The sequence below is a fragment of the Molothrus ater genome, chromosome 6, assembly GCF_012460135.2.
Source record: "Molothrus ater isolate BHLD 08-10-18 breed brown headed cowbird chromosome 6, BPBGC_Mater_1.1, whole genome shotgun sequence".
Taxonomy (NCBI): Eukaryota; Metazoa; Chordata; class Aves; order Passeriformes; family Icteridae; genus Molothrus; species Molothrus ater.
In genome coordinates this window covers 4,635,717-4,707,249 of record NC_050483.2, presented here as the reverse complement: position 1 = coordinate 4,707,249, position 71,533 = coordinate 4,635,717, and the positions used below count along the sequence as shown (strand labels likewise).

General features: G+C 46.3%; 1 protein-coding gene across 4 annotated transcripts; it reads right to left on the bottom strand.

The window, feature by feature from the left end:
• Nucleotides 1-17,985: 17,985 nt before the first annotated feature.
• On the bottom strand, nucleotides 17,986-52,210 carry WT1 (WT1 transcription factor). Of its 4 annotated transcripts, none has more exons than XM_054515296.1 (9): nucleotides 51,820-52,210; nucleotides 47,805-47,927; nucleotides 47,598-47,700; nucleotides 41,208-41,285; nucleotides 32,181-32,283; nucleotides 30,614-30,764; nucleotides 23,748-23,837; nucleotides 22,881-22,973; nucleotides 17,986-18,011 (listed from the first exon to the last, which is right to left on the bottom strand). In XM_054515296.1, the coding sequence occupies exons 1-9, from the start codon at nucleotides 52,208-52,210 to the stop codon at nucleotides 17,986-17,988; spliced, it is 1,158 nt and encodes a 385-aa protein (XP_054371271.1). The 4 variants fall into 4 exon arrangements, with proteins under 4 accessions (XP_054371271.1, XP_054371272.1, XP_036240409.1 ...); XM_054515297.1 differs by having other exon boundaries at nucleotides 22,890-22,973; XM_036384516.2 differs by lacking the exon at nucleotides 17,986-18,011 and adding an exon at nucleotides 19,334-19,455.
• Nucleotides 52,211-71,533: the final 19,323 nt, after the last annotated feature.

Below are 71,533 nucleotides of genomic sequence, written 5' to 3'. Positions count from 1 at the left end.
TCCTTAAAACCACTTCCTTCTCACAGCCTACTTAGGCTGATATTTTCACCAAGACATCTCCATTCATTCCCCATCTGAACTATTGTGCCATAAATCATATTTGTCTTGCTCAGTTTGTCAGCACTAAACATAAAACATGTCCTGGACGTTCTAGCAGTCATTCCCAGTCTGCTGCCACATGAATGATAGCGGGGTCTTCTATCAATTTCTGTACATTTCCCAGCAGGACAGAAGAGAAAAAATAATTCAAAGAACTTCCCCACAGCCCTCAAGGCTTGTCTGTAGTGCACAGCTGGGAACAAACATTTTTTTGCTCCTGTGAACTACAACTCACAGCATTATTAGTTAACCAAAGGTTAAATGGAAGTAACAAATGTTTGTTTCTATTGAACTGACAGTTCCTTACACATACACAAACATCTCAGCAGATATTTCAACATTTCTTCCTTCTTGGTTCTGGTAGCCAATTTCAAATGACATGGCAACTGAAACTGAACAGAAAAAAATAGTAATAGAATAATAGAGTAAAATAATAGAAATAATAATAGAAAAAAAATAATTACTAGTCCTATTATTACTACTAATAATAAAAAAAGAAATTACTAAAAATAGAACTAATGATAATAGATAAAAAAGTATTAGTCCTTAAAAGTCAATAGCAAATAAGAATCATTTAAAATTTGATGAGAAAGATCTGTTAACGGTTTTCAAAATTAATTTTGTCAGATCATATTTAGTCAACCAGCTCTCTATTTCAATGGTGAAGATTAATGCTTTTTCCATGAATATAATGCCAAAACTTTGACTCACCTGGAAATAAAACATTAGTTTAAAGAGCTACTCATTATCATTTGTTTTACAGTAAAAAACTAAATTTCTTGCATTGAGATATAAACCATTTTGTCACATAAGAGTTTGCTGGAGAAGACCTGGAAGGCGACCTGTGCACAAATAGCTCAACCACTGGTGCCAAATTCCCAACTACTGCAACACTTGCACAGTTAAATGGAAAGTGAAGTTTCATTTGCTCAAACTATTGAATTAGGTTAACTTCCCTGTGTAAAACAGAAATTACAATGCATAGCTGACAGGAGCCTGGGGATTAATGTCATTTTCCTAATCCACAGGACAGGGCATGCTCCCTTAATATCAGCAAATACAATCCTGGCATAGGGCAAAGCGTTTGAACAGATTGTAACTACAAAGTAATGACTGGAAAATGCCTTTACACCTTCAGTCTGTATTGCTGCTCTGTGAAAGAAACCAGCAATAGATCCTGAGATCACCTTCAGGCCTGCCAAGGCTTCACTCCCACAAGAAAGCAGCAAAACTTGGGAAAGGGTGAATGGAAATGGATGGTGTCCAGCACCTTGTGGGAGAAATCCGTGTTTGTTTGAAATCAAAAGAAAAATCTTACCTGAGCACTGAAAATCTACTGGCTAATATCTAAATGAGAGAAGAAAAGGGAAATATAGCAATGATTATTTGTTTAATATATAATTGTGTTAACTTGCAGAGTTGGAGTATGGTAAAATCATACCAGGAATTCCTGCAAATTGTGCAAAAATCCTTCAAATTCTCCCAAATTTCCCAGAAAGTACAGGGGGCAGCAGTTCTGACATAAGTTTAGGTGAGTGTATTTCATTTTATACTGCCTTCAAAGTTTTATCCTTTTGCTGTTGTTTAGTTGGGGTTTTTTCTTCAGGGGCACATATTTTTGTCAATTTTGTTCTCAAACCAAATTATGTTCTCAGACATTTATCCTCTACAAAATATTTAGACTCATTCTTAACCTACCAAGATCTGAAACTAGTATTTTTGGTTTTAGGAATGCTCTAAAATGACAAAGTTGAGAAAGCACTGGCAGAAAATGCCTTTGCAAGGGGGTACAGATGTATTGCAAAGGCAGAGAAGCTGAGGAATCTGCAGAATTCCTTCATCCAAATGGGTTCAACACTCCTTCCTTTCCCTAAAATGTCAATGATTTGATGTGTGTCACATTTCTTGGAATCACCATCATTGTGAATTTGGGGATTTTGCTGGCTCTTTAAACTTTTGCTTCTGAATATGGGATACAAATATTTGGAAACACTGCATTATCTGAAGAAAGTGCTGGTAAAAGCATTGTTAAAGGCAATTCAGAGCACATATAAACAGCATGAACTGTCCTGATGTTGATGCTGCCAAAGTTCCTGATGCTGGTCGTGATTTTGGTTCCACAACATGAAATGAAGGTTGGGATTTTTCAGAGGACAGATGAGTCGTTGCTTTTATGAAAAGATAACTTTCTTTTAGAGAACAATATATCTTTGGTGTGCCTCCACTTGGCTGCTTAAAAATGGGAGCATTCAAGGCTTCTAGCTACCACTAATAGGTTGTGCATGTCCAAAACCACTGTGGATTCTTATGCTAACAGCTTCTTGTTCCACATCCAGAAGGGCTCAGTTTGGAAATGAGAGCCTGATCTTTCTCTACACGCAGCTTTCCAAGTTCATGTTTGAAGAGGAGACTTTTCCTCCTTTTCACATTATTGCAGACAGGAATTGTTCAGGTACATTTGTGAGAGCTCACCACCTTCATTCCAACCTCTCTGCTTCTAATTCAGGAATGCACTTCAGCCAATCCATCACTCTGAACTGTGGGTGGACTGCAGACTTATTCAGCAATTTTGTGAATGGGAATGTTTTCTTACAAACCATACAGTTGGAACCTTACTAAATACTCACTGCCACACAGCACAAGAAAGAGTTACATCCTAGAATTAAAAGGGTCAGCTGTTCTAGGAAGAGCACACACAGACAAAGCAAAAAAACCAAAACCCTGGAGGAAAGATTGTTTAGAAATAAAGTTGCAAGATACAACTGAAGGAATGGGCTCCTTGAAGGAGAAATTTTACATTGCCATTTTAAATTTTACATTGCCATTTTAAATTTTACATTGCCATTTTAAATTTTATATTGCCATTTGAAAGTCAGACGGAACTTGAGCAGTTGAGTGAAAAAAAATAGTTGTCACTCATTCAGTTGCCAGAAAGCAGACTTTACAAAACTGGGAGCTAAGAAGGATGCTTAGAGAGGCTGCTTCAGGAGACAGTAGGGTTCTGCTAAACTACATTTGATGTTCTATAGCCTGAGTAGCAGCAGGGATGGCCCTGTTGTTAGGATGCCAACCCAGCTGGGCACAGGGCAGGGTTAAATCCATCTCTGCTGGCTGTGGGGGAGAGATTCAGTGCCTGGCTCAGAGAGAGGGTGGTTAAAATTGAGGACAATACTCTTTACATTTCAGAAGCCTGTATATTTTTACAAAAATAACTATCATCACCATCATCTGATGTAGTACATGCAGTGATTCACCTCCTGACTGCAGCAAAGTTTTTGAGGATCCATGCTGCCATCCCTTCAAAGAGCACCAACACTCAGAGCTCAGGAAAGCCCAAGGATTTTGTGTCCACAGGATGCTGCACTGACCACATTGTTCATTTCTTGATCCAGCCAAACCTCTGTGTTGCAGTCACTCAGCATTGCCACAGGATTTCCAGTCTGCTGGTGAAGTTCAGAGCTGTTACCCCAGCAGCCTGCCCTGGCTTGCTGCATGACACAGAAAATATTTCTGGTAACTGATTAGCAATAGATTGTTTTTATAATGGTGTGTCTCTGTACACATGCCCTCCTCCAATATCCCTTCCCTATTCCCAGGACAGAGATACCAACTCAGTAGTCACAGCCTTGCTACATTACATCAGAGAGCCTCATTAAATCACTGCAGACACAATTATCTTTTGTATCCATCAAAGCATGAAAGGTTACCTGAGTTACTAAAAAATTCCAGGCGTGTCTTCCTAATAAACAACAGCAAAGTGATTAATTGCTGAAAGAATCTGGTGCTTTAAGAGTAGCTTTTATTTGGAAAGTTGAACACACTCATTCACCAGACAACTGAACTCTCCACTTCTCACTTTCTCAGGTCACCTGCAAGCACTAGAGATTTATGTGAGCAAGAAATATTGTTACTTTTTAACATGGCCATGTTTTTTTAAGCAACATATTTCAGATAGAGATTTAGCCCCATGATGCGTACAAAGAAAGAGACTTTGCCTTGAGAGGATTTGGTATGAACTGGGTCACAAAGGCAATTAAAAGTCATAAAGCAGATGTATTATGTCTGTTCTATCCTTTCCCTTTGTGTCAACGGGTGAAATCGTAGCATGGTACGCCCTGGTTCATTTTGTCATTCTAAAGCTAGAAATGATGTAAATTAAAAAGCAGCTCTTTCTCTTTTTTTTCTTTAGTATTGTGAAAGACAGTAATTTTATTCCACTTAAACTCAAAGCTGAAAATGCATGTGTGTTTTTAAAGATTCTGATTTTATGAAGTACATTCCACAGTCTGTGTTCACTTTGTGATTAATTTGTTTTCTTCTATACCCCTATACTGGGGGATATAGAAGAAAACAAACTAATCTCCATAAAAATCCCCAGCATAGGATGAAACATATGTAAATAAACCACACCATTACAACTGTGTTTTCATTCACCTGTGGAATCCTTCAAAGGAATTACTGGCTCATTTAAAGGACACACTTTAAATTTCAAGAGACTGAGCTGCACTTCCAGTGTGCTTTCTGCTTCCATGGAGGGTCAGCTAAACTCAGGGAAATAAGTAAATGATGTATGTTGCTGCTCAGCCCGGAGTTACTCAAGTTAATTACACTTCTGTTGGTTTTGGCTAAAATCTAATGCTCCAATGTTTACTTTAATAATTTGAAGTAAGCGCTGAGCCTCTTTAAAATCACACTCTGTGGAGTGCAAAAACTGTAAACACTGCAGAACCTGGATTCCACTTGGAAACAGATTCATTACTGGTTTGCCCAACCTCCTGCAGCTGGGGCAGGACTGCTGCTCTCAGTCAGGTACCTTCATACCTCACTGCTGGGAAAACTGCTTCAAACCCCGCCTCTGGCACCACTCCTAAAGAAACGCTATCATTTGCCACCCGACAGGGTAGAGATCAGTACCTGGGAAGTTCATAAATCTTCTGTGTCCCCTTCTCTGCCCTAGTCCCCAAGAGCCACCGTGCCTGGCTGCCCAGGAGACCTCCAGGAGCTCAGGATGCTGTGGCATAGAGGTGTTGCCTTCATTCCTTCAGCTTTCCCGTATTTTCTGTCACCCTGAGGCAGGGATAATCCAAACAGGTGGAGATTTCCATGGCTGCACCTCCAAAAGTTCACCTTCACCAGCCATCTGGTTCTCCCTTCAGCTTGCCCAGCTTGGCTCCCAGCTGTGCCCTGATCTGCACTCTCAGCCTCAGCTGGGCACTGTTATCTGCATTTGGTGGTGGATGGAGGAGGAAATGCCATATGTTGTCCCCAAATAGCTGACTTTCCACAGCCAGACAGAAATGTGCCTGCAATTTGCTTTGTGCTGCCAATACTTTTTGTAAGAGGAAATTGTTGGGGCACTGGAAGTTATTTATTTTCCACTATATTTTATTAGGTTATTTCCTGTTTTTCTTCCTGTTCCTTTGCTCTGTCTAATTTGGCAGATTGATTTTCTTCTTGCACTTTCCTTCCTTTTAGCTTTCTCTGAGTCCTATTGAGTCCATCCAAATTTTCTGGTCAGCAGTTGAATCTTAGAAAGCAGAGCTGGCCAAGGATTTCAACATTCAAAGTGTGGATAAAGATTTTCAGCTAGTTTAAACCTCCAGGCTTGCCATTAAACTGACGTGCAAATCTACAAAACAGTAACTTCCTTTGTTAATTTTTTGGGTTTTTTGCATATTAATTTTTCCTTTTAATTTATTTCCCCCAAAGTTATGTTAGCCCCTGTTTTATCTTGTTCCTGTTTCCACTAAAGTCAATTGGACTGAATTCTCCTGATTTCTATTTAAGGTATTAGCATGTTCCCGAAGACTCAGGCACCTCAGTAGTTTTTGACATTTAAACTGGGTCTGGTAGAGGGCAAAAGAACTGGAAAATAAAAAAAAACATTGCCCACCTGATGGACATTGGGTCAAAAAGAACATTTTTGGGCTCAGGTAAGCAAGTTTACCTGGCCTAAGACTTTTATTGCTGAACACATTCACCTTCCTTCTCTGTTAATAATCAAGTTTGGCCTCCAGCCCCATCTCTGCTCCATGCTGCCTGTTTTATTGCCATGTTAAGAAGTGAAAATTGCTCATTGCATGATGAAAATTAAGCATATTTCTGTGAAGGTGATTTTTCCAAACTACCAGCTCACAAATTTCTGGTGAAATGCTCCAGGAAACGAGCCCCTCTAAACTTATGTGTCCCTCTAGACTGAGATAAGTTGAGCAATATTAGATGCATCTATACCCTGGGAATAGAGATCACTAAGTTCAACTCACAGAGAAATAGCCCCAGGGGACCCTGGGCTTATTCAGGCTAGCCAAAGGCCACAGCCAGCACTGCAAAAATTCCAAAATTTGACATATTTAAGCTATTCATTTGAATTGCCAAATAGTCTTTAGGCATATTGTTACAGAGCCCTGAAGTGGAATGTTCATTGGTTAATTTTACTCATCAGCTGCATCAACACATGGTCAAGGAAGGCAGGAATGTTGTGCTATTCCTGCAGATAATTTTATTATTTCTTCCCTCAGAAAAAACACAACTGGATTTGTGTTTATTTTTAACAAGAGCACTACTTTTGTCATAAACTTTTGAAAATAAACAGAGTTATTATAGCACTATTGATTCACATGTCAATGGCACACAAAACAATTGAGGGGCTTACCAAAACGTTATCATTACAAAACCCAAATGAGGGAAACTCATTCATTTTAATTACATTTTTGGTAGGAACTGTGCACAAGCCATCGAAAGCAGAGAGGGAACCTCCTAACTTTGCTTTCCTAATCCATTTCTGAAATGTTATCTGAGTCTCAGCATTTGTTAACTAAGCACAAATTTGATAGTGAGGGTAAGCAATACACTCAAAAGAGATTACAGAGACAAGAAAATGCTGATACTAAAGGCAGTGAAAAAATACTTTTTATGCCAAGAAAGGAAAAAACTTGGGGTAGGACCTGGAAATGTGAACGCTTGAAGAACAAGGGTTCAGCAGTTTTCCTTTCTCGTTTTTGGCACAATCCATTCACTCCAATTTACTGCTGGTGTGTTTGAACACTGCTCCAAGTGTCTCCTGCATCCAAGGATAATGACCTGGGACTGCAGTGATTTAGCAAACCCCAACTCTGTGCAGCCACTCAATCAGTGATGGGCTAATCCCTTAATGGCCATTTGTGTCTTTGCAGTGCATCCTCAGGAGTTCTGCAACACCCTGATTGTGCTGCACAGAATTATGTGCCCTTCTTCCACCCTCCTTATCTTATCAAGGGGCTAATTCCCACAAATGATCACGCAGCTTCAAGTTGAAGATGAAATTGCAATTGAATCATAAATTTGTCACTCTCCTGACAGCTGCTAAGTCAGTAAAATCTTGATCAAGAGGGGATTAGTCACTGGATTGAACAATTAAGACCTGTGAGTGCATCTGGCCCTCTGTCAGAGACATGTTTATTGATAAAAAAAATAGTTTATGTAGAGGTTTAAAATGTTCTTAATTCTTAAGTGGAGTATAATCCTTTATCTAGTATATTATGACACATAGCTAACTATCCCACCAACATCTTGTTCTGCTCAATTGATTATTTAAACAGAATTAATCTTTTGAAATAATAATGACTGTGAGCCTTAAATTAACAAACAGAGCAGAGTGCAATGAGAGATGCCATTTACAAAAACTGCTTGCTTCCATGATTTTTTTAATTGTAAAGGGAAAGAGCCTTTCAGGTCATTCCCTGAATGCTGAGATACACTGAGATATTTCCAAAAGAAGAAAATGCTTTTTGCTCTAGAGAACTGTCATAGAGCCTTACTTTGGTAAATAATTGAAGCACAATGGATATTGTCAAAATATTGGAATATTGGTCAAAATAGCTGGAATGCTATTTTGACTGCTCATTACATAATGGAAACAAATAAAGGAGATAAGCACTTCCCTCAAGTTGGTGACCCCTGGCCAAAGTTTTCTGTAGCAGACACTTCTCCCACTGTATCACACATCCCTGTTTTACCAGGACCCACTCTTGCTAGTTTATGGTAGGAAACAGTAGGTCTCTGAAACATGGAATGTGACTGTTCCATGGCTGCAAATTCTGCATCTCTGATATTTTTAATTCAAGGCCGTTCCTTAACTGCAGGTGCCTGTGGGCTGAGGTTCTGGTGGCTTCTGCAGCTCAGTTATGGAATTTTCATTGTGCTGCCAACCAGAACTCGACTTGCAGAACAGAGCACAGACTAAAAGCCTCATTTCAGGCATCCTGCAGAGAGCAGCAGTTTTTGTTCATCTCTGTGCTGACTGAGAGCTCAACTAGTAAATCAAAAGTGAAGTGATTTAAGGTATGATTCACTAATGATGCCCTGAGTGTCTGCAGCCTTGTTACCTGACAGATTCAGTGCCTGCTAGGTCTGGAGTAGGTGGCCACTGACCAAGCTCTCCCAGCACCAGCAGGATCAGTTTTTCTGATTTATCTGGTGTAATGAAAAAAAAAAAACCAACAAAAAAACCCAGCATTCCTGTATCTGTAGATAAAAATGTGATTTGCTTGCCTGGTGGAAATCTCCATGCTGTACTTGTTGGTTAGGAAAATGATTCACTGGAATCGCACCAGAGAAAAGGAGAAAATTGAACTTGCACTTTCTGCAGCCCAAATGCTCTCATTCCATATTTCTGAATACAAGACTTCTTTGTTAAGCAGATCTGTACCCTTCAATCCCTTTGCTTTTTTTCTCAAGATACTGAAACAAAACATTTAGTTTGGGGTTTGAGAGAAACACATTGTTCAACTCGACATAACTGTTTCCAGTATTTTACTTCTAAAAAATAAAAAAGGCCCAAAAGATTAAATGTAGATTTGGCCCAATTAATTTGAAACTTGGGATAGATATCAAGAATTGGATGCCCATCTAAAAAATTAATTCATAACCCTAATTAACTTAGAAATGTGCAATGTTTCAAAGTTCATAGCTATATCAATACTACAACAATGCATTTGTTCCACACCAGAGCCAAGAGGAATTAATGTTATGGAGGAAATTAGTCCCTCCTTATGGAAATAGAGTGGTGATGTGTTTCCCCTGCATGTTTACATTGAGCAGCACCAAATGCAGGATAACATGCAAAAAACAATCATCATAACTTTGAGCTACATGAAGCATTCACAGAGCTGGAAATAAAGGTTAAATGGAAAAGAAGGTTAAATAAAATACATGGTTTTGTCAGTGCACAGTTACATTCTGTGGCTTTAAAACACCCTTCATCCTCCACTTGTCACTTCTTGGCTGGTGCAGACCCTAAGCAAGGTATAGAAATTAAATTAGGTGTGGTTGGAAAGGTTCTCAAGGAGCAGCTCAGCCAGGCAGGTACTCACACCTGCAGGGTAAATATGGGCTGGATTTATCACTTGATGGGAAACTTCATGTCCAGATCAACTCAAGGCTCCCAGCCATCTCACAGACAGCATTTCTGCAGCCCATCTCGCTCTAAAATCCCACCCTTATGGGTCACAGTCATTTCATTTTGCCCTCGTCTGTGGCTAATTAATGCAAATTAAATTTTATGCCAGTCAGCTCAAGAGATCTGTGCAGTAGGCAGAAGAGTATCCAATAGAAGGCAAAATTGTTTTCACCAGTTATTAACATTTTTGAGGGAAGGTCAGAATTCCAAATGCACTGATATAAAACAGATTTTAAAATTCAATCACAGATTTTTTTTTTATTTAAATGTATAATTGAAAAATACTGTTGGGTTACTTAAGTTTCTGAGGGATTTTTTTTAGTTTTGTATATGTCTTAATAAAACTTTTTAAAATCTAAACCAACAACCCTGCATCTAAAGATGATGCCAAAAAGAGCCAGGAATGCACTAAGTTATTTCCAGCAAATGGCCAAGTTAAACAATTCAAATCGACAAAATATCCTCTGAACTAAGAACAATGTTATATTTTTCATGATTATTCATTACATTTCTTCTAAAGTGACTTCATGGTTTGGGACAGTATGGGTCTGAAGATTAGCTCACCCCTAACTTCTAAATTTAATAGTCCTTCCAGGCAGAGAGGGGAGGTTAAAAAAAAAAAAAAACACTAAATCAAGAAAAGCAACAAAAAAAAACTGCCCTAGGTTTCTCTTGTCACCTGAAATTTTATTCTACTTATATATAATTTACAGATGTTACCATATTAAAGGCAGGAACACATACCAGAGGTACTGGAATGCAGCTGAACTATGAAATACTCAGAATATAATCCCAGCACACAGACCCTCCTATAGTCTTGCTTTCCATGGGACAGCACAGCCACCAACTGTCTGCTCATGTGCAATAGCTGGGACACTAAATCTGGAATAACCACTGAGTTTTGAATCCAACCCAGGTAAACCACCCAGTTTTGAATCCAACTTTTTCCTCAGGTAAAAGTCTTATGTGTATTAATTAATGAACATGGGGTATTTCTAAGTAGGAGTCTAAGGCTGCAATTCCAGCAGAGGCTCATACTGCTACAAGTGCATTACATCATATTACATTTATTAACAAAGTAGATTCATGTTTTAACTAGCTATCTCAAAATTAATGGTTAAATCAGGGTCTTTAGCATTTTTTGTTCCCTATAGGACCCAATTTCAATAAATACTCCTGTGCCATTAGTAATTACATTGCACAAGAGTCTAGTAAGTAAAATGTTTCAAGATGTAAACCCTTAAAAAGAGCAGTATATGCTTTGCTGAGCCTATCCCTCAATAATTTATTTCAGTTACACAGTTTTTAATATTATTTTGGATATCTGGTCTGTACAAAACGTTCCATAATCTAATTAGATAGAACAAAATAGTACACCAGTGGAAGGAAGGTGAAGTCTAGAGACTCTTCCCTATGAAAAATTCACTTTCTTTATTTCTTTGAGATTATTTCATGCAGTGTTTTAGTTCTGTCTCAAATGTACAAGAGAATATTTGTTCCCTAGGCAAAATTCACCTGTGTATGAGGTTTGAAACGTTATGGCTCTGCAGTAATCATCACTGAACAGCTGGATAACATTGCCAAGGCATCAGCTGCTTCATGTTTGTCACTGTGCATCTGGAATCTTCTCCTTTTAGCTGACTGCCTTTAATTTAGACCCAGCTCCTGATAAAATATTTGGCTGGAGGGCCAGTGGTTGATGTGAAGGGAGCCTGGGACTGTGCTCCAGCTTCTGGTGGCTGTGCTCCCCACATGTGCAGCCATGGAGCACAAAAGCCAAAGGAAAAACCCCACAGCTGGGAGGGCAGGGAGAGAAATCTGTTACCTCCCCAAAGGGAGCAAGTCTAGGACCCTCCAAGGTGGGTCTGAAGTCCAGTGAAATTCAGTAAATGCCTGAAGTGGAAAATACCTGGCTGTTGCCTGTTCTCTGTGTTGTGGAGCTAAAAGAAGGCTCTGTTACTTGGGGCAGGAATATCTCCCCATCTGTGCACACTCATTCCTTTTTTTGCCTTTATCTCCCCATCTGTGCATACTCATTCATTTTTTGCCTTTAATTGTTAATGATTTGTTGAGGAGACAGTGGGAATTTCTTCAGTGCTTGATTCAGCTCTAGGAGAAACAGGGAAGTTCTGAAAGGCTTGAGTATTGTACCTGTGTGTGGTAGATGGGACCCAAAGGGTTAAAAAGCAGCCATTAAGCAGCAGAGAGTGGCAAACACTGGACACAAACAGGTGATAAAAGGGTGATAAGAGAGATGAAAAAATTAAGAAAATAAAGAACACTGCTATAAAGATTTATAGATCAGCTAAAGCAGAGCAAAATAAACAATAACAAACACAGATAAAAAAATAAATGGGGCATCAGCCACATAAACACATAGGGAACTTCAATGCTTCTGTATAGTACTATGACACTGCTTTGTTTACAGCAGCATTGACCTTTTGCTCCCAAGGAAGTTTATTAACCATCTTGCTCTTTCTTTGTGTTGCTTTACTCATCAAGAGAAAGTTGTGCTGGGTTGATTCTGATGAATGACTTTTTCAGAAAGTCAAGTTATCCTTGACTAGATGCAGATGGCCTAGTAAAAAATGAATGCTGCCAGCAGACATTGTCTTTATCAGTAGTAAAAGTTCAGCAGGGACTAGACTTCCTCATCTCTGGCCAGAGAAACCCAGCCTTCTGTTTCAGCACCATATCACATATTGTCCTAATGAATTCTTGTAACACACTGCAGCCCAGATAAATATGCTTATATTAATGTTTTTTGGCAGTCTGGGGCATGGTACAGAATTGACACAAGTGTTTGGATTCTGCCTGCAGCAGACACCAGGAATTTATGCAGCTCAGAAACATTGGACTGTTGTTAGGCTGTTTGTGCCATGACCTTCAGTGTTGCAAACTGCAGCTCGCCCTTCCCAGACTGGCTGCACATGAGGGGAGCCTGGAGCAGGGCCAGGGAGCAGCTCACTGAGGGCTTCATCCAACCCACAGCCACACCAGTGCCCTGGGACCTTTCCTTTCCTCCATCCCCAGTCATTTTTCCTCCCAAGAGCAGAAGCAGCCATCCCCACAGCTCTGAGGTACGAGCAGTGAGTGCTTTGGAGCACTTCAGAGCTTGAAGCACCACCCCAGGGAGCCTCAAGGAGAGCAGAGCATTTGGCCTTTGAAGAACACCCCAGGCAAACAGATTTGAGCTTTTTTAATTGTCAGTCTGTGGCTGGAACAGCAGCACAGCAGCACCCTGGAGTCCCATCACATGAGAGCCTCCAGCTCTGCCTGCTGCTTTGTCAGGGCTGGAACTTTCTGATGCAAGTTAGGAAACTCCTCCAGCTGCAGCAGGGGCTTGGTGGCCCCACATTCCCAGGAATGCAGCTGTCCCAGGGGCCAACAATCCCACTGGGCCAGGCCATCTTGTGGCTGGGAGCACAAGTCATCATCCCTGGATGTGCTGCCACCATCCTTGGATGTGCTGCCACCATCCCTGGATGTGCTGCCACCATCCTTGGATGTGCTGCCACCATCCCTGGATGTGCTGTCACCATCCCTGGATGTGCTGCCACCATCCCTGGGTGTGTTTAACAAAGCCTGGATGTGCTGCCACCATCCCTGGAGGTGCTGCCACCATCCCTGGATGTGCTGCCACCATCCCTGGATGTGCTGCCACCATCCCTGGGTGTGTTTAACAAAGCCTGGATGTGGCACTGGATGCCAGGGTTTAGTTGAGGTGTTAGGGCTGGGTTTCTGTGATTCTGTGAATTCTGTGAATTCTGTGAAAAGCTCTGAGCAGGACTCTGCTGGGCTGTGCTCTGGTGGCCACAGAGCTGATAAAACCCCTTTATTTGCCTTTACAGTGCACCTTTGCTGTGCAGCCATGCCATAACTCAACCTCAAGGCTTCAGTGATAGAGTCAAAAATGTCAGAGACCTTCCTGGGAGGAGACATTAGGCAGATGTGATTCTTGAAGCAAGAGAGCACGTGAAGGAGGACATGCCATTTCCCAAGAAATTCTGGGGCAGGATTTTTCCAGGCAGTAAGGTTACTTTTTTTAAATTTTATTTTTTTATTTATTTTGTGGTTATGTTTTTCAACATTTCATTTAAATGAATGGGAGTTCTGGGGCATGACTCAGATGAGAATGAGCCATAAAAAGAAACAGCCTGGGAACAAATACAGTTGTATTTCTCTCCTGCACCTCCATACTAAGGTGCCTCAGTGCCCTGTGTTTTCTTACAATTCCTTTGCATTAAAGGGGCTTTTTTTTTGATGCTGGGGAAGAACAGTTAGTTTTATTTATCTAGCCATTCAAGTCAGGATGGTCAGCCAGGTCTTTCTGTTACTGCTCAGCCTATTTTTGCAGATTAGGATCTCAGTTCTGCCAGAGTTCATCAGAACATAACAAGTCTATTCATCATTGAAAGAAACAGTGATGCAATTAAATTATATTTATACCTATGGGATAGTTATTTAGCTATCAGGAACAGGAAAGTCCTGCCTGCAACAAGAATTTCTCATTCAAGATTTTCCATGCCTTTAAACATTTGTCTTTTAAAGCCTTATCCGTGGCCTCTTTGGGGCAGAGTCTTCCTGCTGCTCCTTTCCTACAGCACCCAGCAGAGCTCTGTCCATGTTTCATCTGTGTTCTAGGAGAACACCATCCTTCAGACCCTCCTCACTACTCAAAGCCCTTTGGGCTACCAGAGCCAACTTCTTCTAGCCCCAGAAGCTGCCATTTGTCTTTGGACTGCAGTCTGTGTAGAAAACTGCACTTTGCTCATTTGATTCTCTGCCTCACCTCCCCTGGCTGTGCTGCTCTTGGTTCTCCCCCACCCTCATTTTACCACCTTGCTGTGTGGTGGAACCAGCACCTGCTGGTCAGTGCAGGGATGGCCAAGCCAAGCACTTCAAACCAGGTTTCACCATGCTGCTGTGTGAAGCCAGGGAAGTTCTGCCAGCTTTTTTTTGTGGGATCCACCCAAGCTGTGCTGACAACGTGAAATTATGCAAAGCTCTGTACAAGCAGAGAACATAACCTCTGTATATTTTGGTTTTGCCTCTTTTGAATCATATTCTAGTCAACCCCTTCCTTTCCTATGTTAGAAGTAGTCTTTCATGAAAAACAAAAAGAAAAAAAAAAGGAGAGTTTTCTTCCTGGCATATATTTTTTAAAATTTTTTTTAATTTTTTTTCACCCCTCACAGGACACTGCCAAAGCCCTGCTAAGTCTCCCTTGAACACCAAGAGCTGCTCCACATCTCTGCTGAGCAGCTGGGGCTCCGAGCACTCTCTGAGGCTGTTGGCCCACCACTGTCCTCTGGGTTTATCTCAACCCTACCCCCAGTTTTGTCACTGTATCCTTCAATCCCCTCTCTCCCCATAAAAGTGTCTAGCTGTCTCTTAAACTCACTTTACCATTTGCTTCTTTGACCTTGCTTGGCAACTTATCCTTGTGTTTATTATTTGAGGTGGAATAGTTCTGGCTACATTCCTGGTTTTACTCTTAATTGTCTAATTTTTAGAAGGGTGTCAGTGGGGCTGGGGCTTGGATTTGGGCTTTTTTTAACTCATCACTCTTGTGACCAGGTCTTCTGTTTCATTATGCTCCCTTGTGTCATCAGGACTTCCAATAACTCAAAGAATCCTAATGAATCCTTTATTGGATCTTCCCAAATATTGCAGCTGGACTTTCCTGTCCATTAGTGCCATTCTGAACTGCATGCACGGCCTTTAATTACTTTTTTGATAATTGGGGGGAAAGGAGAGGAATGAGGGTCTTTCCCAAGCAAGGAAAATCTCAGTGATTTTTCCTGCCTGTCCCAGGGGGAGTTACAAGCAGGGCTCAAGCAGGGCTGAGCAGCAGAACCTTCCCAGGTCCTCTGGCAGCTGGTGCCACCCGTGCCAGCTGGTGGCCTTTGGGGGGCACCTCATGGGGACTTGAGGACCTGCTCCAGAGTTTTTCCCTTGGGCTTTTAGACAAAGTGCAGGGAGCAGCTTGCTTACCATGCTGGATTTGCTGGGGGGTCCTATGGATGACAAAAACACAGCAGGCTTCTCTCAGGAAACTCCATTTTCTAGGGAGCAGAGAGGAGGAAAAAACCACTGGTTTGAAGGCACCTACCTGCACCTCCAGGAACTGTCCCCAGCTGCTGTGAGGTGGGTTGTTGGAGCAGTGAAATGAATCCTACTGACATCCTGAAACAGATAGGCCTGGTTGGAGTGGCTTCTGAAATGGGCAACTTGCTTAACCCACCAAAGAGAAGGAAAGAAGAGAAGGAAAGAAAAGGAAAGAGAAGGAAAGAAAAGGACAGAGAAGGAAAGAGAAGGAAAGAGAAGGAAAGAGCTACTTCTTCACATGCCCCCCTTCCCTTACAGGAACCATCACCTGTCTGAAGGATGGGTTAGCCCCAGATGGGTTCCCTAGCTGAAGCAGCCTCCTGCTTGGCCAGCACAGTCCATAGCCATGGACTATGGACCATGTGGACCAGGAGCAACCCAGACAGGTTCACTGTGGTGCTTTCCTAAAGCAGACAGACACTTTGCTGGATTCACCTACTTCAAAAATATTCACCCAAGTCAGCTCTGATGGTTGACAGCATCAGAGAGGGAGGAGATCACATTCCCTTTCCTACTCAACATATTGTGTCTCATGAAATGGCAACAAAAGGAGAAATGTTTTCTATATAATGAACATTCTCCATTTGGGGGGGCTACAGAAGCCATGGGACAGGAAGAGGGTGCCAATCCCACCGAGACATTAAACATCAGCCAAAACAACATCAGTCACCATGTTCAGTTTAAGAACACAGGGCAGAGGCACAAAAGATTTGCTCAATTAATTGTGGGATTGAAAATTTTCCAGAGAGCTGAGGATACTTGTAAGATATAATAGAGTGCAGCCCCCTCATCTCTCATGGGGAGGTCAAGCTCACAGCAACTCGGCCTGCTGATCAATCTCTGCATGTCCCAAAAAGAGGAACTGCATTCTGAAAGAGCCAGCATCTGGGGGCTGCCTCTGAGAAATTCATGCACTAAAGCACTTCCATAAAGGTGGCTTACCTTGCTGATAGAATCCCAAAACCAGGGAAATGAAAGGCAGAGATGTGGAACACCTCTCTTAACAAACACCGTAAAATAGCCAGGAGTAAAAATGTTAAAAATCTTGTAAACATTTACCATCATCCTCTCTGTGCTTGACAGGTTGGGGGGGCATAGTGACCATCAAACAGCAGAGTAGCAGTAAGTCTTTGACTGAGAAAGTGGTGACAGCACAAGCAAAAGGACATGCTCTGTCACTCATCAACCCACGCTCCATTTTTTGTAGCCATCTACTATTATTATTTGGCACGTGATTCCCCAGGCAGCAAACCATGCTGTAGCTATTTACAGGTCACTGGAAGTCTGGCCTGTGCTGCAGTGGAGTTCTGGTTGTATTTCACAGAAGATAGTTTTATTTATGTTTGACCGATGCAGGCAAAACCGGAGGCTGATTTTTCTTTTTTTGGCTTTTAGTATAAACACTCATGGCAGCCCTCTATTTTGGGTGCAGACTGAAAAACAGATTGTTTTGTAGTTGCCGAGAACTGCTGGGTAAATCAGAGGACATTGTTATTGCAGCTGAGCTTTTCTTTCAAGAGAGCAGGAGGAGTTGCTTTATTTTTTCGTTCTGTGCAGTTTTACGTACACCGTTCGCTCCAAATATTTGATGTTTGCCACACTTGTTATGAGTTTCTCCAGAGAGATGCTGTCTTTTGGCAGCAAAAGATAAAGTTGACTGATACAAATGAGTCACAGTACCCCAACAGTAATTAACAGTGATGCAATACCCAGGCGAAAAAGAGGACTTGAAGAATTAACTGTTGAGTTTTCTTGACGATGCAGCTGCACTTTAAGAGAGAAAGCTCAACCCATCATAGAACTCCATTGTGTACATTAGAGAAAAAAAGCTTGGCAAGATACATTAAAGATTTTTGCTAAAGAGATACAAATATTTTGCAAGGGCAAAGGGCGCTGAGGCAGGCTGTACTTACTTCCAGAGAAAAGTAGGCAGGATGACAAAGAAACAGTAATATTTCTTTATCTTCGTTTTCACACTTCATCATCTATGAAAGACTGTCTTTTCCAACCTGCTGAACTGATTTAAGCCACCCCAACTCTAAATTAACTTTTACTTAAAAGTCACTCTATGACATCCTAATCTAAGAAGTTATCTGTGCTTATGGTTTCAGCCCAGTTCTACAGAAGGCCAGTTCTGCTATTTATAAATGGGATTTTGCTTGTTCTCTAAAGTTCTTACACAAATCTCACAGCTCAAAAGAGAAGGAATTGTTGGGTAAGAAGACGAAGGATTGAAGCAACTGCTTTATAGCACAATATGAAACTTGACACTGTTTTCTGCTGCCAGTATGATTCCCAAGTGAGATGGATAAATTGTGGTCAAGACCTGGACAGGTTAACTAGTGGTCATCAGTGCTGGTGGTACCTTATATATAAAAAAAAAGAAAAAAAAAAAAAGGATACTATTGGACAGGGCATTTGAAATTTAATACCAGACATGAAACAAGACATCTGTTGGACTCTCATTTGTTTCTCTTTGAATGGGCTTTAATTGAAAGCTCAGTGAAAAATGCAGGTTACATTCTTAGTGTTATCAATAGTTTGTAACAGCAACAACATCAGAACAGTGATGCTTCTAATATTTATACATTTTCTAGTTGGAGATGTCTAAGAGCAATACATTATCAGATATATATATATACACACAATTTCAAGCAATTAAAAGTAAATAATAAACCCCTCCTCCCAAAACCCTGAAATAATATATTTCCTTACACTAATAATGTCTTTTTCACATATACTTGACAAAGAGTCTTTTTTAAGTTACTTATCTTAAGAGAAATCTGTTAATGGAGATCCTGGACCAGCCCCATTAGAAGTTCAGTTTAAAGTTTATACAGCTTGCTAGCCACATAACCAGTGTGGCTTTACATTGTAAACAAATCCCAAATGTCTACAATGATTGAAATTAGTTTTGTGTAAAGGAGATCTATGCATCTCATGATAGAATAAATTTAAACCAATACATTAAAAAGAGAGAGAGAGAGAGATAAGGAGAGAGCTAATTGACAAACAAAACAGTTTTAAGGGTTCAGTTATGCAATTCTTTAAAAACCAAGTTAAGTTAATGGTAAGATTCTTATTTTTTTGTATAGAGAGGCTCTGGTTATCTGGCTTTAGCTGCTCTAGAAAGACAACCTTTAAAAAAAGGTTTGACTAGTGAAATTTCAAAAGGAGAGCTTCCAACTCTAAAAGGATTACCAGAAGTGTCTCAGGTGACTGTTCCTTCATCTTGTGAGGAAAGCTGTACTAGCATTCAGGAGCCTCAGCATATGCAGGGGTGATGTAAGTGTAGAGCTGACCTTCAACAGGGAGGAATCATCCTACCCACTGCAGGAATTAAAAAGGTACAGCAATTTGTACCTGGAAAAGTTCAAGTGAAAAGAACACAAAAGAGCTGGAGACGGACATGAAAGCTGAGCATAGTTTATAGTAATCTTGAAACTGTGGAGGTCTTGCCTACTTCTGTACAAAACCACAAGTAAAAATCTCTTGAACTTATTGACTAGGAACATGTGCAGCTCCAAATGGAAGGGCAGGCTGAGCAGAATCCTACGTTTTAGTTATCTTGGGTCAGATAGGATGAGAAGGCAGCTGCAGCTCTCTGACATAGGTGATCGAGGATGGCTGAGAAAGTTTGCAGTAGCTTATAATGTCCCATCTGGTTTTTTCACTTGTTTGAACTGTCTAAAGGGCCAACTGCAGTTTAGTCATGTTCCTCTGGTGCATGTTGTGATGACGAACTAATTCATCAGACCTGGCAAATTTTTTTTGACAGCTGGGCCACCGGCAACTGAAAGGCTTTTCACCTGTTAACAAAACACCCTGTTATTAGCTGAGCACAGAGCTCATCTGAGACACTGCTAGTTGTTTTCTTCCTGTGGGGCTGTGAGGAGCTGGCAGAGCCCCTGTCAGGAGGAAAGGCACCCTGGGCTGTCCTGAGAGGGCGTGGGACTGCCCCCAGCTCCTGCTCACATCAGCGCTGGTGCCTTCCTACCTCTGCCTCAGCTGATGTTTAGCCAGCAGCCTTTCCAGGTGATGTAGAACACTCTGCAGTGGTTCATTCCTGAGGACAGGCCCTTGCTGAGCACCCTGCTGCCATGATTATGCTGCTCTTAGCTCTCAAATGACCAAGGTTCAAAGTCACCCTGGCATCCACACAGGCTTCAGTCACGCCTCCGTGGTGGTGCAGGCACACTGTTAGTCACCGTGGAAACTGTCAGGGACTTTCTAGAGCTTGACCTCCAGTCAAGGGGAGTTTTTCCCAGCTAATTCAACGAGTTTTGGCTGAAGTTCTTTGAAACTGGTGAGTGTAAGTGAATATGGTAGAAGCAACGGGGTTCAGCGTGGAGTCTGCCTGAGCCAGACTCAAAGTTTCCAGCCCTATCTAAATAAAGTAGATTCACATCTATGGGAGATGTCAAATGCTCAAAATAGCATTTTTCTAACATTTTCATGAGCATAATATTCACTACAAATAACTCCAAGCAAAGCACATTCAAATTTAACAAGAAATGCCACCACTTTTTAACTGTTAACCTGGTCTCCTGATTTCCTGCAGTGTGTAAGTGGAATTTCAGGTTGTGTTTGTGATGTTGCAGGAATGCTGATGGAATGCTTCTTTCATTAGCTCAGAGCAGTACCCAGTGACTCATGCTTCTTCTTCTTTTTTTTTTTTCCTTTCAAAATAAATGCAATATTTTAAAATATGTTCAGCTCTGGGACTGGGCTCTTCAGGGCTGTCTACACACCTCGTGCTCTCTAACACACTCCAGACCCACTGGGGTGGTGGTACAACCTCACCCAGGCATCTTCTCTTCTTATTTACCTCACACTCTGGGCATTTCACAAACCTGATCCAAATTCAGACAAAAGGAGATTTGCATATATGTGTACTTCTGTTTGCAAATTCCATGTGAGGTATTTAAGTTGAAAGGGAATTCCTAAAATCTACTTTATCTACTTAGCATAAGTGCTGGCAAAAGCAACAACTATCTCCCACAAGTGCATAAAACAGTGGTGGGAAATGGTGCAGATATCAGGGATCACATTTCCATTGCTGAACGTGTCTGTGGGTGGATAAAACTTCCTTTGATTATTTTTTTTATTTTTGCTTTCAACAGCAAAGATTGCTGTCACAGTGAAATTGCTTGTGAAGAATAAAATCCCTGAATCCTAACAAATAGTTTGGTAGCTGAGTAAAATTAGGATAGAATTGCATGGAAACCACCTTTGCTTTGCTTCCTCACTGTGGAGCAAGTTAACTTGGGCTGGGTGCTTTGTCACATCATTCAGGGGCTATGAGGAAAGAAGAAAGAGGGAGAGAAAGAGGGAGGGAGGGAGGGAGGGAGGGAGGGAGGGAGGGAGGGAAGGAAGGAAGGAAGGAAGGAAGGAAGGAAGGAAGGAAGGAAGGAAGGAAGGAAGGAAGGAAGGAAGGAAGGAAGGAAGGAAGGAAGGAAGGAAGGAAGGAAGGAAGGAAGGAAGGAAGGAAGGAAGGAAGGAAGGAAGGAAGGAAGGAAGGAAGGAAGGAAGGAAGGAAGGAAGGAAGGAAGGAAGGAAGGAAGGAAGGAAGGAAGGAAGGAAGGAAGGAAGGAAGGAAGGAAGGAAGGAAGGAAGGAAGGAAGGAAGGAAGGAAGGAAGGAAGGAAGGAAGGAAGGAAGGAAGGAAGGAAGGAAGGAAGGAAGGAAGGAAGGAAGGAAGGAAGGACGGACAAGCTGTCAGGAGTGGCTCCATAACACCAGCCCAGATGCTGTGCCAGTGGCAGGCAGCAAACAAACCCACAGCAAGGATGGTGGGGCTCAGATCCCAGGGGCAGCTGGGACAGGGAGAGGAGCTTCACTGGCACAAAAGAGAGCAAGTTCTTCATTGTAGCTAATCTGGGCTATAAAAAATGGCTGGAGTCACGCAAGTCCTGACTTAGCAGATCAGTTAGCAGTGAAATGTGATGGGGAATGCAGCTCATCCCAGCTTGCCAGCGTGTTACCACCATTTTGTCTCTCCCAGAACATTACCTCTTGCTGGTAAAGAAAACATCTTTCTTCATGGAAATGCACAGAGACCCAGGCCCTGCAGCTCAACAGGACCATGGGGACGGCCCAGGAGCACAGCCTTTGCCATTTGCAGATTGCAAGTGTAGACATGGCCATTGGGTGAAGCATTTATTTGGCCAGAGCCACAGAAAATGCCACTGTTCTCAGGTGAATCATTTCCTTTATTAAAATTTCTCTTTTATTTTTTGGAAGTCTGAAATGTGTGGTTTTTTATGGTCCAGAAGAGAAAAAAGAATTCTTAGCAGGGAGAAAAAGATTTTGAGGCTCCTTGTCCATCTGTACAGAGACTGAATTTAAAAGGTTAACACCAGTATGGAAAACACCGTGACATCCAACAACATGCCAAAGTGCTTGGCAAACAATTATATGGTAAAAACACTGCTGGTAAACAATTATTTGGTAAAAACACTGCATACATAGCAGAAGGAACAGCAGATGTCAGTACACAGGACTAATTCTAAAACTTAAAACTAAAATACAGAGCTTGCTGCAGTTGCTCCTTAATGGTGTTTACATTTATGTGAGGGCAGAGTAGACTAAAATGGCCTCCCTTTTTCCCCCCCCTGTATTTAGATGAAATACTACGGTTTCTACCAAAAAAAAAAAAATTAAAAGGTCCTTGAATATTTGAGTAAGCTTTTACTTTAGTGTCTGTCAGTGTGAGTTTGCAAAAGGCACTGCTTTTATCTGCTGGAGAGATTAGAGCACAAGCAGCAACAGCAGGAGCTTTGCTGTGCTATCCTGCATTAGGCTCAACTGACACTTGGGAGAAGCATGAGTAGGCACGAATACTTTAGATTACAGACCTTTGGCTAAAGCTAGAATTAAAATTTCTATCTTGTAGGGCTCTTTCAGTAAAGGCAGTAGATCAACTTGACATTTGTGGGCTGAGACCGTGATGCTCATTTCATAATAGCTGACAAAATTTATTTTGCCAAGCTGAAATTTCTTTAAACATGAAGGAAGAAAGCATAGTTTCTAAAATCACCTAAATCCCTTTGTGAAAAGTGACTATCACACTTGGGGAAAGCAGCAACACTGAAAAATCAGCACACTGAAATTCTTTCTGCTGTTTTGAATATTTAAATCGTGGTTAAGACACTTTCTAACCATGTAATTCGCAAAAACATTGATTTAAAATTAAAAAAAAAAAGAAATATAAATGTGAAGAAAAGTTTACGCACTTGTTTTACCTGTATGAGTCCTGGTATGAGTCTTCAGATGATCAGATCTGGAGAACTTTCTCTGACAGGTTTTACACTGAAAGGGCTTCACACCTAAGAGACAAAAAAAAAATTCTATTCTTCTTATGTCCCAACATTTTTGAAAGGGTGCATGAAATCAGATATTTCTGAAGTTTCAAAAGCCTGGATTTATTTTATTATTTTTGGGGGTTTTTTTCTTCTAGTTACTGTAACTGCTCCTCCCATCCCTGTGCCTACACATTACAGAAAGTTAGTCATTAATGAGGCCCCCACCCTTTGTAACCTCCTCTGCCAGTGCCTGGGTCTGAAGCCTCTGAGCAGCTCCACCATAAACAAACCCCCACTTAAATCATCTGCAAACATTGTTAATCCTGACCCTGAGGTTTGGCACCCAGGGTATCCTGCAGGAGCAAATAGGACAGAAGAAAATCAACCTGCAGAAATTTATTTTCATGTGCTCCCAATAGGTTTAACTTACTTCATACTACTAATTTACACATGACACATAGGTCTGGGGCAGATTTTAAACATTGGCAATTTTTTCTTGCAGAACTGTTTAGTTTTAAGCACAATCTATTCTTAATTAATGGTCATAGAATATAGAGCAAACAGTTTCCTTATGAAAGTTGTTTCAAAAGATGGTGTCAGGATGTAAAATTCACCTAAACAACCACAGTAGTGCTAAAAGGCCAGTTAAAAACCTAGCCATAGCCTTCTCCTAAAATTAACTTCAAGAATTTGGTGTTGTGAGCAGACAACATTAGACAAATAGAAATTTGAGGAGTGTAATTTTAGGATAACAATTCCTGTATGAATTCTAATTACAGGCAGGTCTTGTCCACAAACCTGTGTGTCGTCTTTGGTGCCTTTTGAGTTGGTCTGAACGAGAAAATCTTCGTTCACAGTCTTTAAAATCACACTGGTAAGGTTTCTCACCTGGAGAGGAGAAAGTTTGTTAGAAAATGTGGCAAAATGAGGGAGCACCTCAAGCTGAACCAGGAGATGAAATGTGCTGCTCTGAAAGATTTCTCTGCAGGCTGAAGCAGTCAAGTGGCACACCAGGACTGAATTGTCATAAAGCCACACAGCTCTGTTGGAAAGGCAGGCAAAATTCTACTGCATTGACACTGATACTGAATCTGCTCACTCTAAGAAAATTAGAGGTTAAAGCTGCAAAAAAAAATTCCAGTTGAGTGAATTTTTAATTTTTTTTCTGCTGGTAAAGAACAGGAATGTCTTGGTTTATATTTCCCTAAAAACCCCATTAAACCCTTTCAGTAGCACCTGTCTCAGCAGCACATAATTCATACAGAGGAGCAAATCACAGTTTGAACTAAATTGGGTTTAAAGCAAAAACTAAATAAGTTCCATCCACACAGGTGACAGTTTTAACCACATTAATTAGAACAAAACTAATGAGCAAAAAATTCAACCTCAGGAAAAGACAAATTCTTCCTCAAAACACCAATTAGGTTTCTTCCACAAAGTGCCATTAAATAGAATTTCTCACATAGCTGCACAGCTCCCACAGGCAAAGCCATGAATTACTGCAAAACCTCATGTAAATATAAACTCTTCCCCTCCTCCCAGGCAGTTCAGCAGAGATCCTCAGGGCGGGATTTCTCTGGGATGAGTTTTTTAGGAAAAGAAATCCCCCCAAGCCAGTGTCTCAAATGGACGTGGATTTCAATGCAAAGGAATGCACATAAACATGCAAAAAGAAATGCAGCAGCTGAGGAGTCTGAGGAAAGAGGGAAATATTGCCAGCAGAGCACAGGGGTGCTGAAATTTGGGCAAGTTCAGCCAAAACAATCCTCATGCTGTTACAGGAGCAGCTCCATGATCTTCCAGGTCTGACTTACTCCTAACCTGAGATCCCTTTGCACAACCCTGGAATCCTGCTGAAGCCTCGGCCACTTATTACATTTAATAAATGTCTAAATAAACCTAAGTTCCATTAAATGGCATTTCTGCCCACAGAAAGTCTGGTTCAGAGGCACAGCACAGAGGAGCAGGAGTGGAGCTGCAGAGCTGGGAGGATGCTGGGCTCTGTTTGGGAGTTCTGCAAGAGTAAAGGAGTAAAAAAGAGTAAAAGCCTGTTGCTAACAAGAACAGATGAGAAAAAAGAGGCTGATTCTGAAACCAGAGCTTGCAAGTGGGAATGAGAACCCAAAGGCTGGTCCATATGTCCTTCACCAATTCAAACCCCTTTTCTTAAATAAGAGGCAGCAGCTCTGCCTGCTGTGGGAAGCTGAGATGTAAACCAAAGGTCCTGTGGGACCTTTTCCAGCAGGAAAACATCACCTGGAGTGGGCAGAGGGGTTGGTTTCTCCCTGTTTCATTTTAACCTCCACTGAAGGGGTCTGCATGTCTGATTCTATGGTGAGGACATTTATTCTGCTTGCACTGGTATTCTGAGACACCAGAGCAAACCAGGTTCATTTAAAGCAGATGCCTTTGGACCCAGGTGACAGAGAACAAGCAGCATATTAAGGAGAGCATTCCAAATTCATCCTGGTGCAGCTAAAATAAGAATTTTACAAAAGCAAGTAAATCTGCAAGAACAAGCTGACTTCCTGTGGCAGTCACCCCCAAGGAGTTTACTGACTCTCAAACCTAGGTGTGGACAATTTCTATGTCTGCTGGGCTTAATTTATTAGCATAGGAGATTAAAGTTGCCACAGGTGTTTGAAATAGTTCCATACACTTTGACCACAAGGACTCCCTGGGGGGTGCCTGCTTTCCAGAAACCACTTACTTCCAAGGAATTCAGCCCTTTGGCAGATTTAAGAGAGGGAATGTCAGCAGAGCAGAATGCAGTGACAGGATGATTGTCTGCTAATTGCAATATAAACTTAGAAGATGGCTAAGGAGGCATAGGAATAAAACAGCATAGAGGCTCTGATGGCACGCACATGAAAGTATTTCTTTAAATACTTTGGAAAATAATCTTGGTTCAATTAAAGTCAGATTTAACCCATGAAGATATTAAAGGAAGCAATCTAAAATGTTTACATAGGGATATGTTGACACTGGGAAGAAAACAAAAAGCAAATAAGCAAAAAGAGGCACAACATTAGACAGAAATCCTAATTCCCCTTTCCTTCTTCATCTTCTGTGTCAGCTGCCAAAGCTGACTGCCACATAAATTTCCTCAGAACAGGACAACAGAAACATCCCAGATGAGAAGAAGTCTGTTAGTCCCCCTTGAAATTCCCACAGCGAGAGTGTCTCGTTTCCCCAGCCCTGCCAAAGCCTCTCCAGTAAAAGGCTAAAGTCTCTTTGTGTATGAAAATATCCAGTGATGCTGTCACCTCCTTATGTGAGCACACACAGCCCCAAAACAAACCAGGAGATGCAGATGGAGCTTCACCAGCCCTTCTGCCTGAGACATCATTACTTACAATACTGAAAGTAGTGCAAAAAGAGGCCATAATGAAATAATAAAGATATGAGAGGGTAGAGGAAATGGCATGCCTTGAATATGGCATGCCTTGAATATTTAGGAAAACAATTTTTAAAAGAAAAGGTCAAGAATTGTGAAACAAGCGTGAATCTGCCTTTGCACATGTTTCAAGAAATGGTTCTAATAAAACAAATTTTTGTCAAAAGCAGTTAATTTAAACTGAGGGAAGTGTGCATGTTTTCTCTGGAGCAAATTCATTTGCTCAGGTGCATGGGAAAACAGAAAATTCTACCACTGTAGCAGTTGCACAAAATATTCACAGTCACTGCTTTAATTAAGGACTTCTGCAAGAGTAAAAGCCTGTTGCTAACAAGAACAGATGAGAAAAAGAGGCTGATTCTGAAACCAGAGCCTGCAAGTGGGAATGAGAATCCAAAGGCTGGTCTATACATCCTTCACCAATTTAAACCCCTTTTCTTAAATAAGTGTACCCACTTAATCAAACAAATCCCATGATCACAACTTTGCCTTGCTAATGCTACATTTTTATTTAATATCACTTGCTTTAGCAAACTCACACAAAATACATGTGGATTTATTTACTAGGGAGTCTTTACAGTTAACATTTTCTGTCACCTCCACACCATAGCTCAGCTGTGGCATGTCATTACTGTTCTGAAATTAATCTTGTATTTTAGATCCCCAAGCATTTTTTCTTTTATGCTGTAGAAATATCAGCCTGAAAGGACACAGCTTGACACCTACCATAAAGGACAACCTTCCTGATGCACAGATTCTCACTCTCCATTGCAGCCCATACTGCAGCTGACAGCATGAACCCATTTAGGCTAAAGAACATCCCTGGCAAACAGGCAGTGGATTTTCTCTCTGCAAACCTGCTCAGCTTTGTGTTGGGATAAATCCAGTTTTCCCAATGAGTGGCACTGAACCTAAAGGGTCTCTGGCAAGAATGCTGATGCTTCCACCAGAAGTGAAATTTATGGAGGTCTAGACATCACTTTGTTTCTGCAGGGAAGTGCCTGAAGCCTGCCACGGGATGACAACTCACATTATTTGCTGCAAAGTTGAAAAGTTAGATGTATTTCTGCATTTCCTTTCAGAGGCCTATCTGCTGCAGCAAAATACACCAAGATAAGAAAAAAGCTTTTTTGGCTGTGAATGTTTCAATGAAGGCATTGTTAAGAACAGATAAGCAGCCTCAGAGGGTACAAAGTGTTAACATATTTTCAAGTGAGGTTATTTGAAACATTGGTAAAAACTGATTACAGAATCCAACTTTGTGTTTCAGGGCCTTGCTTGGTTTTGCAATACAGCAACTGGGAAAGAAGGATGGAAGATCTGATGAGCCAGTCCTTTGTATGTATCTATTACAGAAATAAAAAATATAATCTAGAGCCAACAGTATCCTGCAAAGATACAATCTGTTGGTTTCATATCATATATATGTAACAGCTTGTTTTCAAATCATGTGTTCATCATCTAAAAAATAACCAAAATCTTTGACCTAGCACTACACTAAGATAGCATAAGGTGGAAGAGCTCCAAACCCTAAGTGAGTCCAGAACCCCCCTGCAGGAAGATTAATATTTTTTTGTTTGTTTGATTAGGAGAGGTGTGACAAACACAACCACATTATTTTTGGAGAAAACTGGTTCTAAATTTTGCTTTTGACATGCAAGAGAAAGAAGTCAGGGTTAGACAAACCCATGAAGTTGTGAAGGAAATGGATGTGCATCACAACAGTGGGTTTGGCTGCCCAGGACTCCTGAAGAGCATGGCAAGGAGGAAAACCTTCATGGCCACCAAGTTCAGACCATCCACACATCCAGCAGCCAGGAAAATATGGTAGCTGGGAAGTTATCCCCTCCAGATGCTCCCACACTTCCCAAAACCCTCCCAAAATCAGGACTGGCAGACCACAGGAGGAGACAGGAAATGAAGAGCATCATTTTCTAAGCCTCTACAGCAGCTGGGAGTTTGGTAAGTAGAATTTCCAGACCATAATAATATATATGTACTCTATATATACTATATATACTCTACTATATATAAGTAGAATTCCCAGACCTATAATAATAGGAAATGTCCAGTACCCATTCCACAGGCTGAGGACAAAACCCTGCCAGATGATGAAGGGAAAAACTCCTTTCTGATCCTAAATCTGAACTCCTCAACCAGGCAAGCTGCACCAGCAATTTTCATCCCCTGCTTCCTCTCTCCAGCTGCAACCAGCCTGGAAACATTGCACAGCAATGCTGGCAGCAGCAAACACAAGCTCTGGGAAACAAGCTGGCCTCTCATGGAAAGAAACTTCCAAAGGTTTGAAAAATAAATAATTTTTGCTGTCAGCATATCAAAATGTGTATGCAGAAGGATCTGTGCCCACCTGTACAGAAAAGGTGTTGGAAGGGAAAAAAGTGGTTTTCCTCTACCCAGTTGCACTGCAGCATGAACCAGAGGAGAGGCCCCAAAGACAATGGGACCCCTCTAACCCTTCTCTGGGGTGTCAAGAGAGACACAGGCCTATCCTCCATGTCTTTTGGGGGTTTTCTGACTTTAAAAGCCTAAATTATATATGATATAATATTAAAAATCTTCTCCAGCTAATGAAAAAACATATGTAAGCTGAAGTCCTTGTGATTGATCCAGAAATAACACTGGGAAAGCCAAGCAACTAAATGGAATAAAATACAGGACCAGAGCAAACAAATAATGACTGCTAAAGCACAGAGTAAATCAATTTAGGAATGAAGGAAACAGTGATTATGCGAAAAAATTCAGAACTGTTTAGGCAATACTGAATTTAATGGCCTCAAAACATTTCCAATTGTTCTTGGTTCCAATTTATTTATAGAAAATAGAATAGCATTTCCGTAGACCTTCCCTTCTAAAGATGAGCTTGCACTTACAGTCTGAAGTATCTTAAATTTTTAATTTCAGCAGCTCTGAAGACAGCTGTCTCAATATTTTCTGACCTGCCCATTCATTAATTAAAAGTGCTTTGTGTGCATTTCTCACAGTTGACACAATTAACTGACTGAAAGGTCTCCAAAAGGAGAAGATTGCAACTATCTTTATGAGATGTTAGACAGTCTGCCAGGTCACCCAGCATGGGCTGCCCTCCTGCTCTCTTCCATGCCTTTGGTCTTCCATCACATCAATGGTTAACTCAACATCCATATTTACAGATTACATCCACAGATTTCTAGGTAAGCACAGAAAGAACTTTCTAAATAAAAATATGACAGGCAATCAAAAAAAAATGAAAACCCATAAGGAACATATCTAAAAATATATCATCATTTTACAGATCCAACACCATCAATCTCCCAACAGGGGAAATAACTCTGTCTGCTCTTTAGCAAGGTGCAGCAGAGTATTTGATTTCTACATTTTGAGGTCTTATTTCCTGAACTCAGAGAGAATCCAGACATTATCCTACAAATGACTAGCTTCAGGCTGAATCCTTCATGGAAAGATCCCATTGCATTGCCAATCCCTGCCTACCAGAAAAGGTTTACACAGGAGAGCCAGAGGATGCTGAATGTCTAGGTTCCTCTTGCAGAGGAAAATTCTTCATAATTAACATTAGATAAGATCTGGAGTGAGATTCAATGGTCCCAAATGAGGAGGGAAAGAAGGGGAAAAAAGAATTAAAAGAGAAAACAACTCACAGCCCTGTAATAGTAAGAGATGGAGGGAGGTGATCTGATTGCTGTGTGTTTTCCTTAGCTAGATCCAGAGAGCTTCAGCTCCAGGAGAGGAATTTCAGGTGACAAAGAGGGATTGCCAGGTGACAAAAAGAGGGATTGCCCAGATGACAAGAGGGGTTGCCCAGGTAACAAAGAGGGATTGCCCAGATGACAAGAGGAGTTTCCCAGCTGACAGAGCACATGCTCACTCATCACAGTCTCAAGGACACAGTCTCAGGCTATGTCAGGGAAGGTATAGGTTGGATTTTTCTCTGGAAGAATAATAAAGTATAAAGTACTGGAATGCTAATAAAGAATAAAGTACTGGAATGCTCTTCTTCCCAGGGAGATGGTAGAATCACCATCTCTGGATGTGTTTAAATAAAGACTGGACATGGCACTTGGTGCTATAGTCTAGTTGAGGTGTTGGACTCTATGATCTTAGAGGTCTCTTCCAACCTCATCATTCTGTGATTCTGTGATTCCGTGATCTGACGGATTCTCGCGCTCCCTGACCTGGCAGCTCATTCCTCGCCCCTTGTGCCATCTCCAGCCCCCCGTGCCCACTCTGCTGTGCTGTGAATTCTACCCACCAGTGTGCTTTCTGCTGTGCATCTGCAAGTGGGACAGCTTGAAGTATCTCTTGTTGCAGCCAGGGTAGGCACACATGAAGGGACGCTTCTCGTTGGTCTCGCTGGCCGAGCGCACGATGGTGGGAGCCACGCCAGGCACACGCCGGACATCCTGCAGGGACAGAGACCTGCTGAGGCCACCTGGGTGTCCTCAGCTCTGACTTCACACGCTCAGGTCACACCCCAGCACCTCCCCAGGACAAAGAGATGCTCGGATGGATCGTGCTGGAAATCGGAAATTTTGCTTCATTCTACGTCAGCGGCTTTAGCAGGCCTTAATTGCCTCTTTGCAGAGCATTAAAATTATCTGAAGGTGAAGCACAGTGAGCTCTGCTCAGTGAATTCTCTCACCAGTGTTTGTATGAGAGATTGAATGGCCCACACTGACCTCATGTATAACCACACAATCCTGGCAGAACTCCCATTGCCACAGAAAATACTTTTAAGTTTATACCAGGGCGAGAGGGAAAGAGCATGAGCCAGACAAGTGTTGTCCTTTTTATTTTAAATACTCATATAAAGCTAAAGGACAAGGAAATTGATGTCTTGGATTAAGACAAACTGATTAACAACAAAACAAAAACAACTGCCTAGGTGGAGCTGGTGAATAGTTCAGCCTTAACGCATTTTGGCCACTGTCACAATGTTCCATCAAAGATGATCTCCTCCTTCTGGGATAATTAACTTCCTTAAACAATGTCGACCATTTACTTTTATTCATCCAACAAAAGCCGACTCAGGAGCCTGTTTCTGAGAGCTTGCCACTGAATAATGACTGGCTAAACTACACAGAAAAGGAAAAGGAGAAAAGATGCTATCTGAAAACACAGATGTACATTTACAACACAGCAACACAGAAGAGACACATACTCTGTAATGACTTTGCCATCAGGTTTAACAAGGTATGTCTTTTACAGGAGTATTTAATAAAGATATGACTGTGTCAGAAAGGGAGGAAATGAACTCCCATGAATGGTAAGTTCCTCCCAAATATTCACTAATTACTTATTATTACAAAACAATCACATACATAGTTTTAAGGAAATCCATTTGAATTAGTGAAGTTTGAGAAACACGTAAAAGCAAAATGTCATCTGACACTTTCATATATGTAGTTATTAGATATAGTCATATAGATATAGATTAGATATGTGGTCATATTAGATATAACCACAGAGGTTATATCACTCATGGCCAGAGTGATTGGAGCTGGAAACTGGAAACTGGATCACTCATTTTGGACCAACCCGAGAAGCTGGTAAGGTAAGTAAGCACAGAAAGGAAAACTGCCTTGCACACATGCTTCAGAAGAAGAGATGAGCAATTTTAAATGACTGTGTCAGAAAGAAATCTCATGTTAGAGTGCAATGGCTTCAGTGAGGTCAGGACACTTGCATAAAGCATCTCTCGACAAGGCAGGGAAGCCACAAATCAAGGATGGGTTCACAAACACCAGTGAAGCAGTGAGTGAACACTATAAACAGGCTGCAGTTTTGCTTCCCTGTGAAGAATGCCCCACAATACTCACTTGTATGCCTCTGAAGACCCCATGGGTGTGTATCCTGTACTGGGCCCCACAGCTGTACAGCATGGGAGCACTGTGGTTCTCATTTTCATATCCCGCTGTGTGTCTGCAAGTAAAGATGGGAATAACGAAAAAATCACATATTTTTCAGTACACAACTTTATGTGAGAGATTTCTTTCCTTAAGTCAGTGGCAGCATATGCAGAGTTTGCTTTTGCAGCCATGATATCCAAGTTCAAGTGAAATGCACCAAAGGAAACCTGCTCTGCCTTCATGCACATGGATCTGCTCCCACTGGCACGGTGCACTGACTCCATACATACATCTATTAGCATCCATTAAGGCATCCAGGGGAAAAAGAAAAAACAAAACAAAAAAAAAAAAGAAATTGTCATGATTTCAACTCTGATGTATTTCCACAAAGATTTTAGGTAAGAGGGAAAAATTCACATAGCAGCACAACGGTGTCATGTGCACATGTTCACATTATTTATCAGTCAAACGTGGGGCTGGCTATTGCTAATATCTTTTGGAATGAGCAAAATGCCTCAAGTTTCACATTAAGTGCAGTGGATTTTTGTCAGCACCTCATGACTCAGATATTACCTGATACTACCAAGCAAGTGATGACATTTATAAGAATAGCAGTCATGTACTCATAAACAGAGATTACAAATCAGTGTCTAAACTATTTATCCCATGTATCAGCTTGCAGAATACACCACAAATTAACCCTTTATATAAATAAAATTTGGGAAAAAAAACAGGCTATCCCCACTAGGTATAAATGTTCACAATAATTTTAAGAATTTGCAAATTTTGGTGTGTTTTGGGGTTGCCACAGCCATATGTATTTTCTAATTATGTTCTTCAAAATCCTGAATGTTGGAACACTGCTGTGTCTCTTGTTTGCAGCCTTCCTAATGTCAGAACCACACAAAATACATTTTAGGTCTAATTTTTGAAGGAGTATGTTACATTATCACTTGTGGAGGTGCACATTGGCAATGGCAAGTGTACATGTTGTGCACAGCACCAGAAATTAGAAAGCCCAGAACAAAACCCCAGGGCACACAGCTAGGGACAGAGATGGATATGTAGGATGTTATCCCAGCCTCTGCCAAATGCTTGCAATAGCAATTTGAAGGGGTCCCTGAGGTCCAGACTCTCATTTCACTGGTCCTTCCTTCCCCTTCACTCAAAGTTCATGTGCAGAGTAGAATTACAAGGAAGTTTTAAACCTCTTAAGTGATTTGCAGAGCAGGCAGTGGAGCTGGAATGCAGGAGGTGTCTAAAGGGTTTGTGAGCCTGGCTGCAGAGGAGGGGAGCAGTGTCTGAGAGCAGCTCTGCCTGGCCAGGATGGGCTGCCCTCCTCACCCCTGGCACGACGGGCAGGCTGCTCCCTGCCAGAGGTGTTCTCTGAGGTCAGCTCTTCCACTGCTCTGCAGAGCTCATTTCAAATCCTGGCTCCACCTGCCCCTTCAAATCAAAGGCCACATCTTTTGGGAAGGTATGCTCTGCTTAATGCAATTTTAATTTGGTTTTAAGGTGATCATAATGGAATAAGTTATGGGAGGTGACAAGAAAGGATCTCTGTTCTGTAGTAATATCTGTAATTAATTCTGTAATAATAGATAAAGATACCATTAGCTGATTTAAATGGATTAAACTATGCTGTAGATATGTACCATGGCCAAATAAATGGGGTCTCCTCTCTGCCCAGAGCCCACAAGTGGCCTTTTGCTGCCTGATTCAAGTAACAAATTACCATTTGCTACCACCATTTGATCAGCACAGATTCCCCACCAACACCAAATTTTCCTCTCTGTTTAAAGGCAACAGGTCTGTACAAGTAAAAAAAAAAAAAAATTTTAAAAAATTTAAAAAAAAAAAGCTGGGGAGAGGGGTGTTGAAATCCTCCAAGCCATGGTGATACCCACATTGATCACAAATTACACAGTGCATTTCGAAACTGGAATGGAATGGAATGGAATGGAATGGAATGGAATGGAATGGAATGGAATGGAATGGAATGGAATGGAATGGAATGGAATGGGAGCCACCTTTGATAAGGAGGAAGCTCTTCAGCAGAAGCTGTTGCTGACCTGCAGCACAGCAATAAATCAAGGGTAAATGTGAACTTCAGCACTGGTCACCCCAAGTGTAACCTCCCCTTCACACCTGTCCTGACAACCTTAAACACCACAATAAACAACAGACACAAAGGCTGATAAGAATTCCCAGGGCAGAAACTTTGTAGGAAGAGGCAGGAATATGTAGTAAAATCTCGTACCATAAAACACAGCCCCACTTTCCCTCCACATTCCCATGGTTTTCATCTTTCAGTGATAATCTTTTTTGTAAGGACCAGCTAGTTCTGAAATAATTCCTCCCAGGAATGGGAGGCAGAACAAAGCCCCTGTCTGTGCCCTAAGGAATGGCTCCATGAATGAGAGGTATCCTCCAGGTGATCTCCACCTCAGTTTTTACTGCACAGTTGGGAAGCCTTTCTCCACAACCAGCCTTTTACACATTTCCTCCCCTTATTTCTAGTTGTACCTCACAAAAACTGCACATACAAGAATCCATGAAGATTAAAACCTGCTTTCTGAGCCCCTTGACCCATAATACACTAAGTCCTTAACCAGCTCCCTAGGAGAGATGCTTTAATAACCAGGAGCCCTATTTCCCATTTTACTTTGGGCACATTTCCATCAGCATTGGCTGGCACTCAGCATGGCCATATGGCTGCTGACAGCAGAATGGATCATGAGAGATTTCTTGGTTAAAACACTGTTTATTCATTATGGAGTGCTGTGGAATAATCTGACCTTTGGGGAGATAGAAATTAACAGGTGGATATTCCTTTTAGTCAGTGGGAAACTGGAACACTGAAGGAGGAGCTTTCACAAATTGTCCCTGCACTGCTGCTCTCTTGAAGTTCAGCCCTCACTCTGCATCCTCATGGGGAAATAGAGTTCTTTCCCTTCCAGCCTCTTTACTCCATGCTTTAGCCATGATTTATGCCACAAAGTGTACATCACAGCTGGCACAGTTGGCTTGTTTCATATGGCTGCAGTTTATATCCTACAATAAAGGCAGGGATAGAAGAGCAGATACAAATCTAGATCTATTATTAAACTCACACCCCTGCTTTATTGCATGCAGGAGATCATGCAATGCCACATACACGAGGAATACAAGTGACTGGTGAATTTATACCTGCAGTACATTAACTAAATGGAAATCTCCAGAGAGTAGCACAGCCCTTAACTTTCATCTTTTTTAGTCAGACACTCTGTGTTAAAGTAGGCAAAGAGACAATGCCTTATAAGCTCAGCTGAGTTAACCAAAGAAGAAGAAAAAAAGCCAGAAAGTCCCCAGTAAGGCCCAGAGTCACCATTGGGAGAGACACAGGGCTGATCCCTCTGCAGGTCCTAAAAGGACTCAAAACTAAGCAGGACCAGATGCAGCCAAACTGCCCTGCCAGGATCCAACACAAATTTTTGTTGGAGCAAGGACTGAAGGATTTGGCCTCACAGTCCAAATCTGCCGTTATTTGTAAATACACAATTCCCTTTAACTTCAATCAGAACTGCTCAAAGCCAGAAATGGACTGTAAATATTTAGAGTTTGGGTTAGCTGGTGAAAAAAAGGACTCAGTGTATTTTGTTCTTTGGATCTAGACAGCCAGAGCTGGAAACAGAGCCATAAAATGTAATTCTAGATAACTGGGAAACAAAGGCTGATACTTGCAAAGGAAGAGCTCTGTGCTGTGGAGTATTTAGAAGCACTTGCATTTACCATTAGCCCAGCAAATCCTTAACACTCGCAGAGTAGCTCTTTTAAAATGATTAATCTCAGAGTTGTACAGATTGTACAGAGATTAATAAAAATGAAGGGTTTACAGATGAGAATGTGTGATGAAAAACAGAGCAGCTTTAGAGAGTTGTATCAATCTAAGTGGTTATAAAAAAAAAAACCTCATAAAAGATGACATTCTAATCTGAATATTTAAAAAAATAATCAAGCTGCAATTTCTCTCTCACACCATTTTTACTTTGTAAAACTGAAATTGCCTGTCCAATGTATAAAGCAGCTACAACTTAATCTGAAGAGTTAAGCTTTTTATTATTATTCCATAAACCAAAAAAGGGAAGCTTTAGGACACACTGAGGAGAGCTAGAAAATTTCAGATGAAATGTGAATACACATTGATTCATGAGATTCAGACTTGGAAGAATTAAAAAAAAGCCAGAAAGCAAGATTACATAAAACAGGCACCACATTAAGCTTCAATTTAATTGTGTTTCACTGCAGGAACAGGAATTTTAGGGTTTAGAAACAGAGCCAAAAATGAGGCAAAGTGAGGGTGTGGGCTAGTCCCGTTGATAACAGAACATAAAGGAAGAGAAGTAGAGTTAATTCCCTCTGCTAAAATATTTACCATCCTAGCACCCTGGGAAAAACATGTATGGAGACAGAAAAAGATCCTGATTAGTTATATAGAAGATCCTGTTTCTGCCTGGTTTTTGTCTGATGCTATTATGGAGGGTGGAGTATGAAGCTGCATTTTAATCTGCCCTTTCCAAAGCAAAGGAATATTAAAAAACGCAATTTCGCAGATTTGAGCCCTTCTGCCATCCTCAGTCAGCTGGCTAATGAAAGGAAGGCTCCAGATTTTCAAGGGATCTTTGTGTTTCTGACTTCAATAGTCTTTCTTTGGTTTGGGATTTTTTGCTACAGACCTGATTGGAATCAGGATTTCACCAAAGCTTTCCCTTCAGGACAAGACCGGTGGGAAAGGATAAATTCCATATTACTGGAGGTTATTGCTCATTTTCAGCTCATCTTGATTGCAGAACTGAACCCAAGTTTCACACCTCCAAATTTTACTAATAATACCACCAAAGCTAAACAGAAAAGTCTTTACAAACCACTCCTAAACAAGAAAGGTTTTCCCTGCCTTGCTTAAGATGTAGTTTTAATAGTGTTCTACAGAGATCATACCCAATATTCCTTACAGTGAGCCTGAGAAAACAGCAATAAATACCAATTTCCATGAAACATGCTGAGTGTTTAACATCCAAGCAAAACCAAAAGAGGAAAACCAAAATGTTGTCTGGTTCTATGCCTGATTTCAGACGACTGTTAGAAATTTGGATCAAAGCTTTTTATTCAAGCAGCTGAAGAGAAAATTACATGGAGTCTTGCTGTTGGGAATGTAGCTATGCTTCTTGTCTACCATGCTGTATCACTTCCTGCCTGGTATCAGTTATTTCCATGTCACTTTTACATTTAACTCATTAAAATATAAAGGAGGGGGTTTATAGCCCTGAGATCTTCCTCTAGAACTGCTGTGGAAGGAAGCAGTGCTTTTCATATTGGACAAATTAAAAAGCAACACAAAAATATGAAAGAGATACCAATGGCAAAAGTGTCCACTAATATGGAACATTAATTTTGAGATGTCTGAGACCCACTGACTTTCCTGCAACAGAATAAATCTGATCCCAGCAGCTCCAAACAAAATACCACAAACGAGGAACAAATCATCAGCAAACAGCCTGAGGAGATAAAATCCAGTCCCACAGTGAGGTTCGCTGCCTTAACAACGAAGCTTTCCTTTCAGATTCTAGAAGCTGCCAGCTTGTGAGACAGCTTGCAGACAAGGCAGCCCTCCCTCTGGTCCACCCAAAGTTCAGAAGGTGACAGAGGGATGCCTGGACAAACAAGAAACACAATTAACACACACAAGCTCACAAAGCACTCCTCTTCCCTCACGTGAGTTGTGAGAACCACTTGTGCTCATTGAGAGAGCAATCAATTTGGAATTCATGCCCCAAGTGGAAATCTAAAATCCACATTCAGGTCACCTGGACCGTATGGTAGCAGTAGTGGGTTGTCTTCTTCTCAAGGGGCAGCTCTTGGCAGAGGGAAGGTCATCCTGGGCCATCACACATCGTTTTGGTTTGTCAGTGAGTAAAAACCCCCAGAACTCATAGCTGCAGCCTTTTCTATCTGCTGCCCTTTTGGCACCACTCTCCCCTTCCCCTGCCATGGTGCTCTACTCTGGCAGAAGACAACATCTCAGCTCACTTCAGATGTCTCTCTTCACCATCCAGCACTGGGCTGGCCAGGATCTCTGCTCCACACCTTTCACTGCCCACCTCTGCCTTTCTCTCAGGCCATGCCTTCCACAAATTCCTGATGCTTACCCCTACTGAAAGCACTCAGACCAAACTCCACTGATACATAGCAACTTCTTGCTCTCAGTTCCAATATCCAATATTAAAACATCCATGAATGAAAAAGCATTCAGGAAAAATAGTCTTCCATGGCCTTAAAGCCACAGGCTGAAGCAGGCTCTGAGCAGATAAAATCATTCAAGAGTTCAGATGCCAGGCTCTTGCTGCTGCTGCTGACACACAAGTTCATAAGCTGGCAACTCAACAGGAATGATTTTCACAATCAGCTTTGGCCACCCGACAGTGTTCTTTGCCCAGTTTCAAACTTTTAATCTGGGTTGAGGGGATTCTGGAGCTGATCACCCAAATACTGGCTCTTTACAAGAGCTAGAACCAGGATGCTCTCAGATAAACTGCTAGACAACTTCAGCACAGAAACTGCCAACTAACCCTACCTAAACTGCACTGCAAAAGCTTCATTTCAGTCTGTTAAACTCATGCTGAACAGGAACCCAGAAAAGCAAGCTACTGACCTGGTCTGCTGTCAAGTATAAAGTGTGTGACCCATAAGCTTTATATAACTGTAGAGCTCTCTAACTATTTGCAGAACTTACTGGCAACATTTTTTTTCCTTCTTAGAATGTGCAAAAGTCTCACTGAAGCCAGGAAGAAGTGCTGGGGAGAACTGAAGGCAAGGAGCTAAACAGGACTGTCATCGTTGGACAGAACCTAGAAGCTCCATATTTCAGCAAGAAGATTGACTCCAAAATTCTTAAATTACAACAAGGAGATTGAGAAAAGCATCTGAAACACTAAACGCCTGGGAATCACTTATGAACAGTTCATATATTTTAAAGATGTAAATCTTGGGAAGAATACCTTATGTTCATGGCAACTGAGATTGGAGGTACTGTGTATTGTAACTCTCAGCCAGAAAAGACAGATAACTATTTTGGCTCATATTACCAGTGATGAGGCTATGTCTAGCACTGATTTTCCACAGATTCTACAATCTTGGCCTATACCAAAACTTTCAGCTTTGTTTTACCATAGATCATTCATCTTGATTCTTTCCCCCTTTTCATGCATCCTAGGTCACATACTTTACACTGCTGACAGTCTGACTCCTGGACAAGTAAGAAGCCATTTATTTTGTTCTGTACTCCTTTAATATTTCTATTGTGACTTTTTTTTTTTCCTGAGCTCCCCAAAGAATAACCTCTTCCTTGCTTTAATAACTTGGACCTCAGTCAAGGTTGATGTGTTTCTCCATTTTGCAGGATATTTTCTTCAGAAGAGACAAAACAGTGTCTAATATTGCAATGACTGATCTTTAAAGGCCACAGTTTCAAGAGGAAATCAAAAAGACTTATGAAAGAAAAGAAGGAAATAGCCTTTAAAAAGAGGGGATAGGCAGCAAAGACAGTGAACTGTGCACAACTGTAGGATTTTGGGATCTCCTCTAACCAGAAAAAACCTCCTTGATGGATTTCTTCAGGCTCAGCTCCCTTGCTCACTTCAGTACAGATAGTTTACTACACTACTCCCTCTAACCTTCAAACACCATTGCTTTATGAGCTACAAGGAGACCCATAATATTTTTTTTCCTTTATCGCAGTACAGCAGTGTACACAAAGCCCATCTTGAGCAAGACTTTCACATCTATGGATGAAAGCACAGATCTGTGCAGGCTTTTATCAGCCTCTCCTGCTGTTCCCTTGAGACTGCACACGCTTGGACACTGAGAACATCCCAATACCTGCCTTCAGTGGGGGAGTTTGCAGAGCGGGTTATCTCCTCAGAGCAGTGAATTATCTGCTCAGAGCAGAGCGGCTTTCCCTTGGCTAACATCAAAAGGTGGCTCTGCCGCTCACGGATGCCCCGAGGTGAGGATGCGGCAGCGCTCCAGCCCCGCTGCTCCCACGGCTCCCTCGGGGATCCGCGGCCCCGGCAGACCCGGAGGAGGCACCGGGCACGGCGGCTGCGGGGATGGAAGCCCCGGAGCGCTGCCCGCCACCCCGGCGGGGCCCCGCGGCGCCTCGGAGCCTTCCTGGCCGGGCGGCCGCAGGAAGCGCCCGGGGGAGGCGGGCCGGAGCCTCTTCCCGGCAGGTGGGAGGGCGACAATGGCCGGGAGGAAGGAAACCGGGAGCCGGCCGGGCCGGGACACAGGACGCAGGGCCTGGCGAAGGCAGGGAAAGGGAAGAGGGATGGTAGGAAGGGGCGGCAGCTCAAGGAGCGGAGCGCGAAGTGACCACGGCCGTCCCTGCGGAGGGGCCCGGGCACCGGGAGTGGGCACTGCCCAGCCCTGCCCTGCCCCGCCCGGTGCCACCGGAGCCGGGCACACCCAGAGCTGCGGGCACTGCCCTGCCCGGTGCCACCGGAGCCCGGCACACCCAGAGCTGCGGGCACTGCCCTGCCCGGTGCCACCGGAGCCGGGCACACCCAGAGCTGCGGGCACTGCCCTGCGCCACCGGAGCCCGGCACACCCAGAGCTGCGGGCACTGCCCTGCCCGGTGCCACCGGAGCCCGGCACACCCAGAGCTGCGGGCACTGCCCTGCCCTGCGCCACCGGAGCCGGGCACACCCAGAGCTGCGGGCACTGCCCTGCCCTGCGCCACCGGAGCCCGGCACACCCAGAGCTGCAGGCATGGCCAGCCAGCAGCCCGAGCCTCCACTCAGGCTGGGGCGACGATCGTCCAAAACACGGCAAGGTGATGAGCCCTCTCAGGACCGGACAGTATTTTTTTTTTTCCGTACAATTTTTCGAATTCAAAAATCCAAGATAAAGTTAGCTCAGCAGCTTCACTAGGGCAACAGGTTAGAAAAGAACAGAGCTGCTTACCCTTTCAGTGTGGATCCCAGGTTCATTTGGTTCCATGTCATGCATTCAAGCTGTGAGGTCATCTGGTATAAATTGTCACTGTAGTGAAAAGATGTAGGGTTAGGACTAAAATTGCAGCTATCAAATAAAAACCAAAACATCAGAATGTCAACAATTTCTTTGTTATTTGTTTTAAATATATAACAGTAGAAAGTGAATTTGTTTTATATAATCTCTTTTTCGATGCATTACGAATTTTAAAAAATAAAAGGAAATAAAATAAAAGGAAATAAAATAAAAGGAAATAAAATAAAAGGAAATCTGTGGCTCTAAAAGACACTTTGAATCTGCAAACCTGACGATTTGTAAAGAGCTGGAAGTACAAACATAAAACTTTTTCCTTCCCGAAAAATAATATCCGATATTGATACGTCGAAATGAATGAAACGAATATAAGCAGCCCGGCGGGGTAACGCAAAGGATTATTTGTTTTAAAAAGTCAAATCTGTTAACTGTTTTAACCAGGAGTGTGAGAGACCACGTGGGTAATGGAGTGAAACAGCTATCGTGACTCGTGATGGATGTTACTACACAGAGGGGCTTGACAAGCGGGAGAAAAATGGAGTGGCTGAGCGATAAGCGGAGCTGAGCGCTGGAGCAGGCTCTGTCCCCGCCGGCACACACCGCGGGCAGCCGCGCCTTGCCCCGCTCTGTCCCGGGCAGCACACACCGCGGGCAGCCGCGCCTTGCCCCGCTCTGTCCCGGGCAGCACACACCGCGGGCAGCCGCGCCTTGCCCCGCTCTGTCCCGGGCAGCACACACCGCGGGCAGCCGGGCTGCAGCCGCGCCTTGCCCCGCTCTGTCCCGGGCAGCACACACCGCGGGCAGCCGCGCCTTGCCCCGCTCTGTCCCGGGCAGCACACACCGCGGGCAGCCGCGCCTTGCCCCGCTCTGTCCCGGGCAGCACACACCGCGGGCAGCCGTGCCTTGCCCCGCTCTGTCCCGGGCAGCACACACCGCGGGCAGCCGGGCTGCAACCTCGCCTTGCCCCGCTCTGTCCCGGGCAGCACACACCGCGGGCAGCCCGGGCCCCTTGCCCCGCTCTGTCCCGGGCAGCACACACCGCGGGCAGCCGCGCCTTGCCCCGCTCTGTCCCGGGCAGCACACACCGCGGGCAGCCGGGCCGCAGCCGCGCCTTGTTCCGCTCCCCGCTCCCCGCCCGGAGCAGCGAGCGCGGCAGGGCTGAGGGGCGGCGGGAGGCGGGCACGGAGCCCCGGCAGCGCTCTCCCGGCAGGACAGGTCCCCTCGGGGCCGAGGAGGTGCTGCAGGCTCCCCCGGGCCGGGCTGTCCCCGCAGCGCAGCTCCCGGCCAGCCCCCGGCCCCTCCGGCGGGCGCGGTGATTGATGCCGGGCACCACCGTTCACAATAAACGCAAGTCTCCCCGCTGATTAATTACACCTAAATTCGCTGGATTTACGCCGTGAATTTATATCATTTTGTTATTAGGAGACGGCATTTTTTCTCTTTTTCCTTTTAAATTTTTTTTTTAACTTCGTGGCAGGTAGAAGCGACCTATAAAAGCCAGAATCCAGTGGGAAGCTTTTGCATATAAAAACAAATTAAGTGACTTCAATCTCGAAGTATGCGTAATATCATTTGTCAGTATCACTGGACACTATTATTCATTAGTGTGTCTGAAGTGCTATTATGCTACTACAATGTCCTGCATATCAGCTCAGGAATTGTTAAACTCTCCTGCAGTTTCCCCATTTGCAATAGCAGTCCGTGCTGGTCTGTGCCAACTACGTTTTGCAATTCCACGAATTCTTCCTGTAATGCTGCTGTAATTAATTCCTCCAGGACCCTGATTTTTATTAGAAGTGCCCGCCCGATGCATTTACAGCAGGAGATTTCCCTTTAACTTTCTTTCCCTTGACAGTTCATTTATAAGAGCCCTCCCCCACAATATCCACTTTTTTTTTTTTTCCCCCTCCTTTGCTTTTTCATAAAGCAATACACTTATTCATCTTGTCACAGCTCTCGGCCACTGTGTTCCGTGCCGCCCTTGGGTGATGGTGTCCGAGACGAGGCGCCCCGGCGCCGCCGCAGCTCTCCCGGTGCCCGCCCGGCCAAACGCGCCCCGCTCCCGGTTCTGCAGCGCCGGCCGCGGCTCCCCGGCGGAGCCCGAGCCTCGCAAAGGAGCCCGGAGCGGCTGTCGGGCAGGCTGGACGTGTTGGGAAGCGCTGGGAGCAGAGCTCCGCTATTCGCGCTAAACCCGGCTCTGTCTGCCCCGTTTGGGGTCTCCTGAGCGGGGAGAGACCCCCGGCCCTCGCCCCGTCCTTGTCCTCCCGCTGCCGGGGGCTGGAGCCGGGGACTGAGTGAGGGAGGAGCAGGTGCCCGGCTCGGTCTGAAGCCCACACCAGCCCGGACGGGCTCTGCCGTGGGCTCCCCAAATCCATTGCACCGCTGCCGGTGGGGTCTGAGCCACCCCGGCAGCGAACGAGGGGAGACATTTCTGTGCTGAGCCACGGAGCTGCGAGGTTCTCATCTCGAAAAAGCCGGAATTGCCGGAGCTTTGGCCAAATCGGCCCTGGGCGGGAGGCAGGTGGGCACCGCCGGGCTTCGCGCCCCTAAAGCCCGGAGATAAGAACGGCCCGGTCCGGGCGCTGCTTGCCCGGGGCCACCGGGCAGTGGCTCGGATTAACACCTCACACCTGACATGTGACAGAGAACAGGACGTCCCTAACGCCATTTACGCCTCGCCGTGGTTTATTATTGACGGTACCGTGAGATGATCTCACGGAACCAACAGCTCCGCTCAAAATCTGGGCTTTGGATGGGGTTTGAATGGGGAGGAGGAAAGCGAGGTCTCCAGGGATTTGACTGAGCTGATTCCAATCTGAATCCTTGGCCCTTCGAGCGGCCACAAAGAAGACACTAAAAATAACTTATTTTCATTACAAAGATGCTTTTAAAGAGAAACGAGAGGAAGGGGGGGGAAACATTTCTACAGCGGGGATTAATGTAAGTTGGAGTGGAATAAAAGGAAGTCAACGCTGAGCAAAAAGGGAACTTAAAAGGAAACCAGTAGTAGATCATATAGAGTTTGTTTTGGCCTGCACTGCAGTATTACCGAGTTCTTGACCTCTGCACAGAAAGAGCTATAATCTGAACCGAGACTCCTCCACTTTTAAAGTCTTTGCAAGTGTGACTCACAGTAAATTTTCAACATCCAGCATGTTTACTACATTAAACAGCGCGAGGTAGAAAAGTTCACATCACCGTTTTGACGGACCCACAAACCCCCGCCTGAGATCTGCGCGGCTTTGTCACCCGTGTCCAGCTCCAGCCACGGGCGCGGCGGGCCGGGCCATAAACACGGAGCAAGCAGTGGCCGGGGCGAGAGATTTCACAGATAGTTTTGCTTCCAGCCTAAGAATTACGACCGTTCTACCATTTCTTTCTTGCCGACTTTGCCGCGGTTCGGGAGAGAGCGCGAGGCGCTTGAGCCCCGAGTGTCCCCGCCCTGCAGACGGGCGGGACCCTCCTGCCCACGGCCCTGCTTCCCGCGGGTCGGGCTGGGGCGGGGGAGCCGGGAGAGTCCCTCGCATCCAGCTGGAGAGATGGCGATGAGGGAGAAGCCAGAGCATCAGGTGGAGGTGACTCCCTCCTCATCCTCTCCCTTTGCTCTCTCCCTCCCCCTCCGCCCGAAGCATCATCCCTCGGGTCTTGCTGGAGGCGGCGGATCCAAAATTGGGATGGCCGTCCCTGCGAGGCGCTGCAAGGCCGAGCGGACCCGCAGCCCTGGCTGGGGTGAGAGGGCGAGGGACCCCAAACCAGTGCTGTTCGGGCGCCCCGAAAGACGCAGAGAGGAGGCGGTGCAGGGAAACAGCGGCCGCCGCATGGCGCCGGGGGCAGAGGCAGCACCACCTCCCATTCCCCACCTCGTCTTCTCCGCCACATCCCCCCCTCTCCACTGCTAAAGGCGGACGGGAGTGCCTGTTGTCCCAGGCAGTGTGGGGACGGACAAACCCCCCATTCCGGGGCTGAGCCCCATCCCCTGAGCTCTCTCGGAGCAGCGGGCGTGGGCAGGGTCGCCAGCCCCGGCGCTCGGATGCGGCCACCGAGAAATCACTTGACAAAGCAGAGCTGTCGAGCTTGACCTGAACTGCGAAAAGCAAAAGAAATCTTCAAGAAGGAGGTGCGGGATAAATATGGTCTTGAAAAAAAAAACCCAAAAATAATCACGATTTTGCCAAATCGAGATTAATGTTTAAGGACAGCGCGGTCGTTTCAGGGCGTTGGCGATGCGGAAAAGGAGTCCCGCCCGTTTCTGTACCTCAACGACTCATCCGCCTTCCTGACCACATTTTCCAGGCGGTTTTGAATGTGTTCAATAAGGGACAAGGAGAGGCCTCGCCGAGCTCAGCCACCTGTGCGGGCCCCGCTGCGGGAGCAGCCTGGGGCTGCCCTCGACGTGGAGCAAGCGCTGCCTCGCTTACACCCCCACGCATCAGTATTGGCTCCTGAGAGGTTTAAAGGCTTAAATCCTTATCTCACTGGAGTAAGCCGTAAACCTCCCAGAGAGCAGGGCAGGATCATGGCTGAGGTCGGGAGGAAATCGGTCCCCGTGGCGCAGCGCTGCCCTCCCGCGCCGGGTGCGGGTCCCCAAGCGCTGGGAGGGAGGTGGCAGCGCTAGGGAGGCGACCTCTGCTCACCCCTGCCCCAGCGGAGGCACATGGAAGAGACAGCTCTCGACGCTATCAGCATTCTCCTATCGGATTCACACCTGCAGGCGCTGCCGCTTCCAGGAGCGGGGCGAGGGCGACCCCCGAGGCCCGGGGGGACTGGGGAAGGGGGTGGCTGCCCCCTTGCGAGGCCCGCTCGGAGCTGCCCTCCCCAAGCCTCCTCCGAACCATATTTATAGATTTCCCTGCGCGGCTCGCAATCTCTGTCACTTCAGCGCAGGAGTTCGCCCCGCCAATTATTCTGCAAGCTAATCTCTCTGGATAGGCTTCTTTCCTTCCTTCATTACCTCATTCCCTCCTTCCCTTGACGTCAACTCACGTTCATTAGCGAAGTGGCTTCTGGAAGTGACAGAATTTTGTTGTCTCACGTCCAGTGTCGATTAATCTGAGGTGATATAAGTGGCCTACAAGAGGAGCCGCTCGCGGCTTCCTTCGCAGAGGCACATATTGTTTTGTGTGCGAGAGTTACTTAGCAACTCCGAGATACGGGACTGGCTCCAAGTTCACAAAAAGTTGAGGAATAAATTTTGGGGAACTTCTTTCACTCACTAAACACGTTGTAAAACTCCAACGCCCAGCCCCCATGTCAGACCGAAAAAAACCAAAAACCAACCGGGAAGGCCGCGCTTGCCACGGGCCCGTCTGTTGGCAAAGAGATCTCGTTGCTGGCAGCAAAGTTCCAGACGCACCTTTCTCCCAGCAAGGAAATCCGATAGGTTTATTGCCCCGATTTCAATAAATAACCTCTCTGCAGGCCAGCTCCCATCACCCCTGGGAGCCATCGGAACGGCTCTGGGCCTGCAAGACGAAACTCTTGGTCGAGCTGAGTTTTAGTCGCCCGCCCCACGCTGTGCCCATGGCTGCTGCTCTCCAGCCAGCACTCCCACACCTTCCCGGCCTCGGGGCTGCAGGCGACTCCTGGAGCCAGGCCGGAGGGGAGGAGTGGGGCTCAGCCGGGCTGCCCCGAGCGCTTCCCCCGCTGCGGTTAAGGGCAAATCCCAAATTCATCAGGCCCAGGGAGTGCGGGGAGCCCGGCTCCCGTTTCCCCGGCTCCAGGCACCTGCAGCGGGGATGCTCTGCCGGAGCCGAGCGGCGCCAAGCCCGGCTGGGGAGGGCGAGCCGGCCGGGAAACCTGCGAGACACAGCGGGGCCGGCCACGGAAGGCGCAGCATCCTTTTTTCCTTTTTTCGTTTTGTGCAGGTTTAGGGATGTCGTTTTGTTTGGGGGCTTTTTGTTGGTTTCTTTGTTTTTGTTGGCTTTCTGCTTGTTTGTTTGTTTGGGGGTTTGGGGCAGTTTTGCCTTGGTATGGTTTGGTTTTTACGTGCGAATCTTCTTTTTTTGGGTTTGGTTTTTAGAGGGGTTTTTTTGGGGGTTTTGTGTTTGGTGGGTTTTTTGTTTTGTTTTGGTTTTGTTTTTTGCTTTTTTTTTTTTTTGGTTGGTTAATTTTGGGGGTTTTTTGTTGGGATTTTTTTAGGGTTTAGGTTTTTTTGTTGGGTTTTGGTTTTTGGTTTGTTTTTTTTTTTTTGAGAAGGGAAGGAATAAATCTGTTTCCTTGCATAAAGGAAAAGCTGTTCGAACGGCATGCGGGGGAGAGAGAGCGCGTCCCGGCAACAACCCGCGCACAAGGAGGAGGGCAAGCCAAGCTCCCTGCCGGCCGAGGTACCTGTTGTAGGGCGTCCGGAGGAGCAGCGCCTGGCTGCCCGTGCAGCTGTCGGTCGGCGTGTGACAGCCGTACACCGGGGGAGGCACCGAGTACTGCTGGTCCCCTGAGGAGAGAGCAGCGCAGAGTTAACCCTTGGGGCTCAACGGGGCTCTCCAGCACCGGGCAGCTCCGGCTCCGTGCCAGAGCTCCTCGGGAGGTAGAAATTACCTAGGGAGGGCTGCTGGCTGATGGGGTCCTCGTGTTTGAAGGAGTGGTTGGTGAACTGAGCGGCGGGGTGGGACGGCGTGTGCCCGTAGCTGGGGGTCCCGTCAAAGGCCACGGTGCTGTAACCTGGCGGAGAGAGCACAGCGGGGTTAGCGGGAGCCTCCGCCGGGTCCCCCGATCCCCCCTGGGGAGGCTGGGGACAGACAAGGACAGGGCCAGGCTCCCGGAGCCCCTCTGTCCCCTGTGCCACATCTCTCTCTGCGGGGAGAGCCGCGCCGAGCCCGCGCCCAGGCGCGGAACGTCGGAAGTCTCGTTCGTGTTTAAAGAGAACAGATCGGTTTCGGTAATAAAAAGGATGTTTTCGTTAATTGTTGCTCGTATTAAAAGTGGAAGATTCCCATCTGCTCGGTGTAGTCATCTGGCGCTTCCAATTTAGAAGTTACCCTTTAATCTTGAGCTTTTTTTATTTTGTTAAGGGCGGCTTTCTGAAGAGTCTGCAATAAAGAGGCGGAATATTACGTGCAAAAATAAAACTCCTCCTTTCAGCGAAAATTGCTCTCCAAAATAACAAACAGCCTATTTTGTTTCCTACACCGAGCAGATTCAGATGGAAAGAGACCACCTCTGCTGACCCCGGGCCGGCACAGAATCGTAAATCAGGTGCTTGGACACCAACTTTCATTAATGACTTGGAGCTGGCTAAACAACTTCAGCTAAAAAAGTAATTACAAAGTAATATTATCTCAGAGGCTTCTCGGCTCATCAGCATTTACTCCGAGAACCAAGCTCCTCCGAGAGCCACTCTTAAAAAAAAAAAAAAAAGAAAACAAACAAAACAAACAAACAAAAAAAAAACCAAAAACCAAAAAAAAAACCAACAAAACCAAGCAAAACAACAAAAGCCCAACCAAAACAAAACAAAAAGTCCGACGCGGGCAGGGGAAAGAAACCAAAGGGACTACGAGCGCTTTCTCCCTCACACTCGTCTCCCTTAACCCGCTTATTCCAGCTCGGGTATCCCTCACGGACCCGTCAGGATGGGGCGTGTGGCTGGAGAGGGATTTTGGGATTTTGTCACTCGAGAGGGAGCACTCGGGGCTGTTTTCGGGCGCCCGTCTCAGCTCCCTTTCGGATGCTCGGCGCTGGGCAGGTCTCTGCTTCACCAACGATCCGCGAGCACAGCGGCTTTCGGAGAGAATGAAATCGAGAAGGCAGCAAAGGGATTCGAATGTTGCTTCTCGGTTTCATTCTCTCCGCTGCCAGGCTGGGTCCAGAGACATTACAGCACTTCATTAACCCGCGCGGTTAATGAGCGGGAGGAACGGAGGGAGCCGCAGCAGGAATAAAAATATTCCAGAAGGCTTTAAAACCTTCACCTTGGCGGCGATTTTAAGTCGGCCCGGAGGCTGCGGGGCTGGCATAGGAGTGGGACTGGCCAGATGTCCCTCACATCGCCCTGACCCCAGGAGCAGAGCTCCTTTCGCCGGGACGCGGGCAGCGCTGACAGCCCGGTACCCAGCGGGCTCCCATCCCACAGCTGCCTCTCGCTCCTTATCTCCTCCCTCAGCCCTCAGGGTAGAGGCTCAACCTTCAACTCCCTTTTCCCCGTTTCCCTCTGTCTCTTTTTTAGCTTTCAGAAAACACTGACACTTTCTACGTTACTTTTGGCCCGCCACAGAGTTTCGGTGACCTTCAAAACTCAGCTCGGAGCAGGACGAGGTTTTGGCCGCATTTTCCGGTGTTGCCTGACCCAAAGCTTCAGGAATGTGATAAGAAAGTTGAGTTCTGAACCGAGCTGCCGATAGTGAGGGCTCTTTAATTAGGGCGTTATCAGAACTAGGCCTGATTAAAATGTGCTGAAAATAATTGAAAGTTGTACATCTGGTGGAGAACGGGGCCCGCTGGAGGCATCCAGTTGTTGGAGGAGCCCAGCTGGATGAAAGAGGCAGGCAAACGAGAAGAGGGAAATTGGGCAGAGGTTTCAAAGCCTTAGCTTCCTACCCCCCACCCCATCCCATCCCAGACTTGGCAGAAATGTCATCACAGAGCCAAGGTAGCGTCTTTCCCACGGTCGGAGGAACCTCTAAAGAAAGAAAAAAAAAGAGTTCAACCTTGAGGAGAGCCAAAGCAAGAACATTTTATCCGTACACAAAATAAAAAGTTAAAAAAAAAAAAAAAAAAGAAAAAAAAGAAAGAAAAAGAAGAAGCAAACACCCTTTGCCGAATTTTTCCTTGCCGTAGGAGCCCTCTCTGTGCGTGCCACCGAACACAGCCGTGGCTGAGCCCCAGGGCTCTGGGCCCGCACAGGTGCGGGTGTGTGCGGTGCCTGCCCGAGGAGAGCCCAGCGTGGGCTCCGTGGGTTGGGCATTAAAGGCTCGGTTTCTCCCCGGGCTGGGTAAACCCGCACGCCAGCATGGAGCGGGCTCACAGCTATTTTTGTCCCTCGCTAACTCGAATTTATCTCCCTCGCCCTCCTCTCCGCTTTCTCGTCCCTACTTCCGCCCAGCGATTATGAATGCCCTGCAAGGTCTAAAATCTTTTCAGCTGTTTTTCGAAACACATCTTTCCCCGTCAGAGTCCCTGTGTCCCGGCGGGCTCCGGGCCGCTCCCCTCCCGTCCCGCAGCTGGGACCCCGCGGGGCACGCAGCAGCTCCGGGGCCTCGGCAGGGCCGAGCCTCTCCCCAGCTCCAGGGATGCTGCCCATTTTCCAGCCGGGATCGGCAGCACGGCCCAGGAACCCCGCTCTGCAGTTTCCTACATCGGAGCCCAGCGCCGGGAGAACCCCGGGGGCAGAGGCCGGGGGTCGAAGGCAGCAGCGCGGTGGCACCGGGACCGCGACCCGGTACTGCCCGGGGCAGGTGTGTGCTGAACAACCCCTCGCTGCAAACATCGCCCGGGCCTCGGCCGCTGCTCTGCCCCTCGCCCTGCAGCCCGAATGGCCCGGGCCCTCCCGGGACGGTGTGTCCCAGCCCCTCTGTGGGTACGCGATTACCCCCGCGGGGCACAGCAACCCCGAGCTGCGGGCTGGGTGCGGGGATCCCCATCCGAAAAGCAGAGAGACCCCGGCCACTCATCCCGCTCGGGCAGGGCCACTCCGGCACTCTCTGCCCGTGCCGGTGCCCCCAGCCTCGGCTGCCCGGCTCCCCTCGGCCGGGCAGCGCGGGGCCAAGCCCGGCACACACCGCCACTCGCTCCGGGGCCAGCTGAACGATGGGGAACGGGACCCGAAAGGTCTCAGGCAAGCTTTTCGCACGCCGGCCCCTTTTCCTTTCTCCCTGGCGTTCGCACCCGCAAATGTTTATACTGCAGGCACTGGAAGAAGAAGGATGAGGTGCTGACCCCGGTGCCACACGCGGGTGAGCATTGCCCGGCCCTTCAACCCTCGGGAGCCTCTCAGGGCGGTGCGAGCACCGGGCACCGCGGGGAGTTACGGTGCAGCCGGTCCTGGCCGCGGAGATGCGGACAAGAAACGACGAGGCACCCCCGCTTGTGCATTCCAGCCCGGGAATACTCAGCCCTCCCGAGGTTAATTCGACAAGGGGCTTGAAAACACAGCGCTTTTCGGATTCAGGAGGAAGTTTGGAGGTTTACCCCCGCCACCACCCCATCATCCCGAGATACGCAGCGGGAATTCTCCCGGGCCACGGGCCCCAGCTCCATCCCAGGACTTGTGCCGTCTCCGGCCCGAACAAACCTTTGCGAAGGCGAGAGGCTGCTCCAAGCCGGGGAGGGGGCCCGGGGGCTCCAGCCCGCCTGGCAGAGCCGCCCGCTGCATCCGCTGCCCCGCAGGAGGGGTGGGGGCCGAGCAACTCCCGGCTCCTAAAGCTCCCGGGAGCGACGTGGCTGCCGCACAGGGAGGGAAGGGAGGCACGGCGGGGCTGGCTCGCCTAAACCCGGCTCGGCTGCCGCGGAGAAACACCGGGCTTGGTGTTTACATCAGGCGCGGCCCTGCGGGGCTGAGCGGGCGCCTCCGGGGGCCGCCCCCCGAGCCCGGGGCGCCCGGCAGCGCGGCCCTTACCCTGGTTGCGGATGGCTTGCTGGCTCTCCAAGCAGTTGGGCAGGTAGGGCCCGTTGGGGAACATCCGAGCCTGGCCCGAGGGCGGCTGGCTGGGCGGCGGGGCGCCGAAGGGCCCGTAGCGGCAAGCGCCGGCCGTGCCCGTGAACTGGCCGGAGAAGTGCACGGTGAAGGCGCTCAGGTACTGCTCCTCGTGCGGGTCCGATCCGTTCCAGCTCGGCTCCTGCTTGATGAAGGAGTGCGGCCCCAGCGAGCCGTAGGAGGCCCCCGGGGGAAAGTCCAGCACGGGCGCCCACTGCGCCGCGCTGCTCACGGGCATGGTGCAGTTGCTGTTGCCCGGCAGGGAGGGCACGGAGGGCAGCAGCGCGTTGAGGTCTCGGACGTCGGAGCCCATCTGCTCGCAGACCTTCTGCCGGCCGCCGGGCAGCCAGTCTCCCCCCGGGCCGCACTTGTTCCAGGACACCTGGCCCCTGCCCGCCAAGCCGGAGGCCGGCTCCGGCTGCAGGCACCAGGCCGGCGAGCTCAGCCCTTTGGGGGAAGTTTGCTCCGCGACGCAGCTCCCCGGGTCCAGCCCTGCGGGAGCCGGCAGCAGCGACAGGGAAAGGTTGTTCTCCAGGATCGCCTCCGGGCTTGCACCCGCTCGCAGCGCGGTGTGCGTGTGTCTGTGTGTGTCTGTCTGTCTGTCTGTACGAATGTCCGCCTGTCCGAGCTAGGGGGGCACAGCCGCCGCGCACGCCTCACCTCGGATGCCTGCTCGCCCTCAACTTTGCAAAGCTCAAATAGAGGCGCTTGCAGGGGAGGAGGAGTCAGCCACGCCGATCCTCCATTCACACAACCTCCGCCGAGGGGCTGCCCACAGCCCGCTCTGCTGAACCCGGCCGGAGCAGACGCGCGGGGGGCGGGGAGGCACGGCAGGGCCGGGGATGGAGGGGGAGAGGAGGCTGTGGGAGAATATATCTCCCCTACACATCACTCCCACCCTTCTCCTGGTGCAAGCGCCACTAAATCTCACCCTAACGTCCCTCCGCTTTAGGAGAGACTGGCGGGAATGTTAGAGGGATCCAGGTGGCCAGTAAGTACGTGCTGGCTGACTTCCCCCGCCAGCTCCGTGCGTGTGCGTGGGGATTCCCGAGGGCGGCGAGCTCGCAGGCCCCGGGGACGGCGCGGAGAAGCCTCCGCCCTTGCAGGAACCTGGGGAAGTGACACGACCCGGGCCGGGCGGACCCCGTTCCTGAGAGGGGAAAGCGTCTTTCCAGGTGCCTCTCCCGCTACGGGAGGAAGCAGCGTCTCCAGGAGCTCCTGCGGGCTGCGAGCCGCCTGCCCGGGCCCTCCCTGTCCCCGGGGCTGGCCGGGCCGGGGCACCGAGGGCTCCTGCGGCCAGAGGAGGGCTGGGCGCCCTTTGCGAGGGCCCCGGGACCCTTGGCGTGTGCCCGGCCCCAGCCCTTGTCCCTGGGACCTGCCTGAGCGCGAGGGGAAGGAAGCAGCTGGGCGGGCGGGGGAGGACAGCAGCGCTGTGAGTAACCTGCTTGTGGGAGATTCACCTGGCGCTGCTCCCGGGAAGGCCCGGAGCCTCTCCTTCCTCTGCAGCCTCCCGGACAGCGGCTCCTCAGCGTTCATCCCGGGGGCGGCGGCCGGAGGGGACACGTTATCCCCGGACGGTCCTTGCTGCCGGGAGACACACGGCCGGGCTCGGGTCGGCCCCGGCAGCGAGGGGTGCCGCGATTGTGGCGGTGCGGGAGCCCAGCCAGCCCGACTGCCCAGGCAGAAAGAGCCCCGCGGGGCGCGGCGGTACCTGCCGCGGGCAGGACGCGCTGTCTCCGAGGGCGAGGAGGGGAATCCTGCGGCCCTCCTGCAGAGCTACCCATGGATAACCAAGATAATCCATCACCCGGGGCTGCGGGGTTCTCGCGGGGTCGCACCGGCCCCGCCGCCCCGTCCCCTGCGCGTTGTCGCCGGCCGCTGTCAGACCACAAAGCGGGGTCACCCCCGCCACCCTCACCCTCCTCTGCGGCGACAGCAGCGACAGAGGCGCCGGGAAGGCTCACCTGCCGCAGGACACGCCGAGCCCCTTGTGTTCCCGGTGATTTCCTGTCCCTCGCGGCATCCAGCGTTATCGCAGGCATCGTCAGCGTCGGAGAGATGTTTTTAAGATTCAAAGGGTAAATGCTACGACAAAAGAAATTGAAATAGGTCGTTATTGGAGCAGCCAAGCATAATTTCATTTTCTCTTAAAAGTAATTAGTCATAACTGTCGGGTTTTGTTATTAATGAAATTATTTTTCTCACAAACTCTTTCAGGTAATTCCCTTTAAAAATCTCTCTTTTGGCGCATACATCTATTTATTACAAAACTCCACGTGTAACATAAGGGCGAAATATTCGTTCGTTATTTTTGCTGATATTAAATATCCTCTAAGTTCACAGGACGTGCCACCTCAGAGCCCACGGCAAACTAAGGCACCCTGGACGGCACTTGTGAATGCGGGGAAATCGCTCTGACCTCGCTGCCCGCGGGCTCCCGCTCTGCCTCCCGCTCTGGCCGCACCGGGGCTCCCGCACACCGCGGTCACCCCTGCCCGGGAGCCGCGGGGAGCTGCGGGACCGGGACAGGGGCTGCTGCTGGCTCGGCTCGTTTCTGTGACGGACCGACACACCAGGTTGGTTGAACTCAGTACCTTAAAGGTCTTTCAGAACCTAAACGATTTTATGATTGATTCTATGATCTCCGGCTCTGCGATGGACACCTGACATATAGGAATGGAAGTCTCTGGCCAGCCTAAGCGCGGAATTTATTTTCCCATAAAAACTTGAGCTCTCTAGGAGCAAACAGAAAATGCGTTTCCCTTGGAGGGCTGTTTTTTGAGCTAGCACAGGGGTTTTCTCTTTTCTTGAAATAACCTAGCTTGATAAATCATCTTGAACTGGAAAAAAAAAATGTTTTCTTGATCGCTTAGCTCTGCATTACACCACCTGGGAGGAAGAACTGCCGAAGTCCTACCAAACCTTCTCCTCTCTCTTTCCAGCAGTGAACAACACGACCCCTTGGCCATTAGCATATCCTTCCTCCCCGCGGCTGCTGGCGAGGCTGGCTGGACCCCGGAGCTGCCGGCTCAGCTCAGCCCGGCTCAGCTCAGCCCGGCTCAGCTCAGCCCAGCCCAGCTCAGCCCAGCCCGGCTCAGCTCAGCCCGGCTCAGCCCTGTGCTGCACCGAGCACCAGCACCTGCGCCCTCCCGGGCCGCCTCAGCCGTGCGGGGCACGGAGCGCGCCCGGGGGCGCCCCGGGGCAGGAAAACCCGGACCCTTCTATCTCGGGATGGGCTGAGGACTTTTGGGAGACGGCCAGCGCCACTTTCCCCAGCTGTTCCCGTCTAGGCAGCGCCAGGGAGAGAGAGAAATCTCCTGCCTCGCTGCACTCCTGCAGCACAGGCCGGGAGCGCTCCCCTCGGGGCCGCCCGGCGTGCTGAGAGGAGCTGCTCCCTCTCTGCCCGCCTCCTCCCCAGAGATCCCGACCCCTATTCCAGACAAACTCCGGCTTGAATCACTCCAGGTCTCGCACACCGGGCCCCCGCGGCCGGGTTTGGGTGCCCAGCTGAAAGCGATGGCACAGGAGATGCCAGCTCAGGGGACAGCACCTCCTTTGTCGCTTTCCAGAACCAGGCGGTCCGGAACATTTTGCCCTGTCCCCTCCAAACGCGGCCCGATCCAAAACTCTGACAGGCTTCATTGCCCGCGGCTCCATAGCCACGGTAATTCCTGATAGCCCTCACTGCTCGATTGTACTCTGCAAGCTTAAACAATAGCCGGAGGAGGATTGTTTTAGCGAGTCCCTCTCGATCCCGAGAAAAACGGGCTCGGGAACCTGCTTCAACCCGAGCACCGCTGCCGCACCTCCCTCCCCAGCCGGCGTTTTCCCTCCGCTCTGCTAACCAGTTAAGGGACCGCTAATTCTTACTAAACTCCTGAACAATCCCCCCGCGTTTCAGAGGTGAGCGAGACTGACTGAAACAGAGATAAATTCCCCAGCCCTTCCCCTCCTGCTCAGGGCGCTCACAGCACGCAGGGGGATCTGTCTCCTTTCACTCGCGGAGCTGATCAGAGTTTGATTATTTAAGCGCCAAGAGCAGCAGAAACAAAGCTGCGAAGCATCTCCAGGAGCGCAGAGGGCACAGGGGCAGGAACTCATCACGGCGGGCCCAATCTCTCATTCTCGCTGCCGAGAGCTGCGAGCACCACGGGAGCCGGCAAGGCGGGACCGGCCTTCCCCGTGCGGGCTGACGTGGGCACTGGAACGCTTTCCAGCTGCCTAGAGGACATTTTGTTTATCCCCTGAGGGTAAAAGAGGTTTTTTTGGTTTGTGTTTTTTTTGATGGACGGAGAAGCAAGGATGCGCTGACGGGAGCGGGGCGCTGCGGTACCCCCGCGGCGGGGACCCCTCCGGTGGCTGCGGGGATGATGGCGAGCATCCCCCGCGGGGTCCTGGACATCTCCCAGCACGGCCCCGGCTCTTCCCCCGCTCCGCCGGGGCAGCCTCGGCGAGCGGCGGGCCGGGCCCGGCCGGCGGGGCTCGGGCCATTATTGTACCGTAAATCTTGGAAACGCTGGAACTAATTACGGAGAGGATATGTCTCAATTTGTTCCGCATTAGTGCCGCGCCGGGACGCAGGCACCGAGCACGGGAAATTGATGGGCCCGGCCCGGCCCGGCCCCGGCGGGACTGGCGGCCCTGACCCCGCGTTCAACCCGGGGGCGGCCCCGCTCCGCCTCTCCCGCACCTGCGGGGCCCGGCCCGCACCCCCTCGCTGCCCGCGGCCGAGGCTGCGGCCGGGAGCACCACGCGGGCTCCGGGAAATTTATTAGCGTGCTGCTAGGACGGGGCTCGGTATAAATCAGCGAGCTGTATAGGGCCATAAAGCATCCCCGAGCGTCCCGCCCTCGCCGGGGTTCTGGTGAAGAGGAGTTCATGGAAAGCTGGGTATCGGTAACATCTTTTAGATGTGGAGTATGTGACGTTTTAAAAGTCTTAGGTATCAATATACAATTAATCTATCAATATACAATTAGATACATAATCAGGGATGTACTTATGGAGCAGCTATATAAATATATATATAATATATAAATATACATATATATAAATAATAAAACTATTACATAGAAATTTTATAGGTATTTTGTACTTACACACAAAAGAAATTTTTAGGGATAAAAACTCTTAGGTAATATGCTCAGTTCTTGGCATTACTGCTAATGGCTTTGAAAGTAATAAAAGTATTATATCGGCAGGAGAAAACAAAAATATTCTAAAATGCAGCATATTACAAATGGTGTCTGGGTACTGAGACTTAAGGAATTAATTCCTCCCAGGTTGGAGCATGCAGATCCCACTGTAAAGGCACACTGAACTCTAAATGCAATGATATACAAACACATCAGTAACAATACCCGGCATGGACACCAGTTCAAAGAATTCTTTGAGCCACCTGGGACACCATCTTTGAGCACAGGTACATACTGGAAATGTAAACCAAACACTACACATTCAGAAGAATTAGAAAGGCTCCAGCTGCAGTGGACAAACACTGCAGTGTCCTCTGTACCTCACAGGTAAGGAAAGACACCCACAGCCTCAGGTCTGTGGGGTATTGCAGCACAGGGACAGAAGATAAATTGTCCTTTCCCAGTTTCTTCACAGACTGGCCATGAACACCTTATCCTAAACACTACCCATCCATGCCTTTTATCTATCAACTTCATTCTTTAACAAACACACTAACAATACAAAGCCCAAACCCCCCTTTGTTCTGGCAAAGCCCTTTTGCAGCCCCGTGCAGAGATCAGTTCTTCCTCAGTGGGAAACAAGAGGGCTCCAGCAGCTGCTCTGTCTTAGCTGAGGGTCTAAACCCCTTTTCACTGGGTTTTGTTCACTGTACACACCTCAGAGGAAGGAATTCATCCTTGTAAGCCCCTGACTGAAAGTGCTGCAGGGCAAGTGTTCCCACTGAAACCAGTGCCACAGGATGTCAGCTCTCCATGACTTGTACCACACAGTGGGGAAGGCCAAGCATGTCCCCTGCCTGAGGATGTTTGGTGAGTGCAGAAGACAAGGAGTGGGGACAATGTGCCAAAGCTTAAGCAGAGGAGAACCAAAAGCCCCTGGGTTCTGTTCAACACTTTCCCAGAGAAGTGGAAGAGGTGCCAGCAGTTTTGCCAGAACAATGGGGGACCTCCAGCAGCATTTGTGGAGTGCTTGGAGACCTTGTGTAAGCAGAGAAAGGCAGATGGTTGCATTTTGCAGCACAGCCCTGCGTGATGTGTCAGTGATGTGACCTGTGAGGGGGTGGCAGGGCTGGAGAGCTGTTGCAACACGGCAAGTCCCTCCTCCCAGGCCAGCAGCACAGCCCAGCCAACACCCACAGCTCCTTCACAGCCTGGGCAGACATTCCTCTGCCCCCAGCCCCCCAGCACAGCCCTGGGCTTCCTTAGAAACAGAGCAAACCCAGTCCTTTGTAACCACAACTCCATGAAGGTTTGTGTGTCCCTCTCTCCCTGGACTGCACCTACTGATATGTGTGGATTGCAGCAACAATCCACAGAGAAGCTCATTTTACTCATCTGGGTGGCTGGAAAGAACAGGCAGCAAAAATGTACCCTCAACTGAAACAAGAGTTTTTCCCCAGTTCTTAATTCCAAGGCTTCCCACTCAATGTGGCTTTTGGTCAAACCTAAAGGTTTACAGGCAAACTCTCCCTTGTGTGGGTGGGGGATATCTGGTCTGGACATGAGTGTGAAAAGTCCATGGCTTCAGGGAATCAACCCAAGAGAGAGCTGCTGCAAGCAGGGACAGAAGCCTCAGTACCTGACACAGTTCAGAGCTGCTGCAAGCAGGGACAGAAGCCTCAGTACCTGACACAGTTCAGATGGGCTGTAGCTATCATTGTTTTCAGATTTGTGACTGTCGCTGCCCGGCTGCAGCCTCTGCTGCCCCCACTGTCCCACAAAGCTCATGCTGAGATGGGCTGTGCAGGGACAGCTACAGACAAAGCTGCAGGGAGAGGTGGGGGAAGAAAGGAGAGTAGGGAGGGAACCCACGTGTTGAACTTGCCTCAGAAGTCAAATTTCTTCTTCATGAGAAGGACATTCCTTCCCCTTCAGATTTTATGTCTGTTTGAGCGCACTAAATTCATCTGAGTACTGCTATGACACAGGAATTAAAAGCACCGAGGGTTTGCTGTAGCTGTTGAGTCAGGGTGCAGACTGATCAAATCTACCTCTTGTTTTTCTTCCTATTACATGAAAGCAGAGTTCAGTAAAGTTCACATCGGAACCAAGACCTGCTTTGTGATGCCTTGACAAACCTTTCCTGATATATTTATCACATATTAGTCAGAAAGAAAGAAGCACAAAGGAACCCTGTCAGCTTGTTATTTATGTTTTTTAAATGAAATAGTGAAAGGAATGAGCAAGTAAGTGTGATTCCTTTCTCTAGATTGCACTATCATAGATTAATAGCTCTATGAACAGATTTGCAAGTAGCACCATCATGTTTGTCAAGATATTAAGAAGTTTATGAGCAGTTGCTTAGGAAAAACAAGATAAAGCCTATGGAAATCTGATACTGGTCAATGGTGCATTTATTCAAAACATAATACTCACTTCAAGTCCCCATAAATCCTTTGCAAATGAAACTTCCATTGTGATCACTGTTCCAGATCTAAATGATTTATTTTTGTTCCTTTTGTAGACATTAGATAGATCTCAGAATGTACAAGTTATGTACCTACTGATATGGAGTTAATCATGCACCCATGAGATAACAAGTATTAAATTCAAATAAGAAGATATTTCAAGGAAGGACTATCTTCACAATAAATTTGCTTTTATTTATTTGTGGATGAACTTGCATGAAAAATCTCACATTTCTGTAGGATTTGTTTCAAAATTCAGGGCTTCCACAGTTCAGAACTCTGAAAGTTCCTGGGAGCAAAGTAGACATTGGATTGTGTGCAGTTTCTAAATTGAGTTCTTAGCAATATTTAGAATCATAGAATGCTTTGGGTTGGAAATGGCCACAAAGGTCATCTCATTCCAAACCTCCTGGCATGGGCAGGGACACCTCCCAGTCCATGAGGTTGCTCCAAGCCCCTGGCCTTGAACTCTTCCTGGAATGGGGCAGCCACAGCTTCTCTGGGCAATGTGTGCCAGGGCCTCAGCACCTCACAGCAAAGAATTTCTTCCTAATAACCAATCTAACTCTGCCCTCTGTCAGTGTGAAGCTGTTTCCATGTCCTGCTCCTCCTGTCCTTGTGAAAGTCCCTCTCCAGCTCTCTCCTAACTGGAAAGCTGCTGGAAGGTTCCCCAGAGCCTTCTCCTCTCCAGGCTGCACAACCCCAATTCTCAGCCCAGTTCTCAGTGCTCCAGCCCCCTGAGCCCCTCATGGCCTCCCTGCACTCAGTGCAGCAGCTCTGTGCCCTTTTACTGCTGGGGAGCCCAGGGCTGGATGCAGAGCTCCAGCTGGGATCTCCAGAGCAGAGCAGAGGGGCAGGATCCCCTCCCTGCCCTGCTGGGCACATTTGGCTCTCTGGGCTGTCAGTGCTCACTGCCAGGTCCTGCTGAGCTTCCAACACCCCCATCCCTTCTCCTCAGGGCTGTTCTCCATCCATCCTCAGCCCAGGCTGTGTTTGTGCTGGGATTGCCCCAGCCCAGGTGCAGGACCTTGCTCTTGGCCCTGCTGAACCCCATGAGGTTCTCCTGAGCCTCTCCAGGCTGTCAGTGTCCCTCTGGATGGATCCCTGCCCTCCAGGGGCTGCACACACAGCGTGGTGCTGGCAAACCTGCTGAGGGTGCCCTCCATCCCACTGTCCAGGTCACTGTTCCCAGTTTAATCTCAGTTTCACCCTGACAGCAGCAGCCTGTGCAGTTTCTATGTGCTTTTGAGGAAATGGGTCCTATTGCTCTGAGAAACTGCCTGAAAACAAGGAATGTACTGAAAGGCCAAGCACAAGAGACCTACCAGGAAAGCAGCCTGTAAACCCATTTTTGTGACTTCATGATCTGAGCTCCCCAGTTTCTAGAAGCCATGTGGTCTTCACTGCCTCTGGGTTTTTGAATGCTGCTTTCCTAAATGCTCAAACCCAAATGGACTCTCAGTTATAAACCTACTCTCAGAACCTCTGGGCAGAAGTCAAAATAAGTTCAGCAAATTGGTTGGATATCAGCTACAAGCACACTTAATTTTTCATCTGATAAACTTTTCTCTGAGGAACTCCTGGAGTCAGCTTTAGCCAGACACCAGATCTATAATGAAATCATTCTATGATTGGGTAACGCGAACACCCCACAACAGCTACATCAGCTTTATTATGGAATGAAAGTTCTTGAATCAGTTGGATAAGTTCTCTGGCCAAATACAGATTTCAGAGTATTTAACACTTGCAACATGCTCCACTCCAACACTGTATATCAGTAATATTAATGCAGATATTGGAAAGGTTTGGGCTCAGAGTTCTGAGGACATACACAAAGGCGTTTGCAATTGTCACCTAATGCATCTTCAGAGCTCCTGCCACTTTGGACAGCTCAATCCAACCCTGAAGTCTCCTGCCCTTAGCATCGAAGAATCAAGCCCACAACCTCAGAGGAGGTAGATTTTCTTCAAGATCTGTAATTTTATTTATCAAGCCTAACTGAAAGAGAAGCCAGAGGCCAGACAGAACTCAGGAGATGCTCTGGGCTGCCCAGCAAATCCCAGGAACCTCAAACACAGTTAAAAGAGGGGAGCACTATCCACTCCTGGGTGCCACGTTGTGAGGTGACTAAGAGCTGTGCATTGTGAGGCTCTGAGCAGCCTTGTACAACTTTTCCCAAATCACACAAGTCCCCTGGGAAACCTCAGTAATCAAACAAGATCTCGTGGTCAGGAAGCTTTTCTTCATCCAGCCGATTTTATTTCCCCTTCATCATTCCATCTATTACTCACTACATCCTCCTGCCAAACTCTACATAATTCTTCTGTCTGTCTCTCTCATGCTTCCATGTTTCATTTACATGTAGACCACTAAATTCTTTCATCCAAGCTTTTCCTACCCCTTATTCAGGCAGCACATATTTAGTCCTTCCCATTTTTCCAGCACCTCTGCTGAATAGAACCACTCCAAATTGAACAGATATTCTACAAACAATGACATTTGGCAGTCTCTAAATGTAGAGACAACCCAATGATTAAATCACCTTGAACAACTGAGTGAGAGTTCAAAGCCATAAAATTGTCAAATCAGGACAGGGAACTTTGGACGACACTGAAAGATCAACTTCACAGGAAGCCCTCAAATAATGATATATTAAAAATAACCTCAAGTTTGCTTTACAGTCCTTGTCTCAAGGAATATGTTGTTAGGTACATATCTGCAGTGATTTTTATTGTACAAAATATTTTAGAAGTGCTCTGCCACTGTGACATCAGGCAGATACTGGGAAGTGCATACTACCCTTACAGTCTTACAATATATTCTTGAGCTACAACATAATTATTGTTCCAAGATATATACTGCAGTCCATGTAAAGGCAACTTTTTACACTATTAAATCACTCACTGTTGAGCAACACATGCTTCAGATGTTAGAACAGCACTGTGCTACAGCTACAATAATTTGCTCCTATCATCATATCCTGCTCAAAGATGCAGCTTCCACAGCCTTTCCCTGCTAGAATGTGGGTTTCAGCCATAAACAAGGCAAGATCATTCCACAAAGCAAATCATGCTCCATCTACATAACTTAAAATTTTATAAGCTTAGTTTGAAAGACTTCAAGTTTAGTCATCTGAAGATGATGACTATAGTAATTTATCTCTTTGAAACCTGAGAGCACTATACATTTGGAATTGGGTTTATATCCAGTTAGCAAGTATGATCACCTAGACAGACATCCATTTATGAGCTTTCTGATGAGACAGGGATCATGGGGTGTGTTTGTGGAAGGTCCATTTGGCATTACTGAAAGTTTCACCATGCCCAGGGGAAGGGTGATGGCTGCAGAAACAACATAGCTACTATGTGATCTGTGGGAGCTCCCAACACCTGAGCAACTTTCAAAATGAAAAGGGCAACTGGCAGATTTAAAGGATCAATGACACCCAACAGGAGGAGACATCCCAGTGAAGACTTGCATCTGCCTGCTAAGCCTGGACCTCTGTGGAGCACAAATGGCACAAAATAGGCACTTCCCAAGCCAAGCCCAAACATTTTTAGTAGAATTCTATTTTTGCAGGATGGTTTCTGTCTTCCCATAAAGCTACTCTTTACCTCTTTCCTCAGCTTCTGTGCTTGTTTTCCTCCCCACAAATGTATTCCAGTCATAAAAAAGAAGGATGCACACCATTCCAGTCTTTGCCAGGGAACTCAAAGGAGCTACATAGCACAGAACACATGCCATCCTTTTTATTCCAAAGCAACAAGGTGGTCTGATTCCCTAGCATCTATTTACCAGGAAAAAAGGGGGTGAAGAGAGCCTTAGCCCTGCTGCCCTCACCATGGGCTGCTGCAGCACATGGCTCTGCCTCACCTTCTGCAGGACTCTTGGCTGTTCTCCGACTTCTCCCCCTGTGAACTGGGGTCACGTTCTCTCCTGACTGCAGCCAGAAAAAAAAAAATAGATGGCACAAGGTATGCAAGGTATCAGGCCCATGACTGCTGACAAATCTCTAAGTATTTCTGTGGATTATGTTGGAAGCATATTCCTGGAGATACTGTTCGTGTTTATAAAGTCTTCTGGGGTGAACATTGCTCAATGGAAAAGCAGCGCAGAAATTTAACAAAAGCTACGCTGCAAAAGGCAAAAAAGTAATTCTCCCACAGGAACTGAAAGGCATTTCATACATGTCCAATGAGACATTAAAAATAATTATGTGGAAGAGTAATAGCTCCCTTGGTTGTTTTAATATATTTTTGTCTACAAACAAGAAACGCTCTCTAAACTGCTGCCTTGGCTTGGCTTGAAAGGTCTCTCAAACAAAAGCCCTTCAAGTGACCCTTAGATTATTAAAGCTCAGTAACAATGAATGTGGATCTCAGTTCAAACAAAGACTGTAAAAATAAAAAGACAGCAGTTTTGGTCTTGGAAATGTGTGTGCCTCAGTAAACTGCAAACACGTAGGATGTATTTTTGATCAATAGTCATCCCTCCACTGAACAAACCCGAAACCTTTTGTTTAAAGATTTCAACACTGGGCTTCTCTTAAACAGTAACTACAAATAGTCTCACTTCTAGTGCAAATGGAAAGGTTGGATTCCATGTCTGAATATAAACTTCCCAGAACTCATTCAGAGAGCACTTCAGATCAACAAGGATTTTTTTTTGCTCTACTGTTAATGATTTTTTTTCCTCCAAACTTGCTGAAATGTCATTAGGATCATCAGAAACATTTGTGGCGAACAAAAATGCCAGCAGCACCAAATTACAAAGCTTGAACACTTTGATCTGTGTCTCCCATGAGAGAGATACAAAGGTTGAGATGTTCAATGACAGACATTAATGTCAAATGCTAAAGCAGGAAAAGCAAACACAGCAGTGGAGAGAGATATACAGGCCCTACAGAATATCTTGTTTTGAAAGTCATATGTCATTTAAATGGCCTTTATAACTGAAGAAGTTAATTAAAAATATATTTTTGTGTAGTTTTCTGGCAGAACATGCACAGCTGCCAGTTGATGGAGTCAGTTTTGCCCTCACCAGCTGGAGGGTTTATGTATCCCTTCATTCTGTGAGCACCAATGGCTGTGCACAACACTCCCTCCAAGCACAGGCCAAAGAGGATCTTGTCGAAGCACGTGGGGCAAAACATCAAAATCACCTCAGTTTCATCTTCTTTGCATCTACCAAACTTGCTTTTGCAGCCAGCAGAACAGAAGTAGGGATTGTAGCTATAGCTGGGAGCAGGGGACAATCTCCCTGAAGGACAGTGGTCCCCTGTGCAGCCCACCAGGAGCTTCCCAGCCCCTCACCAGTTGCTCTGCTCTCCTTCCATGTCTGCCCTGCTCTTCATCCCCTCAGTACAGACCTTCTTTCTGCTCTGTTTCCTCCAGAAGCAGCAGCCAAGCTCTCTCCTATCGCTGTGGCTCACCCACTGTTATTGGGAGTTCCATTTGATAGTATCAACACAGGGACATCCAGCAGGCACAAGTGCTTAGCCAGGACTTAGCTGGGGACACCAGGACATACCAAAACTCTCTGATTTCACTGTGGAAGTTCAGCACCACTGGGAGAAACTGTAGAGCTGAGCAGGTGGATAAAAATACAACACATTTTCCCCAAGCCAACACCCTCTATACGTTAACAAGGGCACCTGATGGATGTGTAGAAATGATTCCATGGCCAAGCTTTGTCTCTTCTTTGTCAAATCTCAGAACAGAAAATGCAAATGGGCTTGATATTTGTAATAGAGAAAATCCAATCAGAGCTGTGTGGTTTTTAACAGCTTGTAAGCCCTAAGATCACTTCTCTGCACAGGGATACTTAATGACTGGAACTGGATTAGAAACCCTTGCTGACCACAGCTTTCTGTGCAGCCCATTTCTATTGAGAGCACTAAATTAGCTACCTTTGTGCTGTGCCTGATTCCTGCCCAGGGGGCTAGGGACATGTTTGTTCTGCATAACCATGGCAACAAAGTTGGCAATTAGCATCAAGTTTGGCTATTCCCCTGAGCAGGATCTACCCTGAGAACTTCATTTACCAGGCACCAAGCAGCCAGCAGTGTCACAATGATGCATTTAATACAGCCAAGACTGGATTTGAGTACAGTAATACTGAAAGACACTGTAACCTACTAATCTACATTTGAATTTCCTTTTTTAACTGCCTCACTAATCATCTCTTTCCTTTTGCATGGCAATGCTGATGCACTAAAACTCACCTGCTGAATGGAGCAATCGCATCATTCTCTCAAAGTATAACTTCTTTTAGTAGATTTACACAATGCATTAAATTCAATACAAGGCAAAAATTAAATATATACACAGGAGAAAATGTTTCTGAATGAGATCTGGAAATTAGTAGATGAAAAATAAATGAATAGACAAAAAATGGATGAAGAGATGAAAAAACTAAAAAATAGATGAAAAAATAGATGGAAAGACAAAATACAGTTTACTGAATAGATTAATAGTTGATAGTGTCATGACTGATGGTTTTCAAAGCAGTGACTTATTTTAAGAGACTTCACAACCCTTAAATGCAAGAATCTTCACTCTGTTCTGTGTTTATATGGTGTTTAGAACAGTATGGCACTGGTCTGCCACCAGGGTTCCAAGGGTGCTTCAGTGGTACAAATAAAAAACAGCAGCAGATGATTATTAGAAAATATTAACAGCTTAGCTTAACTTCTGGTACTATGAAATTAGGGCCTGGATTTCAACACAATTCTGAGTTAGTGATCAATTTTGCCAGCTGCATCTTTTTTATAGTTTGCATAACTCTTTTTACTCTAAAGTTGATAGATAGATGATGATAGCATTGATGGCCCTCTGAAGCTATATTTTTATTATTGTTCTTTCTATATTATAGTACAGAGCTCCTTGGTCAGAAAAGAAATCCTAATTGTGCTGTGTCTCTGTACTTAATGCCCTGCAGTTAAGTACAAAGTCATAATTGTAGAATGAGTTAAGGAAAAGAAGATAAACATTTGATATGAAATGGGTCTTGTGAATGAGGTATGAATTTGAGAGCCTTTTTTTTTTAAAGAGGATGAGCCATCTGTTAATATTGATGGATGCTCTGCTCATAAGGAAGAGAACTAAATACCTTTATCATAAATACGATATATCAATATGTGCAAAAAGACTCTATCCCAGTATTCATGTGTGTCTGTCCAAGCAGAGTGACTGGAGACAATGTCTGCTCAAGGAAATGGCAAAATAGGCCTTGTCATTCCTAAAGTTTATCAATACTTCAGGTGTACTTAGCCATTTCCTTATGTTTTGATCTTCTGTATTAGGTAAAGCTGAAACACTTGGAACCATGCTAAGGTGAGGAGAAAAAATACCTTTGGACTAATAGCATAACCTTTCAAGAAGGCAGCAAGTGCTCAAAGACATGGTGCACTCCTCCCATAAAGACAGCAATGTTTGGGTGATGCATCAAGGGCAGAGGAAGAGAAGAGGGATAGAAAATAAATAGCATAATGACATCAAAACTTATGTGAAGCCAACATAAACTAGGCAGGGCTAGCTGTGCCATGCTTCGCTCATAAAATATGTAAAGAAATAAATCCACTGCTATTAAAAAAAAAAGGCATAAACCAGCAGAGGAGCACTCACATGCTTACAGTATCATTTAATACATGTATTTAGTTTAATCCAAGCAGTTAACAAGTCTTGGAAAACAAAGCAAAACCACTTTATCTTGGTTCAAGCAAAGCACTTGAAGGCAGGTTCCCCTAGGAAATGAGGCTTGTGTGAGTGCACTGCCAGTCCATCTGTCTCTCCAATAACTTCTCAACCTCAGGCCTGTTTCAGCCAAATTCTGCACAGCCATGACATTCCCAGCAAAGCTGAGTGAGCACAAAGTTCAAGGAGCTGGCAGCTCAATGAAAGAGAGGGACCTACCCCAGTGCCCCCACCAAAGCAGCTCTGCTGAGTGAGCTCAGCAGTTCCCCACCAGAGCCAGCTGCAATCCCTGCTACCACTGCCCAGCTGTTAGCTGGGGAGAAGGGAGGGAAGCAAAGGTAGCTGGAGGGGAGGGAATCACAGGGGACATGGAGGGAGCAGGGGTTGAGGGGTGGGCAAAGAGCTGGGAGGCAAGGATTCAAATCCAGGCAGCCAGGATTCATTAGTTCCACTGTCACAGAACAACTTGTTTCTCAGCATTACAGTTCAGCCAAGAAACCACCAAAAGGAGTTTTTTTGCAGAGCTCTGTTGATGCTGCATTTTCTAAACCTTTATTTGCTGGCATTTTGGATCCTGTCTCCACCCATGGAGGCTTGTGCAGGGAGAAGGTTTGATCAATCCTCAGCAAACTGAACCAAACATTTGCATGGATGGGGGAAGGAAAAGATGCATAATAGCATCAATCTAGAGGTGCAAACATCAGGTTACTTTAAATATGCCAGAGGAGAACTTGTCTCCTTCCAAAGGGGGATATTTTCTGTTTCTTTTCATCTGCACCATTGTCCCCTACATTTTACTCTGCTTGGGAATAGTAGAATGTGTGAGTAAGGACAGAGTTTACTAAATGCTGAATTAGTTGGGATTGATTTAACAATTTAGGCTTTTACTTGTGCTTACAGAAATGTGCTGGACTTTGAAGAAGTTGTTTGATGCCATTTTTTCTAAGGGAGATGTAAACTGATTCTCCTCCTTTTCTTGTAAAGGATCCCATAAAAAGTTGTCCTGTGACATCCACAAAAGAAATAGCCCAGTTGACAGAAACCACTCCAGACAGACGTATTTGTGAGCTATGCATAAATTTTTTGCTCTGTCAAAAACTGACTAGATAATATAAAAGTAGCCAGGTCACTCTAGAATATAAAGTCTTACAGGGACAATCTCCCAATTTTTCCCATGTGACAAGACCTGTGACACCAGCTCCATTATTATGGTACCCTTCATTCCTGAATGCCATTAAGCATGAGTGATATCCAAAATCAGCTTCAATTTTGCTCCAGGTAGGGCAGAGACCCAGCCATTAACAGGGTGCTTGACAAGGACAGAAACAGAATGATCAGAATTCTGAGTTTAGTGTCTATCAGATCAGTAGCTGGCGCTTAAAACTCCAGCTGTTATTTCTTTAAAAAAAGAATCCCTGAAGGAGTGGTACAAACTCTTGGAAAGCCTTTTCTGCTTAATTTTTTTTTTTTTTAAGTGCAGAAATTTAACTCCCCCAAGGTTTGTTCCCAATACCAGTAGTGGCTGATGTTCCCAAAGAGCAGGTTCAATACCCATGGAAGGGAGAAGTTTGGGCTATTCTTCTATGCCTTGCCAGGTACAGGGGGGGCCTAGAAACACCTGGGCCTAAATCTTCCTGATTAATTGTCCCACCCCAGTGCTGTGTCTGCCTAAACCCTCTGAAGGTATCTCTTACAGCTTGTCCTGAAAACCTGGCCCTGAGTTACCAATTTGACTTCCAGAGGACCTCTGGGGGCTCCTTCTCAACTGCAGCTGAGATGTGGGAATAGGAGAGAATGAAAAATACTGGCACATGCCCTGTTCTCTCAGAATAAGAGAGTTTTCTCCCACTTATTCTCAGAACAAGTGGCCAAAGCACAATGCATTGCAGAGAGGAAAAGAGTCTTGATCACTGAGTTCAGAAGTAACATGCAGCACCTTCCTAGAGAGAAAAGCAGTAGAATTTGCCCATGAACAGTGTCATCACCTGGGTTCTGTGTTCTGCAGAGCTAAGGGAAAGTTCAGGTGCAGGAGCAGAAAGGACCATGCAAACTCTCTCATGGAGCCAGGACCTCTAACAGTGAACCAAAAGTCTGTGCTGAAGAGAAGCAGAGTTGTTCCAGGAGTGTGGAGGGGTGCAAGGAGCTCTGGGGGGAAGTTAAAGACAGTTGTGGGAGATGGCTGCACTCACTCTCCTGCCATCATCTCCTGTCCAGAGTGTGCCAGTCGCTTCTCTGTTCTCTAGGTGCCACCTAATGGGTGGTGGAAGGAAAAAAGATAAAACCACGAGGTGGTCATGGTGGGGAGGAGTGACCTTTCATACCACAGCTGCTTTGCTGGTGGTCAAAGCTGGAGGCAATTCTTCCCCCTTGGCTTTCCATCTGAACTGACACATGCACAGAGCTACAACTGAACATGTGAAGAAGGCCCAGATCATTCTCTGCTGTCTCCATTCACCTGGCACTTGTGTTCTTAGATTTCCTTTAGTCCAGACCAGGACTCTGACAGGGCTGAACAACTCCACAGCCAGCAAATAAATTCACAGTATATCCGTGTCTCATATGATACAGCACTAACTCCCATATGTTCAAAAGAGACACAAGAGGAGACACCAGCTATGAAAATGCCACATATGAGCTAAAGAATCCTTTGTTTAGGAAGCAAGCAGGATTCCACAGGGGTGTGCTTCAGCAGCAGACCTACCTCTATGCAGCAGCACCTAGGGCTGCCTGAAAGAATAAAGGGGATTACAAGACATTTGAAACATTACCTTTTTTCTGCTGAACAAGACTTGCATGAATCCTAGCTCAGAATAGCTCACAACTGAAGTGCATTTAATATTTAGCTTCCCTTCATCAGATGACAAGGAAAGGTAAAATTTTGCTGTGCTTCAGGAAGGGAATGCTGCCCTGGCTCTCTGCACAGCAACTGTAACCAAAAATTCCCAAGATCCAAATTGGTTCTGACACAAATCCTTCCATGAATCTGTCACTGGCCTTCAGCACCGTGGTTCTCCTATGGATTCAAATCAGGATGTGAATGACAGTGCTCTCAGCAAAGCAGAGATCAACCTGCAGCTCTCCTGGATCTTCTGTGGTAGCATCAGGTAACATCCTTAGAAACGAAGCTTTAATTGAACTTGAGTGACTAATATGTTCAAACCAGAAACTTTCCTGTGGGTTTTAAAAATTTAATTATATTCCATCCCCAAATTTTCCTAGTGCTACTCATTGAAAATACACAGCTGCACTGGTGAAGCTGTCAGTGAAAGGAAGCAAGAGGTTTTGGCAGCTGCACAGAGGGGAAGAGGTGAGGCCCTGGACTCATGAGAAGGCGTTGGAGACAGTTTAGGCTTGGAGATCTCAGGAGTCTGATGACATTTTTGGCGATCTGAAGAAAACTCATTTCATCCCCACCCTTCTGTGAATAAGGCAGAGGTGAGTAGGTTACCAGGCAGCAGGTCTTGGTCCCAGCTCTTGCTGCAGCAGCTCATATGGCCACAGTCAAAGTGTGCTTGGTTCCCTCCTTCATCTGCAGGAAGGAGGATGTGCACTTTCCAACACGAACATCCACATCTGAGGCGCTCTGGGAGGAGGATTCTGTGCTCTAGGAAACAGATGAGCTGGAGCCCAAAAGTGCTTCAGGTACAGGATGGTGTTTCCAGCATGGATTTCAGCTCAGGAGCATTGCATGCATGTGCTGATGTTTCCAGCATGGATTTCAGCTCAGGAGCATTGCATGCATGTGCTGATGTTTCCAGCATGGATTTCAGCTCAGGAGCATTGCATGCATGTGCTGATGTTTCCAGCATGGAATTTCAGCTCAGGAGCATTGCATGCCCATGCTGGTGTTTCCAGCATGGATTTTATCTCAGGAGCACTGCATGAATGTGCTGGTGTTTATAGCACGGAATTTCAGCTCAGGAGCATTGCATGCCCGTGCTGGTGTTTCCAGCATGGAATTTCAGCTCAGGAGCATTGCATGCCCATGCTGGTGTTTCCAGCATGGAATTTCAGCTCAGGAGCATTGCATGCCCATGCTGGTGTTTCCAGCATGGGATTTCAGCTCAGGAGCATTGCATGCATGTGCTGATGTTTCCAGCATGGATTTCAGCTCAGGAGCATTGCATGAATGTGCTGGTGTTTCCAGCATGAATTTCAGCTCAGGAGCATTGCATGCATGTGCTGATGTTTCCAGCATGGATTTCAGCTCAGGAGCATTGCATGCATGTGCTGATGTTTCCAGCATGGATTTTCAGCTCAGGAGCATTGCATGCATGTGCTGATGGTTATAGCATGGAATTTCAGCTCAGGAGCATTGCATGAATGTGCTGATGGTTAT

Coding starts and splice junctions, on each gene's coding strand:
- WT1 (XM_036384516.2), bottom strand. CDS start 52,210: ATGGGCTCCGACGTCCGAGACCTCAACGCGCTGCTGCCCTCCGTGCCC. Junction 47,928..51,819: donor GCAAGCCATCCGCAACCAGG/GTAAGGGCCGCG, acceptor TCTCTCCGCCAG/GTTACAGCACCGTGGCCTTT. Junction 22,974..23,747: donor GCACCAAAGACGACACACAG/GTTTGTGGACAA, acceptor TTTGTCTCTTAG/GTGTGAAGCCCTTTCAGTGT.